Below are 58893 nucleotides of genomic sequence, written 5' to 3'. Positions count from 1 at the left end.
AAGAGTCAGCCTGATCGCAAAAGTATTTCTGAGGTTCACAGCAGGAATTTCAGGACAGAAATCTTTCCAGATGTAACATGCTGTTAGTGTCAGTAATATTTTGCTGAAAATGCTATGATTGGTATATGCTAGAACTGCAACATGTCTCTCAGGGCATGATTTATTCCTCACTCATTTCTGTAAGAGTTAGCTCTCCTCAGCTGTGACAAAAGGAGACACTGGATGTGTGCAACAAGCTCACTACCCCTATGGATAATACACTGTCCCTAATCAACCGAGTACTCTACATCAGGCATCATGCAGGTATAAAAATTTAATCCTCAGTCTTCCACAAGGTGTTTTATCATCTAAAAGCAAAAGATCCTATTCTTTGTGTAGAAGCTTGCAATTTGTTCATTGAAACCCTAATTCAGCAGAATGTACAAACACAGATTTAAATGTTTTGGTAGAATGGGCTTTAGTACATATACAGAAGCAGTATTAAATATGGAATTGATTAGTGACAATATTAATGCACACAGGAGTTTTATAAACCACTCTCCCCAGATACATATACAGCTGGAGTGATAAAGAGGATTTTGTCTGATGTTCACTCCCTTTCATGGCATTTTGCCTACTTATTTATTTTTAAATATCGGATTTTTAGATCCTGGAAAACAAAAATAAGTGTCAAGCGATGACTTCCTAGGGTATGTACCCTGCACAAAGTGCTACCAGTGACTGGCACCTGTATAGTCTAGACTTGGGTTATTCTAGATTTGGAGCAAAATGCCACACTGCAGCAGTGTAGATACCATGATGTATCAATTATTAATTCCGCTCTCTCGTGTGAAGCCCTAGCCTTTCATTTGCAGGGAGCCAAATCAGTATGATTCTTTCCCAATGAACAGTGGGAGATTTTTATGTCTTTCTGTAACATAGGAGAAAGAAGCAGAAAGAACCAAAGGACTATTGGAGAAATAAGGAAGCTGCATGTTCCATCTGAAGAATTAGGTTTCAGACTGAACAAAATAGCATTTTCTATCTACAGGACTAAGACAGTTGACCTCTAAGGATTTCTTTCCTATACTGTCCTATGAAAGAGTGGAAAAGCAAAGACATTCTAGCTGCTGTCCAAATTTATGACCTTTGGCAGTAAGTACTACTGACTCTCAAGAGACTATGGGTGAAAAAGGTATGTTAAAAAATTACCATGAAGTGTACATCAATGATTACTTTTTACTTACGAACCTTAGCAGCATGTGAATTTGATAGGGGAACTGAAAAACAGTTGATGAAGAAACAGCAAATTAAAGTTTATACAAAATAAATGCATTTTTGCTACAGCATCTCATGACGCTTTTTAAAATATTTAGTCCCATCATGAATGGAATAAAAAACCTTCTTGCAACAAAGCAGTCTGAAATCAAGAATTTCTGCAGTGAAGATTAAGTGGTTTGAAAATTTTTGCAAATTATTCAGTGACAAAAAAAGTTATGCAAAAGTTAAGATTACCTGGGGAGACCTGTGTCCATGAAGACACTTCAGCAAAATGGAATTATCAAATGGACCAACACAACCTCAATTCTGCCATTACAGACAGAGCCATTACAGACCAACTAAATTAGCCACAATGATTCGGCGAAGTTCCCTTTCTTGAGTGCTCTGCACAGTGGTGGAATCCCCTGAGCAAGCTGACAAAGCAAAAGCATGATGAGATGATTTGGGAGGAGCTATTACCAAAGGTCTTCTCATCAAACAGTCCATGAGAGTCTGAGATGCGCTCCCTGAGCAACCTATGGTAACTTTGAGGTTGGCCGTGCTTTGAACTGAGTGAACTCTGGAGGCTTCCTGCAATCTAAATTATTTTATGATTCTGTATCGATTCATGAGCACTCTAGATTACCTGCTGCAATCAAGTAACAGTTCTTTGCACTCCAAAATGGGGACCCTAGAGCTCATGATCCTACCGTTTCTCCTATCTATCTTATCCCAGCTTGTTCCTGGATGTCCACTCCGTAGGTTTTAAACATACCAGTCCTGGGTGCCGGTTACGTTTCCCGAGATCACAAGTAGCCTGCTCTCTAAATGTGAATCCCAGCAGGGATTCTTAATGTAAACTCTCTGTATACACTCACTGCAATCCCCACTAAACATACAGCGAGAAATAATCTACCACACCAAACATCTCTTTAAAATTATAAAATGGGTAAGAAATTCTAATGTAGGTAAGTGCTGAGGCGCTAGTTAGCTGACAAATGCTGACAGGCAAGGACCAAGCGCCAGAGGAATGCAAAAACATTGATACATTACGAAGCCTAAAACTTTACGAAATACGGGTCTGCTTTGTATTTTATGGAGGCTGTGCCACGGGGAACCCTTTGCTTTCACGGACCCAGATCTGAATCCCTGTCTCCACCCTGTGCCCCAGTGAGGCACAGCAAATTTCAAAATTCTTCTGTCTCCCATCACTCCTCTGCCCCCTTGCCCAAATTGAGACCATCTTTGCTCCTCTCCCGGCAACGTGATCCTGCCCTTCACAGTGTCTTTCTCCACGACAGACCCGACCCTCCTCTCCCCCTGAGAATTTTAGAAAGATTTCCTTAATCTTTCCAAAGTATAAATTTTTCTACCAAAGGTCTCCTTTTCCCAGGGAACACTTCAGAAAGAGGAACGCGTTCTTGGTTGCAGCAGTTTGTATTTATAGCATTTATAGTATTCTTGCAAAGTCCTCTCCGAAGCGCAAGCCGAAGCCAGCTCCCGCAGACCTTTGCGCATCGCCAGGCCAGGGGAGAGCCGCATCTTTTTTTACGACCGAGTACTTGCAGCTGCGTTACGCGACAGCCACAACGCCGCGCTTCACCTGGAGGCGCCCACAGCCCTCGGGCATCCGCTGCCTACTGCCCTGGGGCCGGCGGGGACGCAGTTAACGACCCTCACAGCAGGCCGGGGGGGCTGCGGTTTAGATCCGCGACCGCCGAGCGGTGTTTGCACGGCACCGAGGCTCGCTCCGTTTATCACTCTGCCCCGCTCCAGGGGACAGATCGGGGGTGCCAGAGGGGTTGGGAGGCGACACCACCGAGCAGACGACGGGACCTGCGCAGGGGACAGCCCGCGCCGCCGAACACCGTGCCCCGCCGCAGAGCGGCCAGGGGGGCCGGGGCACCGAACCACCTTCTCCGCAGGGGCGGGCCGGGCGTCTGACCCCCGCGGGGTGCGGCGCGCCCGCCCCCGCCCCGCTGCCGCCGCTGCCGTCCCTCCGTGCCCCTCCCGCCTCTCCGCGCACCGAGCTGCTCTGTACCCCGGCCCGCCGGTCCCCTCGCCCTTCCCCTTCGTCGCCCGGGGGTGCGGGGCGCAGGCGGGCCCGGCGGAGTCGCCCTTCGCCATCCGCCCGGCACCCCCCACCTCCGCCCGCCCCCGCGCACGCTGCCGCGCCTCGAGCCGTCGCCCCGCGGAGGGAGGGGACGGGACCCGCCCCGCCGGCACGTGCGGGCAGCCCGCGCGCCTGCGCCGCGGCTATAACGGTACCGCCGCACCCGGTCGCGCCGCGCAGCCCGCCGGCCGCGCAGCCCCGGGAGGCTCGGCCGCGCCGCCACCCCCACCCCGCCGCTCGCCCCTCGGGACCCGCGGCCGGCCTGCCGCGCCTGCGCGCCGGAGCGGGGGGGGGGGGGGGCCGCGGCCCCTCGGGGGGGAGGGAGGAGGGGGGTCGCTCGCCGCGGGGCGGGCGGGGCGGGGCGCGCGCGGCGCGGCGGGGCGGGCGGGCGGCGCGAGGGGCGCGTGACGCGCCCCAGCTGTCGCGCCCGCCCCGCCGGCCCCCCGCCTGCCCGCCCCCCGCTCGCGCTCCCCCTCCCCTGCGGTGGCTCTCCCGGTGCATTGTGGGAGCAGTCCGTTGTTCATTTGCCATTCGACCTGATCCGGGGCCTGTTGGGACGGAAGCGCCGCCGAGCGGGATCCATTGTGGGGAGCCTGCGGCGGTGATCTAGGCCGGAGCCGGGGGGCGAGCCGCCGGACTCCGTTTCTCTCGGCCGCCACCCCCGCCCTTCCCGCACGGCAGCCGGCGCCTCCTTCCCCCTTCCCGCGGGCAGAGCCCTCGGCCGGGCGGGGAGCGGCGGGCCAGGGGCGCGAGGAGGCGGCGGGCGGGGGGCGCGCGCGCGCCATGTTCGCGGAGATGAACCGGCGGACGCTGGCGTTCCGGGGCGGCGGCCTGGTCACCGCGGCGGCGGCGGCCGGCGGCGGGGCCGGCGGCGCGGCCGAGGCCTGGGACCGGCAGGACCCCGAGCCGCTGAACGGGCGCGGGGCGGACGAGGAAGTGGAGCTGGAGGGGCTGGAGGCCGAGGAGCTGGAGGGCGCCGCCGACGAGAAGGACCTGCTGCTGCCGCAGGACGCGGTCTCGCCCCCCGCCGCCGGCCCCATGTTCGCCGAGAGAAACCGCCGGACGCTGGCCTTTCGGGGCGGCGGGGGGCTCCTGGCCGCCCCCTCCGCCGCGAACAATGGCTGCGAAGCCCCGGCCTGGCCGCGGAAACACTTCAATGGGCGGGGGGCGGACGAGGAGATGGAGTTGGAGGGCGCGGAGGGCCTGGAGCCGGAGGGCCTGCTGGAGGGGAAGGAGCTGGTCCAGGACGGGGGATCCCTGAGTGACAGCAGCGACGACGAGGAGGACGGCGAAGGGGGCAGCCTGGGCGACGGCAGCGGCGCCGAGGGCGGCAGCTGCAGCAGCAGCAGGCGGTCTGGGGGCGACGGAGGGGACGAGGCGGAGGGCAGCAGCGTGGGCGCGGGGGAGGGGGAGAGCATCAAGCATTTCCCGCTAGCCAGGCCCAAGTCGCTGCTGCAGAAGCTGCACATCTCCTTCCAGGGCTCCTGGCTCAAGGAGTTCCCATGGCTCTACTACTGCCAGGAGACCGGCCTCATGTCCTGCGCCTGGTGCACCGCTGCCGCGGCCGCCGCCGCCCCTCCCGAGCTGATCATGGCCGGCGGGGCCCTGCCTGGGGGGCACGACGAGCTCTGCAAGGGCACCCGCAACTACAAGCGGGCCCTGCTCCTGCGGCACCACCTCTCCGCCGAGCATCGCCTAAACGAGCCCGTCAGCGCCGAGCAGGTAGGGGACGCGGCGGTCGGGCCGGGTGGCGGAGGAGGGGCGGGGGAGGGGGGACGTACCCGGCCGGGTCCCGCGGGGAGGCCGGCCTTCCCTCTCGCGTAGGTGGCTTTTTCTTTTTTTTGTTGGTTTTTTTTTTTTTGTGTTTTCTTTTTGTTTTAACCTGATACCCCCGTGTGTGAACTTCTTTAAATGGCTTCCTGTGCTGTTTATTGTTGCCCGGCGGCCCGGGCACGCCGTGCTGCTCTCGCACGCCGTCTCCGCAGCGGGAGGCGAGTCCGCTCCGCTTTCCCGTTCGGGGCGACTGTCCCGCTGGGTTTGGGCAAGCACAGCGCTGCCCTGGTGCAGCTCGGCAGCGGTTGCACCAGCTATTGTTTGTGGCTGTAACGTCACCTGTTCGGTGGTAGCGGGTGCCGTTTTCATTAGTTCATCTGTTTATCTCGCGAAGATACACCGGCAATGTGGGAAAAAGTTGCGTACGCGTACCAGTGTTGCAGCAGTGATTTAAAAACACTCGTTACAACTTCCTCCTGCGGTACCGGGGAAGGGAGGGTAGTGTCCGGCTGCGTGTGAAGCGGGTACTTGCCAGCGTGAAATTAGAATTGCTCTGCCGTTCTTAACGGCGTGGTCCCAGGGCACTAGTCGGTTAACTGTGTAGTCAAGACCTTCTCGTTTAAATCTTTTTTCCCCCCCGATTGTGTTGCTTTAGATTGAGTTACTGAGCAAGAAGTCTGCAGTGTCGCTTGGTGTGCGAGATAAACATGTGGTTTCCTGAAAGCCATGTTAATATGCCAGCTCTCCTCTAATGTTTTAGGACTAGCGAAACTCATCATGTTCCCCGCTGAACTTAAAATTACTGTGTTTCTTGGCAGCTATTGCGAATAAGGCAGGGCTAACTCTAGAACGTAGGTGGATACAAAGCTCCTAAAGAATATTCGTGTTGAATCACCAGCCTTCTGTAGCCTTTCCTCCTAAGGATATGTGCGCTGCAAAAAGTTCACGCAGGTCGTCTAGCTGGCGTTAAACTTGCCAGCGGGCACAAGCTAATGAATGTGCTTCAGGTTAGGCTGGTACTTGAACTGCTAGGTTGAACTTGAGCTGTTAGCCAAAACGAATTCCTGATGGCTCTGTTTTTCGCTATTCAGAGTTCGGTTTTTATTAAACGCTCACCTTGGTTGGATAAATGTGTCGAGTACAAATTGCTGCGCAGTAGTTAAATTGAGCTTATTGCTTGAAGGCTTTAAGGAGCTCAGGGTACCTTGGACAAGAGCTGTGTTTCTAATATGTGATTCTAATGTTTGGGGAGGATGTCAAGATGACAGATAAAATGTTAGGTGAATGTAGATTTTATTAGAGCGCGTTGAAAAATCTTGTGGTGCATGAATATCAGTTATCCAAAAATACTATTTTTGCATTTACACATGCGATGCTCACCTTCAAGATAAATAATACTACCTTTTCAGTAAATGTATTTCTAAGGCAGGTATTGTTACAGGCATTTCATGGCAGTAGGTCATCTTATCGGTTTCCTCCAATCTGGGGTTTGCTATTCACTCGGCAGTATTTTAGCCAAACTTGCTTGAAATACGTGTTTCTAATTTTGAAACTTTAATTCCCTATTTCTTTTAACTCTTTCTATTTTTGAAAATGTTTTTCTTGTTTAATGTTATTGCAGTGTATTCCTTGCCACCTTGTTGCCTAGTTTCTAACTTTTGAGTTGTGAATGATTACCCCGTAAAGGTATGTCCTGTCACTGTAGCCTCCAGTGTCACTAGGTGTTGCTAATTCATGCCACACTCAGAAGTTTCTCTCACCCCCATCAAGCTGTGTGTAAATAAAACATATTCCAAGCAGTTTTTCCTGTTAAACTGACTAGCTTTTTCTTTCTGTCTTCCTACACCCAGTCTGTCATAAGACCACTAAATACTTCTTTAAATTCTAGGCTACTGTGACATGCAAGCCAATACTCTCTCCCCCCTTCCACCACCCCGAATGTTTATTTTGAGATTAACCTTTTATTGTCCTATTGCTTTTATACCACTGATAGTTTTAAGAAAAAATATTTGTAAGTAACTAATTATAAATGAAACAGTAGGATAGATGAGATGCATCAGTGGTTCTTTTGTACTGTATTAAAGGTAAGGTTTGGTCAAAGTAAGCTTCTGTGAAGTAACTTTACAGATTGATGTTTTCAAGTGGAAAACAGTGCTGGATGCATCCCTGGGCAATTACATTTCAATTTAAAACTTCTCACAAGGGAAGGAATTGCAATTTTTCAAACATCTGTGTAGGTTTTTTTGTGGTGCATTTTTGGGTTATACTTGCTTTATTGAAAAATCTGATTAAGACCCTTTGTTTTCTTTCTGCTTTTGTGTTTAATTTCCATACACTTTTAACACTTTCAATAACACTTGAATTTCTCTTGATACATATGTTTAAATTAATCCCAAAACAATAATCCCATTTTTTCCTTAATGTACCAGATACTTGGAACAGAAGTAGGTAATTTGTACCCTGACCATATTTCCAACGTACATAATGAGGCCGCAAAGCCATTTGGATTTAATGAAACTTGGGAGAGATCTTTCAGCCTTTGTCTTAGAGACAACACACATGTTTTCTTGACTTGACAAGCTTCAACTGCAGGGCATGTTTAGCAGCTGCTAATAAACATATGGCATAGTGCCACTGTTCAAGTGCAAAAAGGAAATTGTAGGTGTTAAGACAGTAAAGCAGTGGAAATTTCTATAGGTCTGTTGGATATTACACTCATGAGGAAATGAGTGATGATTTCAGTTTATTTTTGGGATACATTTAATTTGGAATGCCAAAATACATCACAAGTGGTTGCAGCTGCTGTAATTCAAGGGTATTGAGCTGTCAGTCAGTGCTGCTTTCTAAGATGAAAATCTTGACTTTTTTTCTGTTCTTGTTTTTAAAATAATGTCTCCATAGTAAAGCTTAAGGAAAATTATAATCGGCTTGAAACTACCTTTGTGGGTTCTTCTTTTTAATGAATGGGCTATTGTGTTGCAAAAAAATCTTAAGAAATAGACACTTACTGGGAAATCACAGCAAAAGATTTTCATTCTGTGATTAATTTAGATCTGTAAGATGCAGATTTATTGGCTGCTGGGGGTTTTACCCCTTAAAGCAGCTTCTTAAAACATTTTCTCTCTGGACATAATTTGAGGCTGAGCTTTGGAAATACTGCCAGAAAAGCTTTCTCTAGTCTAACAGGCATGTTGGTTTAAAGCAGAAGCTCTGCAAAAGGAGGAAGGCCTTTGATGTGTTATTTTTTCCATGTGAACGGTATTTGTTTGCTTTGTGACCAGTGATGAATAGAAGTTCTTCAGATGTAAGAGTTGCATTATAGTGTCCTAAGTTAATTTCTTGAATTACTCTGCGCAGAGCAAAAAAAAAAAGAGGAGGAAGTCAGGCTTTCAGGGTAAGGATCATAATTTACCATATTTTTATGTAGTGTTTTTACCAGAGCTTGAACTACTTGATTGGATGTTAGGCACTTAACTGAACAGTTTAAAATCGTCGAGTTTTCTGTGAGCAGTGATACAGCATGTAAAACAGCAGCAGAGCATCATATGTGCAGTTGATAGAACCGTATTTTGAAATAATTTTCCTCTGCAGCTGCACATGCTTAAGAAGCTCCTGATAGTTCACTTCTGTTAGAGGATCCATTTTTCAGGCTGAGATTAATTTGGGGGCATAGGGAACTGATGTAGAGTAAGGTGTGGTAGTGGGGAAGGGATTACAAAAATGTGGCATAACTACTTTTCATATACATACAGTTGAGATGGAATCTATGGTTAGATTGGGGGTTTTATGTGGTGTTTTTTCTTTCTTCACCACTGCCTCCCTCCCCACCCCCCATTGCTCCCAGGAGACAGTATGCTGATGGCACAGGAGGAGAAAGAAAAGCAAGTTTCTGTAGCAGTTTTTGATCATCTGTTTTTGCTCCTTTTAGCTTTTAGGCAAGTTTAATTAGTGAGTTATATATACGAAATAATAATTTCTCTTTGGGTGTATTCAGATGACTCTTAATTCATTGAAACTGAGCACAGTATTTGTTTCCTTGAGCAGTCTCTGTTCTGTTAGACTGCTTCTTAATCTCACCTACAGCGAGAAGCTTTTCAGACTTACAATGCTGTAGATTCCACAGGTAAAACTGAAGTAGTCCTGATTTTGATTCTAGAATTCCTGTCAGTTTTTATTAAAGGATAAGGTGGTTTGGTGTTAGATCACTTAGGTGATGGGCATGTTTGGTCTGTATTCTGAAAATATATTGACTTCTAAGCAAGTGTTATTAGTGTTTGGTTCTCATCTGAAAAACAGTACCCTTATGATGTGCCGTGAGTGCAGCATAAGTAACAAAAGCTTGAAAATAAAGGGGCTTTTTTGTTTTCTGTAACTATTTTCTGCATTTACTTTTGATTGAATGGTACTGTACTTCTCCTGTACAAAGGGGAGATGTTTAAAACTCTCCAAGGGATATTATTTTTTTCTCACAGTAAATGTTAATGCTACTTGTCACGTTTGGTGTACATAGGCTTGAAGACTGTTCAGATGTTGGGGCTTTCATTTCATTTGAGATGTGGCATTCTCATACCAGCAGTTAAACAGTTCTTTTCCAGTATTACAGTTTTTAAAATGCTTATGCACCCATTTCTGTAAAGCTGTAATACTGATCTCTTCCCCCGTACACACCCGTGTAGCTTGGACAGTTGTTACATAATGTCTCTTATTTTCACTCAGCCTTCTGATCTTCTCATAATGAAGACTTCAGCCTTGTGTTTCTGTAGCACATTTGTGATATGCAGCTCCTTTCCAAACCACTGCAGAATTAAAAAAAATAATAGTAATTGTAGTGCTTAATGTGTTTTCAGAGAATGAAATGGTCAGCTATCATACCTAACATTTACTGTGTGAGGTGCAAGTCACTGATGATTGACTTTAACTTGAGTGACAACACTTTAGGGTATGATAGTTTTTGTCTTGATCTCATCCAAGGTGTGTTGAAACTACACAGTGCTTCTCCATTAGCTGTCACACGTTTGGGACATACTTCCTGTTTCAGAGGTCTGATATGGAAGAGTAATTGGGTATGTTGGAGCATATGCAGAAAAAATTAAGCCAAAGTTGGACAAAGATCTCTTGCTTGTTGTCACATAAGGGTAGAGATTTAGGAGCAACTTGAATGTGACAAACTGGAATGCCTGCAGAAGATGCTGAAACAGTAGTTTCTGTTTTGGTTCTGCTGGGTAGTATTTGCTGCTTATAGATGTAAATACTATTTTAGAGGATGTAGTTACAGCCTCAGTTGTCATCCCAGTGATCCACACTGGGATTTTAACTTGAGGTGTGAGTACTGATTTAATGCACCAATTCCTGTGTGGTAGAAAGTGACCTTTTATATATATATATGTATATATGGCTGGTTTCTGCCGTAGTCCCAAATTAAGCGTAGTACTTTTCTGCAATATATATTTTAGTGCCAGTAGAGATTATGGGCTCATGACAGCATTAACATTACCTGTTAATGCTGATTTTTACCTGTAATGTTGAGGCAGTCAAGCTTTTAATGATACCTCAATCCCCCAAATCTATGAGGAGTTTTAGGAAACAAGAGGAGAAAATAATGGTATCATTTATGAAATCTGATCTCTCTTCCTAAACCATATTGGAGCCAGCCAGTTTTGAACTGTTCTTATTTGCTTGGGAAAGAAGAGAGAGTTTTAGAGATCCAGTATGGAAAAGACTCTCTCATTGTTGCTGCTCTTGATGGCAGTACATATTAATTGATACAAGTATGGTCTCAAATACATCAGCCTGTGTTGTTTTCTGCTTTGTCCTAGCTGCTGCTTTGTTGGAACTCTGAATCATCATTGTCTGAACATCAGTTACAAGTTTTCTAAATGCTGTCATATCTAGTTCAGATCTCCTGTTACTTAGCAGCCTCACTGTCTGAACTAATCTTTAATAACAACTAATTTCTTGGTGTTGGATTGTCTGATACTACTTTTAGCAAAATTTTGAAGCCACGTTTGAGATCATGTCTTGAAAATGTCATAGAGACACAAGTACACATTGTCTGTGTAATAAGTATGTACCAGTTAAAGGTGTTGCTACTGGAAAGTTTCAGTGGAGCTTGATTGAAGAAAGTCTTGGTTAAATAATGTAACGGAAGCTGAAGTTCTGTTTAGTTGCCTGCAACATTCTGTCAATTTGTCAGGCAGTACTGCTATTTAATCCTAAACCTGCCACTAACAGAAAATAAAGACTAAATGATTAATTTGTAGAACTGTGTAAGGAATATGTCTACTATTATAACTACTACAGTAACATGTTTTCTTTAAGACATACATGGCAGGGGGGCTGGAAGTAAATGATCTCTAAGGTGCCTTTCAACCTAAAGCACTCTGTGGTTGGGAGAGCATGAGAAAATGTTGAATCAGTTATCAGAGTTCTACTTGCCCGTTTAAGTGGCGGTTTTTAGGGAAGAATGGGAGGTTGGATATGTGAGAACCATGTATTTAAATCTTTGGAAAGAGACTCCTTTAATGTATGTGGCTTAAGACAAACAAGTACTTCACACTCAAATCTTTCCTTGCTTTTGGCTGAAATTTCATTTCCTTTGCCCTCAAGGCCATTCTGCTAGTGTTGGTTCAAATTTGGAGGTGGAGGGTGCAGAATGAGATCGTGATTGTTAGTTTTCAGAAGTGTTTTTTTAATTACATATTCCTGCCTCTATGACCAAGAATGTTAATTTCATTCATATGATTTTTTTGTGTTCTCAGTTTATTTTCATATCCTTATTATAGTGTTGGACTAAGGAAAGCATTCATTAAACGCTAATTATGGTTGTGGGGTTTTTTTTAATTGCAGGAATCGGAGTTACCATCAGAACTGAATAATGAAGGATACTGTGATTTTAACAGCAGGCCAAATGAGAACTCTTACTGCTATCAGCTCCTGCAAGAGCTCAATGAGCAGAGGAAGAAAGGCATTCTTTGTGATGTTAATATTGTGGTGAGCGGGAGGGTCTTCAGAGCTCACAAGAACATCCTGGTTGCAGGCAGCCGCTTCTTTAAGACTCTCTATTGCTTTACAAACAAAGAAAGCCGTAACCAAACCACTGTTACCTATTTAGATGTTGTTGCTGTTCAAGGTTTTTCTGTCATCTTGGACTTCTTATATTCTGGTAACCTCGTGCTTACGAGCCAAAATGCCATTGAAGTCATGTCAGTGGCCAGCTACCTTCAGATGACGGAGGTTGTCCAGTCCTGCCGCAACTTCATTAAAGATGCCTTAAACATTAGTATAAAATCAGAAGCTCCAGAGACCGTTGTCGTGGATTACAACAGAAGATCTGTTAGTAGGGATGGTTTGTCTCCAAGGGATCAGAAAGTTGCCAGCTTCTGGGCAACACGGAACCTTACCAACTTGGCAAGTAGCATAAAAACTGAGAATGATGGTTACTCTATTGATGAGGGCCAAATGGAAAGCTACCAAATGAATGACTGCAGCTGGGTCCAGGACAGCTCACCTGAAATGGCTGAAAATGAATCTCAAGGTGAGGGAAAAGTTTTCGTATGGAATGACATGGGCGCACAGGGTCAATCAGTTCAAGAGCCTGGAAAAGCAAGAAGGAAAAACCAAACTACAAAGAGATTTATTTATAATATACCACCTAATACTGAAGAGAACTCAGAAGATTGCTCAGTGTTGCAACCATCAGTCCCGTATCCGGAAGAAGATTTGTCATTTATTAAAGAAGAAGCAGGTAAATATTGCTTAATGTCAATCATGTCATGTGAAAACTGAATTAATGAATAAAGTACATGACAATGTAACTTTTATAAAATACGTTGGATAGGATCTTTTAGTAAATTCAGCACACCAATCAGGTTACTAAATCAGTAATCTGATTGTCCACCTTGGGACACAGCAGTGTATCTTTGGCTAGAGAATGGAATGACAGTGCTGTGCTGTGCAGTGTGTAACATGCTGTTCGCATTTGATGCTTGAGTTGGGGATCCTTACCAGCAGGTAGAAACTAGAATTTTTGTTTACATTTAATCTGTAGCTGCTATTAGGCATAAAATCAAGGAGTGATAACTGGTGGTTAAGGACGTTAGCTGGTTGCATAGAGCAAAAAGACCTTTAACTTCCTTCCTTACACTAGCAAAAGACTTTTCTGGTAATCTCCCTTACCTGAGTGTCACCCAGAAAGAGAATTCAACTTTATGCTGCTGTTTATTGTAGGGGTATCTGGGAGGCTACGTAATGGAGTAATTGTGACTAGTATAATAGAAACACTTAAAGCAGATTTGTGAAACAGATTGGAAAGAGATGCCACGATGACATGTAGTGGAGGGAGTATCTTTTTATTGGACTGTTCTTTAAACAAATCCTGAGAGTGACTGAAATAATAGGATTTTTTTCCTTAAGGTTCTGTGGTTAATGTAAATGCTAGAATAAGATTAAACATCTGTTTGCTAAACAAATATGGTCACACAAAGAATTATAAGCAGACTGTTCACAGTGTAATTGGGGTTTGGGGCAATGTAATTAAGTTCAGGGTTTTATTTTTTGAATTACTATTATACTGTATGAATAGTTGAAGTGTATATTAAGTACTGCTGTTTACCTGTATCATGTAGATGAATTAGCAGTTTTAAAAACTTACCACGGTTTAGGAGTCAAATTAAGGGTGGATTTGAGACATAGCTGGAACAGGCTTTTTTAGATGTGTGTATTTTTTGAGCATTTTAAAATGTATGCCCCCTTCAGACATCAAGGGACTGTGGATATCCTCTGTTTGTGAGGTTCAAGGGGTAGAACTGAGGGCAATAAAAAAAAAATTGGCACTCATATTTGTGGGTATAGAGTATTTCCAGATATTTTGGTATTCCAGGGACAAAATGGAGATCGGAAAGCAACCTCAGTTCTGGGAGGGTCTAGGAACCTGTATTTATTTTGGTGGAAGGAGGGATGATGTTAGTTTCTTCCTGTACCCTTAGTTTTGTTGAAAAACAAGGCTGAAAGAAATTCTTTCAGTAGCTGCATGGACGGGCTGTTTTTACTGGGGCCCTGACATGCCTCTGCCTGCAGTGTTGTAGATGCCCATCTGTGTGGCCGGCAGCTGCCAAGGGGCAAGGAGACAATAGGTGAATAAAAGTCCTGCACAGTGCATGTCGTGGCTCTGCACTGTTCTGTACCATACCAGTACATGTGCGTGAGCACCACAATGACATGGAGCAGTATAGAGCACTGCGGTGTGGAGCTGTGGACATGTACATCTGGCACATGAGCAGGAGAAGCCCGTACAAGATACATCCACGAAGTTCGCAAATAGTGTGGCACAACTGAAGCAGCTCTTGAGAAGTAGCTGTGTGGAGCTAATGTTCATTCTGTAAATGCTTCAGGGGGTTTGCTTATCTCTGAACTCTGGGTAGGTGTACTTTAGCTTTGCAGTTCAGCTTGGGAGTGTGCACTTGTAAAGTGAATTTCCTGATCTTTTCTTACTGTCTAAGCTTCCTTGGACTGCATAGAGTTTCTTCTGGCTGAAATGAAAATAGAAGTTGTGTTTCAGAAAGGTGCCTATTGTGTGCCAACTGCTAACAGGCCTTAGGTCCACAGCACCGGGTTAGATCTAACCTTAAGTAAAACACCTTTAGATGTATATAGTGAGGATGTTGAGTCCTCAGCACCCACACAACAAATCTGCCTGTGCTGGACTACACTAATTGCTAGTACATACTCAGTTGCAGTGGTATGAAAAAGGGCAGCAGAGGGTCTGGAGGAAGAGCTGAGAACTTGTATATTAATTGCACAAACATCAAATTACTGACAGTTTAGCATGTGATTTCTGTTTCTGATTTACATGGAGTAGGTATTCAGCCTCACTTACTGTTGGAAATACCATGTGTCTACTAAATGATGACCCCAGCAACAGAAATAAACACTTGTTTGCATTCTGCAGAATGCAAATGTACTGTAGAGCTTTCTTGAAGAAATAATGGAGGATATGGGCAGTGCAGTAACAATTAAACAAGTTTGGTCCTTATTCAGTTTTTTTGGACAGAAGCACCAAGGTTTCCAGTAACTGGTGCTAAAAGCATTAAATTACAAAATACATTCATGCAACATTTTGCTGAAGAGCAATGTATTGGATGCAAGAGGCACACTGAATTCGTGCTGTGGTGTCCATCCAAAACCAATGAAAGTTTTGTGATTTTGGGGGGGGGGGGGGAAGTTTCTTTCATTGAACTGTAAAATAGTGTCAACTAATGATCTACTTGGGATGTTCAGAGCACAACATAAGTGGTCTCAAGTAAGTAATATTTTCTGTCAGTGTTAGAACTATTTTGGAAGCCCAATCTAACAATTTTATAATAAGACCTTTACTTTTATGAAGTTCTTACATGTATGCACATTGTTTGAAACAAGAAGAGATATTGGAAGTAGGGCTTAACTCTTACCCGTAGTCTGGCCTTCAGCATTCAGTTCTTCCTCCTCTACAGCTGGCTAGCTTTTTCTTTGCTCTGCAGGTAAATTCCACTCTTAAACACTCTTCTTTCAATTGCACTCTCTATGCCCAAGAAAAGGTGGAAGAGGGAGGAGTGGAGAGTTGGAAGAATGACAAGAATGAGTTGTAGAGTAACTTGCAGGTTATATGGTAACTTTTTAGTTGTGGATTAAATTTCTTGTGAAGATGAAAATCTACCAAAAAAAAAAAAGGCACTGGGAGTTAAAAATGCATAAGAAAATGTCTTCTGGAATAGATCTAAGACAATGCTATGAGAAGAAAAAGAATAGTAGATTCTTACAATGAAAGCCAAGGAGTGCACTGTCCCTTCAGTGGTGGAAAGGGAAAGAATGAGCTTCTACTGTTATGCTTTGTCATGTGCTGATGGGGATAACCAACACCAGCTGTGGTTATGAGAGGTCCAGTTACATGCAGAGTGAGTTGCTGTGTCCTTGATTATGGTTTTGGGTTGTCTGGGGTTTTGTTTTTTTTTTGTGAGGGGAAAGAAGTACCATAGATATGGTAGATGGGAAGCCTATTTAAAAACATTACTCTCACTACAAAAATTTACCCTAAAAGCCACTGCCGTGAATTCTTTAGTAAATGGACTTTCATGGGGTACTGCTAGGGAAGTATTGGGTAGTTAGAAAGCTTTTATTGTTGACTATCTGCTACCTCTCTTGTCCCAGTAGAGTGAACAGGTTAAACTGCTCCTTGCCGAATGTGAGTTCCTATAGATATCCGTAAGGATATGTCAGCTGCTTCTTCCGGCATTGCCAGTGAGTTTATATTTAACACTTTGTCTGTAAAAAGTAGCACTGTGAGCTTCAAAAAACTCCCATGAGGTTGAGATGGATTTTTAAATTGCGTATACTGTCTTACTTCATTTATCTATTTTTGCTGAAGCTTTCAAGCCTTCTTCAGTTTTAGATATATTAATTAAAATAGCTGTGTTTCTTCACATTGAGTATTACCACCTATTCCACTGTTTTCCCTTCTAGTTGATAATCTGCAAAAAAAAGTCTTCACTGTTTACAGCCATGGTGCATCCTGCAATTAACCATTTACCATGGTGAAAATAACAGTGCAGTCAGCATCTCTTAGTCAGTTTCCAGTTCATAAAAGTTTAGTGATTCTAATTTGTCATGTTCTTAATGGCTGATCATAAGGTTTTTTATGATAACACAGCATAACGCAACTTGATCGGAACTTTACAATAAGGACAAGGTATCTTTGTATTTGGAGAAATAAAGATTCGTGGACTTACCTGGACGTGTATATATTTCTTGTAGGGATAAACCCCACTTGACTGCCTGAGTTACAAAGAAGAAAAACAGTATTAAGAAAATGAAGCTTTTTTCCTCCTGTTCCATGGTATTATGACTCACAGTCAGGTTTTCCTCAGATCTCCAACTGATACCCTGCTTGAAATACTTAAATTGCTTAATGGACCTTTAACTTCATTTGCCCCATTCCCTATGTAATCTGGTATTGAAGCCCTCATAGGTTTTTAGAAGTAATCTAAAGAGAGTAAAATCTGGGGTCAACCTCTTCCCAATTCATTAAATTTACTTCTGCTGGGGATGATCCCACAGATTGTCACATTCTCATGGTATGGTCAACCACTGACCTTGCAATTTTAAGCAGTATTTTGCATATCACTGTTGTGCATATGGTGGTTTTGTGGTTTTTTACAAGTAAAACAAGGTAGATGGGTTGGAGAAGTTTGTGATGTCTGCAGACCTTTTCTTCCTGAAAAACTTTTTTGGTCCTCTGTGCAAGTGAAGCACAGGCGCAATGCATTCGCTTCTAAAAAGTTACCAGTGTGAAGCACTGATTTGACTTTTTGTTACCTCATTTATGAAATAGTGATGATGATGACAGCAAATCCATAAATAAAGAAAACCAGGGGCTGTATATCTTAATTTGGGCACCATAACTTTAGCCACAGAAGTTAGCTGTGCTATTCTTCAGCTAGCTTCCCTCCTGCGTCTCAAAGACTTAGCTCAGTAAGTCAAATCTAATTAATTTTATCACGTTCTGAGCAGTGAAAGTGGTTTTACTCCAGATGCTTCAGATCCTTTTGGATTGTAGCTGATTTTCAGAGTGGTGTGGAGCTTTTTTAAACTGTTGTGAAGACTGGAATGCAGCATCCTTTAAAAAGCTTTTCTGATAGTAATTACCCTAGAAGATGAAGCCTTGTTTTTATCCACAGCCCCCTTATCTCCTACACACTTGTCCTCATATGCCTATCCCATTCCCCTGTGATACTTACAAAGCTTAAAAGATGATGAAGGACTTATGTTAAGATAATATTCTTTATGCCTTCACTGACATGTGGTACAGAAAAACAATGTAACGCTGTTAAGTTTCTTACTTAACCTGTAGGCTTTCTGCATTGGTAGGCCTATTCAGCTCAGTTACACCACTGTAACTCCCTCTGAGAGCACTCAACACTGAGTAGCTTTGTCACAGAGGAGTTTATAGAATGTGAACTGATCAACTGCTGTTCAGGTCTCTGGGCTTAAGAGTCTTAGTGTGTTGTGTGGTTTTGGGGGGTTTTGTGGAGGTTTTTTTTTAAATTTGAGGTAAGGGGTAGGTTATCCTCAGTGTTGGTAGCTGAGTAGAATAGGTTTGAAATGGCATGTAACTTGGCTAAAAAATGATTCCTTCAGGTTCTGTTTCCTTGCCAAGTTGTTTTGCTCACTGCTCAACAATTTATTCTCTGTGTACATTCTGGAATTTTTGTGTACAGAACTTGGAGTCATTTTTTGGGGTGGAGGACAGAGGCAGGCAGCATTTCTTACTTGTGCCAGTTCTTGGCAGGTATCAGTAAATATATCCAACCAGAAATGTTCATAGTGTGGAAATTTATATAAAAGTAAAATACTCTATCATAGCAAGCTTATACTATGTGTTTACCCTAAAGCTCATTGTAGTACTTGCAGTACACCTGTTGGTAGGAGTACAGCTTTAGCAGACAATTTCAATTTAATGACTAGCCTTCATCAGTGCAGCTTTGTTAGTTACAAGCTTCATCCTGTCATACTGAGAACAATGGAGAGGGGTGTTACCAAGATCAGAGTTGCCATTTTACTGTAAAAATGTAGCCACAATTGCAGAACTTCAGTCACTTCTAGTCTTTCCAGGTCTTTGGAGGGTGTTGAGAGAATGTGATCTTTAAAGCTGGGGAAAAAAAAACAGTAACGTTTGCCTTTCATGGCCAGATCGTTTGTATGAAAAGTGTGAACTGTGTAAAAGTTCCAATCTTTTACACATTTGCTTGCTTTTGACTTGAGCTGATCCCCTTTCTCTAGGGTGTAATGTTGGGTGTTACACTCTCCTTACAAAGTAACGCCAGTCTGGCAAGCTTCATTTGTCAGGTGCTCCCAGATCCTATTTTGCAGAGCTCCCAAGGAAGTATCTGGATTGGGGTTTTTGTTGTTTTTCTTGGGCTTTTTTGTTTTGTTTTTAATTCTAAGGGTTGGGCTGTTTGGTTGTTTTTTTTGTTTGTTTTGGCATTTTTACAGATTTGCACCTCTGTCTTGTACCTTACTTTTCTCCTAAGCCCAGTGTAAAGACAAAATCCCTTGATATTCCTGGACAAAGTTAGGCTTTGGCAAAGTAAGTCTGAAATGAATGATACTGAGATAACAGTTCAACCCAAGGGTTTTGGTCAATTATGCTACTGCTTTTAAGACTGCCTGCAATCAGAGAAGCTAACATGAAGTGAAAATCTCCTTAGCATTTCCTTTCAGCTGTTTTAGCATAAAAAGTTTGGACCAAAACAGTCTTTACATGGTAATGATACCTGTGCTTATGTCTTTACATAAGAATAAATACAGATGAAGACCTGTATCAGTTTTTGGTGTATTTCTCACCTACAGTGACATCACTGGTCTTTGATCATGATGATTCTTCTATTTCCTGTCCCTCAAGATGACACTTAATCCTTCCTTTAAGAAAATATGTTTACAAGCTACAGTATGTAGCTGATAAAATGATGGCAATAGCAGTACTCTGATGCTGGTGCAGGACATAGCTAATGGCTTTACTGTGTAGAGAACCCTTGTATCACAGCTAAGATGGGAATAAACTTAACTTTTGGGGGGTTAAATTGGATGCTTTTTTACCCCCTTATTAGGGAGACACTGGCAGCTTTGAGGACAAATCAAACATTTCCTTGGATTTTGTTCTGTAGTTGCTTTTTCAAAGAGTTAGCAAGAAAATAGGAGGAGAACATAATGCCAGGACACTTAATTTGGTTACCAGGGTATCTGAAATGATTGGTCTTTTTTATTGTATTGAAGGTTCATAATCCTAAATGCCAGTCTGTAGGAGTTCCATGTGGCCTTTCAGATGTATATATTCTTGAAAGTCCTACTTATATTAACACTTCAAATACAAGACATGATGAAAAGAGCATGTGAAATGTTTATATTAGAAAGTCCTTGAGTTCTCTTGAATACTTGAGAAAGCTCTTGAGATACATCTTTAAATTGACTTGCTTGCGGTGTTCATGATATCGTCATTGAGCTTACAACATAGTCCAGAAGTTTATGGATGAAGGTATTGTCTTGACAGTGAAGTCAAGAAGGGCCATTTTCCCAAAAACAGCTTGCTGAGTCACCTACAGTTTTAACATCCTTCCTTATCAGTGATCAGGATAGCAGGGCGGAAGACACCCTCAGCAAGTTTGCAGGTGACATCAAATTGGTGGGAATGGTTGATATACCGGGGGGACAGCGTTGGGCTGTCGTTCAGATGGACCTCAACGCTATAGGAATTGACCAACAGGAACCCCCAAGATGTTGTGCAAAGGCAAATATCAAGTCCTGTCTCTGGAAGTAATGACCTTGTGCATCAGTATGTGCTGAGTGGCTGTGTAGTAACTGTGGAGAAGAACCAGGGGGTCCTTGTGGACAGCAAGCTGAATGTGATTCGGTAGTGCATCCTAGGAGCAATGAAGGCCAGCCTCATAGTGGTAGTATTAGCAAGAACATAGCCAGCAGGCTGAAGGAAGTGGTGATAATACCCCTGTACTCGGGACTGGCAAGACCACATTTGAAATCCTGTGCCTGGTTTAGGGCAGCCCAGAAAGATGCCAGTGAGCTGTATGAGCCCAGCAGAGGGGCACTAAGGTGGTTAGGGGGATGAAGAATGTGTTGTCAAGGAGGGGCTGAGGAACTGAATTTATTTAGTATGGAGAAAGCTGAGGGATTTACCTGACATCTTCTACCACCTTAAGGGGGTTACAGAGAAAATGAACCCAGATGCTTTCCAGAGGTGCACAGTGAAAGGTCAAGAGTCAGTTGTCACAAGTTGTAGGTAAGGAAATTCCAGTTGTATATGAAGAAGACTGTTGACCATGAGAGCAGTTGTGCTGGAACAGATTGCTTAGAGGGTTTATGGAATCTCCCATCCTTGCAGATATTTAAAACTTTGCAAGGTCCAAAGCAACATACAGTCCAGCTTTGAAGTTAGTCCTGCTGTGAGTAGGAAGTTGAACTAGGTGACCTTCAGAGGTCCCTTCAGATTTAAGTTTTTGTTTGAATCTGTGATAGTTCCCGAGAATAGTAACTGCCCCACAAATAAATGGTCTGGATGAGGAAAGCTTTTACTATCTTGTGTTTTGCTGACGTAGCCTTTGTGGGAAGAGATCAGCAAAATAGCTTTCTAATGTGAATGGCACCCCTTTCTCAGGGAGGAGTTTTTCAGGGAATATATGATAAGCAAGCTGGAAAAGCAAGTGGTTAATATAGTTGGTATCAATTGATGGTCATCTGGCCGGGTTAGTTGGTGACAGAACTGCCTCCATTTTCAAAGCAAGAAACCATTTTTTTGTGAATGAGAAACAGTAAAAATTAAGAGCAATTGGGAGCAGTACACAGAGTATGAGTAAGATTGCATTGGCAAAATGTCTTCAGTTTGTCTGATCCTTCTGTTGCAAGAGACAGTTGAGAACCCCTTTTCAGAAGCAAGGTTAAAGATGTGCGTAGTACTCTGGGAACAAACGGAGTACAATGTATTTTCTTTCCACCACCTTCCCGGAATGTCAGTCTTGGCAGTGGTGGGTTTGGTTTTTTTTTTTTGGTCTGTCAGGTTACTCAACATAAGCAACAAATCCAGCTCTCTAATAGCAATCCAGATTGTCTCAGTAGATTACCGTTGCGCTCTCTACAATCCTTGAAAGCTATGGCCTAATTGCTTATCCTGTCTACTTCCTGTCATTTTTTTTTAATTGACTTGGACGAGCAGTCAATATGAGAAAACCTGGTGGAAAAATAGCATTCTTTCTTTCTTGCTGTATCTAATGCAAAGCTTTGTATTTTCTCCCTCAGTGCAACTGTATCTAATGCAAAGCTTTGTATTTTCTCCCTCAGTGCACTGTACATCCATATCCCTTTCTATAGTGGCCTGTTTAATGGCTTCTATCATTCATCTTCTCATTAATCTCCTTGATCATCCCCTACTCAGTGATGTCTCCTTTTCTCAAAAAATCAGCATATTTCTGGTTACAGGAAAAAAAGCAGAATTTGTCAAACTGAGGATGTTGCCGCTCAGATATGTTCTGTCTTTCTGGTGATACTCCCTATATTCTTGCCTTCAAAACTGACAATCGGTGTGTCTGACTTCTGGTTATTCTTTTCCCAGAGAATACATACAGTGGAACATAAAATCCTTCCATAAAGTTTGTTAAAGTTTTTGTAAAAGCCTACACAACTACTTCATTGTATTTCAGACTATCTTAATCTCTTCTCAAATTAACATCTTGAGAATTTTAATGCTGATAGTTAATCAGCTTATTTGTATTGCTTTTATTTTGAGTTTGGGTTTGGGTTTTTTGTGGGTTTTTGTTTGGTTGGTTTTTTTTTTAAGATCAGGTTACACACAGGAGCTCCAGAATCTACCCATTCTTCTACCCTGTGTGGAGAAGAGCTTAACTGACACTTGAATTATTAACTTATACCTGTTTTAGGAATCAACTAAATTGTAACAAGGTATCTTCAGATCAGAGGAATGTTGTGGTCAGATGACCTGGTCTGGAAATAGAGAACATTATTGCTTCAGATTTTTTTTTTATTTTTTTTTTTTTTAAGAAAATTTCTCGCTGCTGTCGCTATTTCCCCCTTTGCATTCCACACCCAATCTACCAGTACAACCACGTACGTAATTGCTTTCAGTCTCCTATCAAAATCATCTGGGTTTAAGTTGACTGGAACAGGTTAGATGTCTATACCTGTAATTTTGCAAGCAGGTTTCAGGGGGCAGTAGCCTGGGTGGGAGGAGGGATGGGAGAAGTTGTTACAAGCCGCAGGGTTCTGTAACATCTTGTAGTTGGCTCAGCTACAGTCAGAAGCTTATCTGATGTAGGCTATATGTCCACTCGGGGAAACTAATAGAGGCTAGGTATTGCACTTCCACTTCACGGTCTATATGCGATTCATGTATTTCCTGTATGGATGAGCCGTTAGACATAAAAAATGCCTTTTTTTGTTTTGTTTTGAACATGTTCTATGTGTGCTTAATCTAGAAAGCAGGTTTTCTAGGTCAAAGAATTATTCTAGGAATAAGCATTAGGTTTAGTTATGATCTCCTTAGTCCTGTACTGTGCAGAGACTGAAGTGTCTGTAACAGCCTTTTATCTTTTGTGGTATCTGTGCTGATGTTCTTTCATGTTATAGCAGGTGTTCTCTTCAAATAGGAGGTAGAAAGATTTAGTAGCTGTTACGTACACTATACAACAGCTCTTAAGTGTGTTTGGCTCTATGCTGGGTCTTCTGTTAAGTTCTAGACCTGTGCAGGGGTTTGAGCTCCTGACTTCCCACAAACTTCAATATCAGCTGTGAGCATAAATGTGCCTAAATAAATTTGTGTTCTCTTAGATCCAGAAGAACTGTCAAATTGACAGCATTATAAATGTGCTCAGCTTGGTACAACTCTGGCTTATGGTCAGTCTTTGTATGCTTATTTTGAAGGAAGCTATACAGTATTGTCTGTGCACAGCATATATGTTACATCTGTCAGCAGTAAAGGCTTAGTGTGTTGATCTTATAGATATTCCTCCCATAAGTGGGGGAAAAAGTGACTGAAATATTTTGATCACTGATCTTTCACTAGTCAAGTAGACAGGACAGCTCTATTAGAGGGGAAAAACCTATGAAGAAAAGGTCTAATATTTTAAACTGGTTATAAAAGTTGTTTTATTTTTTCTCTGCTAAATCCTGAAGCTTGCTTTGATTTGGAGGTTTTTAGCCCTGAGGTAATCATTTTTGCTTTTGCCCAGAACTGTACAACACTGCTTCCTCACTAATCCTTTCTTGCATATTACAGGAGGAAGTTTTACTACTCACCTCAAAGGAATGTGTAGTTGGCATGTCTGTAGGGTGTCTGTGTTCTATTCCTTGAGATGCCATTGCTGGAGTCCATAGCTCCAAATTGAGTAAGGAGTTCTTGTCTCTTTTGGACATAACAGCTATTAGTCAGTAATTAAAAAAAAATTAAAGAATATTTTCCTTGCTACTTTGTTTCTTAGAGGCCAGAGATATTCATTCCCTGACCTCTGCCTCCCCTCCCCCTTCTTTCTTTTTGTACCAAAATAGCAAGGTGGATGAGCTAAAATACTGGGATTTCTCTTCCTTCATCCACTCGAGCTCTGCTTTTTAAAAGCCCTGATGGAATACCTAGTTTGGCAGTTGTGATCCAGCTTTGCTTAGCATTTGCCACTCTCTAACAAATAGGATGGAATTATAAGCTTCCTATTTGTTAATTGATTTCCTCTTTAACTGTTGTCTTATGTTGCAGATGAAACCACTGCTGCCAACTGTACACTGTCTGAGCAGTAAATGAAACTACTGTCTGTGTCTAGTGCTGTAAGGATTTGTAGCCTGTATTTTTTTCCAGTAAAACTGCAAGTGCTGAGTGTTTCAGTATGCAGCTTATCACTAGCTGCTTAAAATTCTAGTTTACACTAAGAGAATTTCCTTTCCAGGAAAAAACACTTAGAATGAGCAGAGTAGGGGCAAAGGAAAGAATCTTTAGACTATTAAAATACACAGTCTCAGACTTGAAAGTAAAAATGTGTCTTTTTGCTATGAAGCCATTCGCAAAAGTTTTTATAACAGTGACATTGGGAATCTAGTGTGAGGACCTGAGTACCACCTGGACAAATAAAAGGAAATCTGCCAGTTTCCACTGCAGTTTAACAACTGTGTGCCTGTGAGGAAAGTAATGGGTTTATGAGTTCATGTTTTCTAACAAACTCTAGTCTTGGGTATTGTGGGGAAGGTTGATTTGCATTCTTGCCAGAAGAGTCTTTGCCCCACAGATAAGGTTTTGTCAAATGCCTGGTGCAGCTTTCTGTTGTACTATTTATAGTTCTCTTCTCTGCACTGTGTTAATAGTGATTCCATAATCACTCATGCAATTCTTGTTACAAGAGTATAGAATTAAACAAGCAAAGATCTCTTTCTTTTTAAGGCACTGTTTACTTTTGAGTGATTTTTGTTCTTTTAAAGAGGGGAAAGAAGCTACAAACACCATGCAAACTGCATGAAGAGCTTTTCTAAAGACCAAATGTAAATGTGCAAGCTAGTCTTTTTAAGCTGATATATTCCAAGTAATTAGGGTCTCCTGAATTAATGTGGTTATAGAGTAATGGAGATGATTATTTGAAAAAGGATTTAGTCATAGCTGTAGAATACTTTATATAAATAAAGGTCTTTAAAGCACTTTGTATACCTCTGAGGTATTTTAAAGTAATAAAGAAAATCACACCTCCAGTAGAAAATGTTTACTTTTGTACCAGCTAGATTGCCTGTGGTAGACCAGACAAAGTCACTGCACAAAACAGTTGTAAAGAGAAGCCAGTGGAAAACTTCTTAGCTTTGTCATGATGATAGTGAAGGAATAAATATCCTTACTATAAAGGTTCCTGTAGTATGAAAAAGTCTTCGAAATTTTCTCAGGATAGGGAGAAGAAACGGTGCTGTGGAGAGTAGTTAAGAAGTCTGATTTCACTGAAATTATGGATGCAGTTATTTCTTCACTTCCATATTGAAGATTATGTGAAAAAATATTATAATTACGATTTTAAGGTTTGAAACTTTTTTGTCACAGTTTAAAAAGGATGTATATTTTGCTAAACAGCATGACTGAATTGAGCCTGGGAAGCTAAAGTAAGACTATGTTTGTAATAGGTACTTCAAGTGACTTCAAGTACGGACTGCTGCCGGGTACTTCAAGTGACTTCAAGTACGGACTGCTGCCGGGTACTTCAAGTGACTTCAAGTACGGACTGCTGCCGGGTACTTCAAGTGACTTCAAGTACGGACTGCTGCCAGAATCGTGGCCAAAAGAAGCTTGGGAAAATGGCAAGTATCTCTGGGAGAGGATGTTGTTTTTTTGCCTCTGAGAGGAGTTCTTTATCTTCTGTGTCACTGCTGGTAATATTTGATTAATTTGTTTAGAGTTTTCTAAGATTAAGTGTTTACATAATCTTCTTCCATATCATTTGCCTTTCTGGATAGTGTAGATAGGAGTACTTTCTTGGAGGGAGAAAAAAGAATTAAAATGTATAGAAAAGTAAAAACAGAACATGATTTATATCAGCTCTTGTACTATGCCTGAATATGAAGATACCTGAGGTCTTTAATGATCTGATAGCTTCTCCAAACACGCACACACCTTAGTAAGCTGACTACAGATAAATGGGCTTTGAAGTTAACACTTGGATGATGAAGGTACAGAATTAAATGTAATGTTAAAGGTAGATCTCACAGCATACTTCTTGCTATTAAATTTCTTTATTGCAATGAAGTTTTTATTTTTGAATTTGTTGTTTCTTTTTTGACTGAAGAATTACAACTGCATCAAACAACCCTTTTCAGACCTGTGCTATATCACCTACTTTTTCACAGATTCTGTGCCTTTCTTAATAGTTCAAGCAGGCAATTATCTATATATTATTTTTCTGTCTGAAAACATACCAAAAAAACCACCACATCTGAAATAATTGTTGTTAGGTCCTTAACATAGTCTTCAGTAAAAAGAGGATCTTAAGAACTGGGTAATAGTAATGCCTACTTCTTCTCTGTAACTTTTGAGCTATTAGTGGGATGTAGTTTATGGTTTACTTTAAATATTTTGGTTTATTACAGTAGAAGAAATTGGGTCATCAGAAGGTGCAATTCAGTAGCAGGCAAGGGTTTAGAGGTCTGCCTGTTCTTAAACCATTACATTCCCATATTTCTTACGGTCCTGACATCTGCCTGTCTGTCACGCCTCTGTTGATGTGTATAAGACTGCAATTTAAACTTTTTTTGTACTTGCTTTTCTTCATGTAAGCCATTATGTGACACTGTTGACATGCAGCTTGCATGAGTGCTCCAATTATACCAAGACAAACTTTTGAATATTAGCAAAATTTAACTTCGTGTTATGATGGATTTTGAAACTGAGAGAAGGCATCTTAGATGAAGGCGTTCAGGCCCATGCACGTAACACACAATTGCTTTCTTCCTGCCAGCATGAGCATTAAAAACTCATATGCATATAAGCATGAAGCTTTAGCCAGTGCTTTTTGGATGGTTCTAGATGCTTATGATCATGTTCATAACTTCTCATCTGTTGTAAGTTGAGCCAGTACCATATTCTTGGAATAATCCTTGCATTCCTGTATGGCCACCTTCATAACTGTCACAGCATCCTGTGCTTTTCAGTTTCACACAGTTACAGGTAGTAAACCCATTTTGCACATATCCTTTGAGCAAGCTCTGTTATCCTTGGCCTAAGGATATGTAAATACCTATTCTTCCATCATAAGAAAGAAATGGGATATTGCTACTTCCAGAAGTTTAGTGTTCTCCTTATTTTTTTCTGCTGTTAGACCAAATTAGACTTTGAGTAAGGAATAGCAAAGGTTTGAGCCAGTAACTTCCCTTTTTAGCTATATAAGAATTGTGCTACCTCTTACTGTCCTACTCCTTTTGTCAATATTTGTTCTTCCTTAGTTAGACTTTCTTTTTTTATTTATCTGTAGAGTCAGATATTGGCAGGCAGTTCTGCACATAATTCTCAATAGAAGGTTAGGGGGGAAGACTGTCTAAATGTCGGAGAGCTAGGGGGTTTCTCATCCCGAATAAAGTATTTTCTGGTATAGGTGACATCTAGAAAATGGAATACCACTAGCTTGTAGCTAATTTACTCTAATGCATGAAATAAAACGTCTTTTCAAAGAATTGATCTGTAATTCTGTAGTAAAAATTCCTTGGTTAGAAGTAGGTATTTTTCTAGCAAAATTGTACGTGCAGAACCTACCAGTATTTGGTTTCTGTAGGCAGGCATTGTCCTGATTTGTCTGATGAAAAGTCACGTGGATGCTTTATTGTTTTGGCACCTGTTTATTTTTGTGCACCAAGCAGAACATATTGAAACAGGTTTTTTTGTGTTTCATCATCTTTTCTCCTGATGGCTTATTATTTTGTAGGTGATTCCTCTGCTTTAATCATGAACAAGTTGAAGTGTCCACACTGTAATTATGTAGCCAAATACAGAAGAACACTAAAGAGACACTTGCTCATTCACACAGGCGTGAGATCTTTCAGTTGTGACATCTGTGGGAAGCTGTTTACTCGAAGAGAACATGTAAAGAGACATTCCTTGGTAGGTAACTGCATGTGTGTGTGTATGTATGCACATGTATGAGTGGGGTCTTTATGTTTTTTCAAATGTTTTGGTAGCTGGGAGAAACACTGTTCTCTGATTTGCCATAACGTAAATTGTTTTATCTTAATCTAAAATGGATCAAGATAAACATCTCTTTGTGATAACTGTACCTCTTATATTCTTAATGGAAAATGCAGTATCAATTAAGACAATCACTGGAATTCTGATAGAGATAATATCAAGATGATTTTGAAAATGACGTATGAAGAGATGTAAATATTCTGTAGATAACGAAAGGAAATTCTGTCTTGGTGTTACTGTAATAGAATAGCATGTAGTATTGTCCTGTAATGCTGCACCACCATTTTCTGTGAGGATACCCTGTTAATCAGCAATTGCGTGATATCCTGGGGTAGTTCCAAAATACTTACTTCACAACTAGAGAAAGCTATAGTATAGTATTTACTGTAAGGTTCAGAAAGAATGAAAAATATCTGAGATGCAGAAAGTAAATGTCCTTCTGACTTGTATTGTACCAGTACCATAATCAGCAGTTGAGCTTACCCTGCCCTGTGCATGTTGTGTAACTCAGGATTTGACTTGAGTACTGTTTATCTGAGGATCCAGAGAGAATTTTGTCATGGGTATTTTGCAGGTACTTTGTGTCTAGTCTGTAAGGAAATTAGGACTTCGTTATAATATTTACTGTATAAAGTCCAGGGTGTGTTTTAAGGGAGTAACAAAAGCAAGATCATATTGGTGGTGAAAAGTAATAACATTTCTCCAAGCTGTGATTCAAAAAAAACCAACTCATTTTGCAGATACTCAAAACAGGTTAGTACATGAAATGGGGTAAATCGCACTTCTCCATTTTGGTAGCTTTCCTTAGCCCTTTGCGAACCAGTGGACCACCTTTCTCCCTCATGAGGGTGTTCCCCAAGTCTCTGTAGCCTTCTCGCAGTTGGCCTTTTGTTCCACAGCAAGTAGAAAAAGTGGTTGTGAGTTTCCAAGTTCTAATGGGGATGCAGGAAAGAGCTTTTGGTGTAAGTCTTTCTAACTTTCCTTTCTAGCCTGTGCTATCATGAAATGAAGTTCCTGTTAGCTAGTAACATTATTATAAGTAAATAATAACCTGAGTGATACCAAGATGTAATTCTAGAAGATAGTTATGAGACCACTGTAGTAATTTTAAGTATTCCTTAAGTGGTTGTGAAGGTAGGGCAGCTGTATTAACAGATCCTGTGTAATTTTTAGAACCAGCGTCTTTTTTTTGTTCCACTGGAGTTCTTTCATCTTAGATACACATCTTTCCACCCTGCTACTGCTGCCTTTCTTCCTTCTCCCATACCACCTGGTGAAGGCTTAGATGCTCAAAGGGGTGGAGGTACCCATAATGTTACCAAGCTAGAAGGATATTTTGTGCTGTAGTGTATGGAGGTGACTGCAGGGATGGAGGTGATGAGTGGTACAAGGTAACTGTGGCTGGGCAGAGGAGGTTAGGTCGTTACCACCTTATTGGTGGGTGATACAGTGTAACATGTCCCAGCAGCTACTCCTTCCTTTGTGGCTCACCAGGGAAGGTAGCAACAGTGGGTGGTAGGCAGTCTACCAGGAAGAGTATGATAGGACTACAGGTTCCTGTCCTACAGTATCTAACAAGTTTTTGTAGCTGAAGACTTTTTCCCTCCAGATTAGGAGTTGGTCAGACAGGGTGAAAATAGCTATAGAGTGAGCTCAGCCCAGCCCTGTGCTGTAACTGAAGTGTGCTGTCCCCGATGGAGTCAGAACACTTTTTTTGCCCCCTATCCCCCTGTTCAACAAATGCCTCAAACATTCTGCTCTGTGTGACACGTTATCATAACAAGTCTAGAGGCTGAGGAAAGAACATGTAGTGTCAGATGTACAGATTACACAGTGGGACTAAAGTAACTTTATATATTGATCTTGGGTTTTTTCCTCTTACCTGCATGGTAATTTCTGTTTTGTTTTAAATGGTAACTTTTTCAATGTGACCTCAAATGAGATATTTAAGCACATAATTGTAATCTGTTTTGAGGACACCAGACAGTAGAAAGAAGTCTTCAACTTAATTTTTTTCCAAGGTGCTAACTATTATACCTGGTTGCTGAATTCAGTTACTTGAACAAGTAACGTATTCCTGAATTCAAAATTTAAATCTATGTTTAGTTAAGTTAGTCACCAGCAGCCTTCTGATTTTGCACACAAGCTCACTTACATACAAGACAAAAAATTCACCAAAGGCACCTGGAAAGGTTATGTTGGAGAGAGGTGTCATGGAAGAAGGATCTTGCTTTTTGAATTCTTGCAGATTTTATTAACTCCTGCTTGTTCTTAATGTTTCTAGGACTTAAAATTACAAAGGCAGTTTTCTAAATGAGATACAATCCTGCGTGCAACATAAATGCTTATACTGTTCTCATTGCCTTTCAGAGCCTTGCTCTATACAGTGAGTAGTCATAAAAAGAACACTCACCTGCTTACAGAACAGGCAGCTATTCAGCTACCTGCTGAACAGTAAGCAGGTAGTTTGGTTGTGGGCAATAGCTCATGTAGTCAAAATGGATGTCTATTAGTGCTTCTCTTTCTCTGAACAGTGTTGGGGATTCTTTTGGAAGAGTTCAAAAATTAATTTTTGTATTGGCAATTATTATTAATAGTTTTCTACTACTATACACAAATGCAACCTGATACATACGTTTTCAGCTGTTAATATTTCTCTTCCATATAGGTGCATAAAAAGGATAAAAAGTATAAATGTATGGTGTGTAAGAAGATTTTCATGCTAGCAGCCAGCGTTGGAATAAGACATGGATCACGACGTTACGGAGTTTGTGTAGACTGTGCAGATAAATCTCAACCTGGAGGGCAAGAGGGAGCAGACCAGGTGCAGGACACAGATTTCCCTAGGGATGAAGAATACGAGGAAAATGAAGTGGGAGAAGGTGATGAGGAGCTTGGTGATGATGTAGAAGAACAGAATGACCAGTCTCGATGGGATGAATCTGGGGAAGTTTGTATGCCTTTAGATGACTGACAGAGCATATGACTTCAGGGTGCTGCAAATGGACACTATATGGATTGACTATTTGAATTTTTGGACTGAAGGCTTGCGAAATATGGTACAGGCTGGATGGTAGTTATGTTGCTGTGAAAAATGTAGGGTCAAAGCCTTATAGCAAAAAAGGATTATTAATTTTTTAATGATATTTGCACAGGACTGTACAGCATACAACCATTTGGTTGAATTATACAGAGTCCTCACATCTACAGTCAGTTATGAAAAGAAAAATGTATTTTTTATTATTTATAGGATATAGCTACTTGGGTCCTATTCAGACATAGTAGTAACTGTACTTACGTTACACATTCATGTATCTGTTAACATGAATGAAGAAAATGGCAACTTGGTATGGAAATACAAAGACAGCTTTCCCAAATCCACTTGTACGTTGTCAGTGAACCAGTGAAGCTAATCTGAGCTAGTGGCTCTTGTTTCCACAAGCATGTCTTTACCATACAAACCTTACCTCTCCCGTACTCTGGTAGGTGAAAGCCAATCATTTAAATATGCATCACAGGTAATGCCAACACCGTATAGAAATTTGGTTTTAAAACTTTTGGCTCTATGCTGGCAAGTGTTATAGGTGATAAGCACTGGAGAAGTTAATAATGGCATTAATTTAGTGTCTGTTTCTTCACAGTCTTGAATTTTCAAGAAGGTTGCTCTTGATTCATCAGTTCCAAAATGATCTTGCAGAAGGAATGACCAATAATGAAACAGTAGACTGATCAGAGCATGGGTAACTCTTCTACCACTTAGTCTAAAGAGACAGTCATGCTGAAAGGTATCCGATGTAATAATGTTTCCTCCTTCCAAGGCCCCCTCCTCTCAAACTTTTTTAATTCCCTGGTGTATACCTCAGTCCCACGGAATAAAAATACAAGAAATGGAGAAAGTGTCATATTAAAAGACTTCTTGGTTGATAATTTTACTTGTCCGGTTTTTTGCTAGTTTGTGATGTGAATTGGACACTAGGCTATTGTGCCCATCGTTTGTCATTAAAATGAACACAAATAATTTTTTATTCTTTTGTACTTAATGGGTTGTTGCTAGTCTTTAATATAAACCGATTATATTTAACTTGTTGACTTAATTTGCTGGGATTTTTTTTTTTTAAGAAAAACAAACAGTCCAAAGCAAAATAAATGCTTTTTGAGTTGTCTACTTTTCAGGATGATATACTCCCTACACTCTTTATTTCAAATTTTCTAGGAGGCGTTGAAACTTGAATTTTTGTAGCCACGTGGATTTTTTTCCTGAGCATGTAATACTTGTACCAATGATTTCAGGCCTCTTTCATAGGGAGGGGAGGGCATTACACCTTCATCTTAAACTCCTCTGTGTTGTCTAGCCTAAGGCAAATGAATTCAGGCAATCATTGGAACAATACATCTGATGTACTATTATGTCACGACGAGTAAATATGCAGAGCATTTATCATGATACATAGCTAGGCCAGTGTGACAGTACTGTATAAAAACCAGTTGAGGGTCACCCTATTTTTCAGCTTTGTTTAATTTTAAAATGAGTATATTTTTTCCTATTTTATATCGGGTAACTAAATTATGCTAGTTGTGTGGATAACTTTGAACTATGCTTTGACGGACAGAATCTTAATGGTGCTCCATCTGATCAAAGTTGGTATATATTTAAAAGAGACAAGCTTTACTGTTGTCCTTTACATCAGTAGAACAGTAACATAATGTTAAGACGTTCTTTTTGCTGATTGAAGCTAAGTTTGAACTACAGTTATATGGGAATTAAAATGCTTTTTTTTATCATCCACTTGTTTCATTAGTAGTTTCCACATCATTGTAAACCTGACAGATGATTAGTTTTTGGGGGGAGGGTGGGGAGGGTGGGTGCCTTTTTTTTTTTTTTTTTTTGTTACACTGAAGAATACATCTTATTCTCATTGTTCTAGACTAAAATGAGTAATGTGTAATTCTGGTGGGGTCCAAAGTAGAAATTAGTTGGGCAAAGATGATATGAATGAAAAAATATTTTAAACGTTAAAGTAATGTTCTGCTTTGTGAATATGTAAGTATAGCATAAAGATTTTTCCATCCCATTTATCCCCTTTAAAATCATAGTTTACAATTGGTAGATCTGTCTATATATATAAATATATATATATCTGAAATTCACCTAAATCTGCTTTAATTAGAATACTGCTCACTTAATGCTTAGAAACTGGACCTGGCTCTACATTCTTAATGTATTTTCCTTTTTTGTTTTGTTTTGGGTTTTTTTTTTTTTCCCTCAAGGTATGAACTTATTATCTTGGAACTGAATCTTCTTTTGCTACTTAAATCATTTATGTATATCTGGTAAATTATGACCAAATTTGTTGTTAGACTGCATACAGTAAATTGAAATATACACTTGGTACACTACAGAATTGTTGTGCTTTTGTTCTGGTTATATTTGGAAAAGCAGGCTTTGATAGAAATTAGTGTTACTTATAAATATTCAGTTGTTATTCACTGGCCTTAATATTCTGTTGCATTGTGACAATCGTTGATTCCTTGGTGATACTTAACTGCTTGCTTTTAGAAGTTGCATCAAAATGCCCTTAGGAAGGTTGGAGGGAGAGGGATGACTAATGAAATGTGACACTAGTTCTTTAGCAAATGGTGTGAAATAGCTTAATGGAGATCCACTGTTCTTATATTGGAGAACCAAAAGAATTTGTTTGGGTGCTATCTTTTCTGAGCTGTTTATTCAAAAGTTATTTTAAATATATTACTTTGGGGAGCTCTAAATTGATAAAAGTAAATTTCCAAATAATTACCTTAAAAGGGACAGTTCAAGTTTATTTATTATAAAAAGCAGGAAGAGATTTCTGTTTGCACTGGACGTAGTCTTCCCTCTTAAACCCTGGAGCTATGCTGTAGTAACATGGCAGTGAATTTTGGTTTGGTGTTGAGTTTGGGGGTAGGGGTTTTTTTTCCTCTTTAAAAGAAGAAAGACTAGTGTGCTTTAACTGTCATTCTTATCAAATTAAAAGATACCCAGTCTTTTATTTTGTCTTCTGATGAAATATTTCTCAAACCAAATGTCTGAGATTTGCTTATTTGGGGCAGTGCCACGCAAGAGTAGTTTATGAAAAGAATCAGGTATGTTATAAAATCAGACTAACAGAGTTCTGATGTTGGGATTCCCCCCCTTCTGTGGTTTTTTTTTGTTTGCTTGGTTTTTTACCTTGTCTCTTCAAGCAGTGGCAGTTATCTTTTAGAAATAAGCATACAGAGCACTTTCTGGTAGGGAACTGCAATGCAGAACAAAATAAAATCAGTAAGTAAATTCACTTTCATTAAAGTAGGTGTGATGTAGGGAGGACAGACAACATAAAATGCATTTGTCTTACGCTAATGTTACTACAATGCAATAGCAAGCTCCTTCCAGTTGTAATGTCATTTGCATCTTGCAGGAGAAATGGCATTTTTTTTTTAATTGTGTAGAAAATTTCATAGTTCAGTTTGCAAACAGATCTTCTGGTAAAATCATTTCCTGAAGTGAAACCAGTTTTGAAAGCCAGAAATGATACTTGGTTGTCAGCACAGTGGTGCACCCTAAGAAGTAAGAGTTGAAATTACAGGTCCCCGTAGTATATACACTGTTACTTTTTGACATGCATATACTTCTGCAAATGCAGTTTTCACCTATTACTACATGCCCCTCTTCCCTCTGAAAACAGTGTTACCCGTAGGTGAAGAAAAGTTTGGGGCCGGGACACTGGCATGTAGTAGGCTTCTAGCTGCAGGTCACAGCAGTAATGCTGTTAGCAGAAGATGCTTTCTTTGCCTAGCTTTACGTTGGTAAGGCCTTTAATAGGATTTTCTTTATTGAGGCCAATCTGGTTTGTTTGCTTTAAGTTTTGCTTCATTTGACTTTTCCTGTTCTTGCCACTCGATAACATGAGTCTCCCACCAAATATTTATATAGTCTGCTGACTCCATACAGATGCAGAAATAACTTTGCAAGAACTGTGCCTTATTGGCTGTTACATTGTATGTTGTTGTATTTAAATGGCTTTGGAAACTAACAAGAGAAATTAAAGCAAGATAATTGACACCAGCAGCAGCCCAAAAAACTTGTGCCAAAAGAAGGTGAAAAAGGAGAAAAATGTTGAATGCAATGTGATGAGAAAAAGGCTTTTGGATTTGAGTTGTTACAATTCCTCTAGTTTGCTACTTGAATGTTTCGGACAACCCACTGCATTTCTTTCTAGCACAATTTGGTGACAAGCTTCTGATGAAGAAGCTGTACAAGAAGTCCACTTTTGAGTTTATTTTGTGTCTCCAGAATGTGGTTCATGCTCTGTAGAGGTAGTACCACTGAGTAGTTTTCTGTAGGTATTTTACGATGTAGCCTTCTGTTAATATCCCTTTTCACTATGTAATTAGTTTCCCATTTTTTTTATTTGATAAATGTTTGCTCCTTAGAACTGAGATTTGCCTTTTATATGTTTCAATAGCACATTACTGCGTTTCACTAAACAGTATGGTAAAGGTTAAATATTGACACAATGAACACAAGACATAAGTTGCTTTTCATATAGTATCCTTTAACAAACCTATAATAAAATAAGTCTTTTGTAATAAAGAAAACACAGGTTAATCCAGGCATTGCTAGCTGAACCTTTTGAGATGTTGGAAGATCCCACGTATAATTCACTATGGGTTTTTAAAATACTTTTCTGTGAAAAAAGGTAAAATACACTAGAAGGATCCTATGACCTAAACTGGAGGGGGGGAAAAAAAAAAAAATGGCTGAGTACTTTGTATGTAACATTATTGCAATTTGAAGCAATTGTTTAAAATAAGCTTTATATTAATGTTTTTCTTACCTGAATTGATTTGGATTAGTGACTTGGGAATACAGACACAAGTAATTTCTCACTAACATTGGTATGGAAACATAATTTCCAGACTTCTAATACTATGCGCACCAGTCTTTTTAAGTTACCATGCTGCAAATAAATATAAAAAATGACTGTTTCTTTCTATCTATTTTTAACTGTGCCCTGCCTCCTTCCCCTCCACAAGTATATGCAGAGAGAATTCTTTGGATGGGTAAGTATTAATGTACAGTCATTTGCTGCAAATGACTTAATTTCTGCTTCTGATATAGAATTACATTTATGGAAAGTAGAGTTTATTTTAAGGTTGTATTTTAAGCTTTTCTCATAATAAGGCAGATCACTTTTAAGATAGGTAGCTTCCAAAAACCAGCATCCCAGATAAGGTGTGTTTACCTAAAACTGGATTTTAGGCAAACTTTAGTGCAACTTTGAGATCACTTAAGGGACACTTTAGACATTCTAGTGTGTACCAGAAGGATTGGATCCCCTCAGAAGTGCAGTTGCACTGTGTGTGCCCAAAACATTTACCTTGGTGTTTTGTTCCTCTCTCTAGCCCCACCAGCCTGAGATGTTTGGAAGAAATGCTTTCTCCTGGGTTTCCCAAAAGCTGCTTGGCTGAATAATGTCGGATGTGTGTTTGGACTGATCCTTTGGCTTCTGTTGTCATCTTACTTGAGTGTTATTTTTAGTGGGTAATGCACAAGTGGTTTCATTAAGTTAAAAAATTATCAGCCTTTTCTAAGTCCTCTCAAGGATTGAAAACTTCAGAATTTTGTTTGCCCTGTTAGCAAAAACTTTAGGTTCTCTATCCTGGATAGACAAGTCTGCTTGTATGTATTGACTTGGATACTAGAGGGTTCTGAAGACTAAGGCTTCTGTCTGATTAGCTTTTCTGACTAGCTGGCTCTGCACAGCTCTATCTGATACATAGATAAAGAACATAAAAAAAATTGTCGGGGACAATAGCTCTGTTTTTGGGATAGCCTTGAAGATAACCTGCAGGCCATTGAACAAACTTCTGGATTACTTTTAAAATTATCTGAATAGCATTTCTCAGAATTGTTTCAAGACTTCAATATATTTTCAGCTTGTTAATTAAATGCTATATAGTAATGCGATGTTTTCTTGTTAAATATATGTAAACTCTTACATTATCTCTAAGTATGTTAGGAAAAGAGCTTCAGATTCCACAGGATAGTGTTAACTTTGTAGCTAGAAAGTAGCAGCAGGAGAAGAAACGTTTGTAAAAATTCAGCAAATTCAGTCTAATTAAGAATTAAAATAGGGACAGCAAGCAGTTGTAGAAGATGAGCTGTAAAGTTTGTAGGAGGGTCATGAGAAAAGCTTGTTCTGAATGAAATGGTCTCTCCTAGCTTTCCGAATGGATCTGAAGTCTAGGTGCATTCATCAAGGACAGGAAGAGATGCTTATCTTTGCAGCATGGTTGAGCTGATGTTGTAAATTCCTTAACTCTTGCAATGCTCACCTCCAAAGGATAGGCCTAATATCAGGCTTCTAAGCAGTCATCTTCTTTCTAGCCCTTTAACTTGAAAACATCTACAGATTAACTGTTAAAAGATGCCAAATTTATGCTGAGAAACAGCCTAAGTTATTTTCAGATCAAATGAGTGTGTGATTATACCACCTCAATGCCTTTATTTCCCAAATTCATACAGTGGAGTCATAGTACTAGTTCAGTTCATTCAAAGGTTTTCTTAATACTGAATACGAAAACTGCCAGCTTGATTGGAAAATGGTAACTGTGTCCCACTCCTATTAACTCTTAAAATGCCTCTAGCTTGGAAGGATTGCTTTTATCAGTCAGTATGTGCTGCATTCTCCCAAGATACTGTCTCCCTAGGTTGTTACATCTTCAAACAAGCCCAAAGTTCTTCCTCCTGAGTAAAGATTGCCAAATGTTACCAATGAAGAAGTGTCACAAAATAAATCCTACCTGGGAATGTTTTTCTTACTATATTTTTCATTGCTAATATGTAGGAAGATGCTTCTGAAGTGCTGCTGTAATTGAAAGATACTTTTACTTTAAGTAACTTATTTTCTTAAGGGAAGTTGATTTGCTGAGTGACCTGCATGTGCTTATTCAGTGTTGAGATACCATCTTTTGGTAAGTTTTTCTTTGCATCCACTTGAAAAATGAGACTGCTGAGGTCATAGGATATCATATTAGTATGTCTATGCATTTTTGTCATCTTTCTCAGAAACAGAGGTAATTGGAAAAGAGGGGAGAGTGGAAAGGTTTATCTTTAATCTCTGAGTAATTGGAATTTAGGAAGATGCTTGTTTTTAAGCCTTGCTGAGACTTGATGTGCCAAGATGTTTATAAACTGCACGGGATATATATGATGTTACTCTGGCTAGGTTTTCAAAAATTGCTATTGCCGTATTTAATTATTTTTTCAAAACTTGGAGTTGTAATCAAAATCATGTTTGCTGTCATACCTCTAACATGATTTACAACTCTAGAGGATCTACTCACTTTCTGGAAACAGCAAGATAGGAATATGTGATGTTCACAGAGAAGTTGTGTAACTCTTACTGTTGGAAGGCATTATTCTGCCCTGGATTCCTCTTCAAATGATGGTTTTTACTGTGGAAGATGTGGAAAGGGGGCATGGTGCCCACTGTGCGCTCATGGGGGGGGGGCGGGGGGGCGGGAACTTAATTGGCAAAAAGGCATATGTATTCATACTTAAAGCAGACTTTTCCCTTGGAATTTCTTGCACCTCCCTCTGAAGCATTTCAGTTTTGTAACCTGAGTAGTAGTAGAGACTGCTAGTCTGTCTGAAGTGGTACGGTAGTTTTGGTGCTTATACACCATTCAAGTTAATAAAAATGTCTCATTATAGTGCAGCACAGGTCTTAACTGCAGTTGTTACTATTAGCACTGCTTTGCTGACGGTAGCTATCGAAGTGGTGTGGTCTGATCACAGCATTTGACAAGGCTTTTTAAAAGCCCTTTTGTTGTCCGCTTGTGCCATGGCCTTCTGGCTAGTCCTGGCGAGGTTCATTTGCCCCATATATGTCTTTCCTCAGTTACATTGTTGTCTTTTTCCTTTTTGCTGAGATATTTCATAAAGCTCTCCTGAAGTGGTGAGAGAAATGCTATTAAGGAGCCCAAGTATTGGAGTACCTGTGTAAATCTGTGGTGTTTTATGAGAATTATTGGAAGTTCCTCCTCTTTGATGTAGATTTAGAAAAGAATCTAAAAGTGAATGTGGTTTTAAGTTACCACATCAAATGATTTAACTCTATAGTATATTCATTGTGACGGATGATGACTCATTTCTTTATCATCACAGGCTAAAATCTCGAACAACTGTTTTCTAAGAAACACTTTTACCTGTTTATCTTGTACCAGATACTTTTTTTTTTTTTTCCCCTTCAAGGGTGGAATGCTTCAATCCAGCTCGTAATTATCTTTTTTCTGTTTCTCTTAGCTGGCTCTGAAGTGATTGTTCCTCTAGATCTGTGGACTTCCTTCCTTACTGGAGATGTGAAAACTCTGGAAAGGAGTTACGTAGGAAGAACCCCTGTAGAGTTAGGGAAAACTGGGTTTGCTCAATGAGAGGTGATAGTTGTAAAACACACTTGATATTTCTCAATGTGATCATAATAATTAAGAATTAAATAATGGAGAAAGGAGAAAGAATAATGAAATTATTTAACCTAAGTATGTTCTACTGGGCTAGGTGGTTATTTTTTGTGATGCTGCCTTGCCTTTACTGATGTTGGTGAAGATTGGCTTTCCCCACACCTACTGACTGTAGAACAGTTACAGTAAATATTTAAAGTGAATGCATCGAGTTCAGCTGAACAACTCTTGACTGTAAATTGCCTGCAAATGCGGTGTGTCCTGAAGATTGCTAGCATGCTAAAAAAACTTACTAAATCACTTGTAAGCAAACAAATAATAGCTTTTCATTTTGGATTTTATGGCACTCTTTAAAAACATTTTAGGTGAAGTATCTTAAATCAGGGTTTATTACATAACCAGTATTTGGAACTATGTTGCACTAACTGTAAATTACTGCAAATCACTTGTAATTCTGTAACTTGATACTGGGATTTCAAAGTAGTATGTTTAATAACCACCTGATGGCTGGATGTGACATTCTCTCAGGAAGAATGGCAGGGAACAACTGAAAATATCATAGGAGAGGGAACCCTCAGTTTTGGCACAGCAGGGAAGAGGACCCCTGCTTTTAAGAATTCCTTTCATAGTAAAACTGCGTGGAATTAGATTTATGTACTTTGGAAGACGGAAGGACTGAGTCAGCTCTGTTGGAATTTGAACTTTTGTGCTAGGGCACTTGGATATTTCAAGTCTGAGCTTACACCTCATCCCCTTTAACAGTATATGTTAGTAGGCTGTAGCATTTAGTCTGCAACCTGTTGTTGCCATGTGAAGGTCAGATTTTGTTTTTAAACTGGTTTAAATTCCCAACTTAAGGTTTGTTGTTTTTTTTTTTAAGCTGCTTCCACATGAGCGTTTGAGAATCCCTTGCTTGACACCCTGTGTGTAGTCAGTATTTAATGCAATTGATAGATAAAATATATAGTACCTTTTCACATGCAGCAAGGGTTTTGTGTTTCATCTTGCAGTTGTTACTTCAGATAAGCGAGCTTGAGCTCGGGTTGCCTGCCTTTGTTCCTGTACGGAGACTAGCTCAGAACTTAGCTTTGAAATGCAGCTGCTCTCCACCTTTCTCAGCTGCTGTTCCTGTACCAACTCAAACATCAAACTCCTCATACCGTGTGTTTAGCTTATTTGGTAGGCATGTAATTTGAAGCTTGGTGGTTTTTGACAGGCTACATAATTCTTTCAAAAAAAAAAAAAAAAGGAAGCAGCACAGTGTTTTTCAGGTGCTAAAATAAAGGCTGTTCCTGAGCATTTGACCTCTTTATGTTCAGTATGGCCAAAGCAATATCTTATTGATGCGTTTAATATTAATGTAACATCAACTTTGCCTCGAAGCAATCTCTGGTTCCATGTCAGAATGTGTGCCTTCAGGCACAACTGCAATTATGAATAAAACATGGTACAGAATGCAATTGTATTAAAGTATGCAGCAGATCTTTTGAGGCAAGTGAAGTGGAAGAAATCAAGGTATCGCTAAAGCTCAAGCTACTAGGGCACAAACATTGCCAGCCAGCCTTGTGACATGGAAGGCTCTTCTGAAAGCTTGGTCATGTCCTTTTTTGCTCTCTGCTGAGAAGCAATGTTTGTCCTCGGCAGTGCATGGTTTTCTCCTTGGCATCGTTTCTGAGGGACAAAATGCAAGTCCATCAGGTGTCCTACTTTCTTTCCAGGGAGAGGGTTATTCTTTTGAGCTTGCTGTTATTTAATTTGCACTCTTTAAATACTGTGGGTAAGTGCATGACAGTTGTTGAGGCTTCAGATATTTAGTAAACTGTCATGAGAGATGGCGTATGTGGTATGTTCAGCTTTCCAAGTTTGAACTGATCTCTCTCTTGCCTTTATTTAATAGAGATCACACAGTATGTAGAGGATAGGGATGACAGGCTCAGTATTGACAGATTTTTGTCAAGCCTGTACTACTCTTGGTTCTTACCAGTTTTAGCAGTCAGTGACTGATGCAATCGATTCATTGGTTTCCTGTATCTTCTGCTGTTATCAGCTAAAAAGCAAGGGGTGGGGATTGAATTTCTGATTTAAATCCTTTTTATGATGTTTGCTGGCTAAGCTGCCAGTGCTAATAAGCTACTTTACTCTTAAGCTTTATCAGTTTGCTACTGCTGTTGTTAAACCTAAGTAAAGTACAAATCAGCCTTGTCAGATCATCACAATTTAAAAGAAATAATGAGGGAATCAACATGGGTGCTATAAAAAGGACAACTCCACTGTTACTGAGGTCTAGCTTGTTTAGAATTTACTGTACTTGGACATCCTTTTCAGAATAATAATTTCCTGAAAATACATCTGTGCCCCAATTTTTCACATACTTGTGACCAATTTTTTTGTTTTCCAGCAAACTGTAAAACTACCACCTTTTCTAGTACCCTTCGCTGCCCCCCCTTAGACTGAATGAACTTGCTTTAAAAAAAAACAACCAAAAACTCTTGTCAAGTTGCCTTCTGGCTTTTGCTGTAGTCAAGACGTAAAAAAGACCCATTTCTTTTGCTAGGTGTCAACAATCTTTACATTTTGTTGTGTAGACACTTTTAATCAGTAGAAATTTCTTTTTCTTTGAGCTGTCTTCTAGGGTTTTTTGGTTTCTTTGCGTAATACATAGTCATAATTATAAACTTGAATGATGTATTGTTCTGAAATACTGCATGAATCAGATGCTCATTAAACTTAAACTTTGACATTTGGATCCAATCTTTTCACCTTGCAAAGGGGAAGTGCAATTCATTATTACTCTGTTCAGTTAAAAAAAACCCAAACAAACACCCACCCCAAACCCACCCTAAGGTTGAGTATTTTTGCTAGTATTCTTTAATATCTTGGGCCCTATATGTTAATAACACCCAAACCCAAGGGGATGATGAAGTAAAAGCAATTTAGTTTTCCAGGTGTCTTCTGTCACTGAAGAAAAGGTGACCCTCTGAGACTGGTGCAGGGAGAAACAATGAAGGCTCTCTGTCCAGCTCCTATTAGAACTTCACACTGCACCCAATGCTCATCTTTGCATTGCTGCGTGCTGTTTCTGAGCTGGTAAGAGACCAGAAGACTTGAACTATGCTGTATCACTTACAGAGTCAAGGTGCAGGCATTTCAACCTAAGTCTGTTTGGGTAAAGAAAAGGCATTGCTTTCCAGTACCATTGGTCAAAAACTAAGTGTGCATCCAAGTCAGTGAGTGAGTTTGAATTGGAAGGTTACTTCTGAGGCAGAACTCTCCTCCCCACTTACCCAGCTTTAGTTTATGTTGCAGAGCTCTGAACGCTTCATCGAGTTCCTTTTGGAGGAAACTTGAAGACATACTTCAGGAGTGCTCCTGATAGGCTTCAACCATGAATACTTTGCTGTCCGTGGAACAAATTAGAGTTAGTTCAAAGGAAAACTTCCTTGAGATGTGTGGAGTCTGGACAACTATTTACAGATCTGCTTTTATGGGGTCACAAAAGACATGGCTGAAATGGTCCCAAATCAGTGTTACCCTGGAGCTGTGCTGCTTTTGCTTGCATCAACTCTACTAAAGACCAAAATGAGGACACAGAATTTCTTAACTTCCAAAGTAGTTACTGGAAAGTGATTTGCAAACCCAGATAATTGCTGGCAGTTTTTCCTACTGATGTTTTTAGCAGTGTGATGTTGTACAGCCTGGGAGACAGAGCAGTATTTATCTTCCTGCTGATGAAGCAGTACCTGAAAACTTGCACATGCTCACACACTTTTTGTCTTGCTTCATTATCCTGCTTAATTTTTGTTATGAGGCCAAAACAAACAAAATCTCTTAAAATTTAAGAATCTTTAAATTCCTTTTTAGAACTGTTCTTCTGGAGCAGTATAGTGGCTTTACTGGAAGTAGTGACAGTAACTGGAGGTGGGGGAGGGGAAGTGACAGTCGTGATAGCAGGATTACCTCTGTAAGTTGTGGATATGATTATTGTGACCTTTTCTAACGTGGTGGAGGGGGAAAAACTGACAACCACTGTTCTAGAGCCGTCCAGGTGCATTCCTATTCATGGGGTGTTGTGATGCTTCTGGTCTCACAGAGACTCCCATTATTCCTCTGGAAAACATTAGCAATAAAATTGTTTACTTAAGAATGCTCAGTTTGCTGAGCATCTTGCTGATGGAGGCTCAATGCCTGTCACCACAACGGAAATATTAGCCATTTTCCATTGCTGTATGTTAAATGCTTGTGCTGACTGAACATGAGACCAAATCGTGCTACTGCCTTACACCCTACTGTCATAATTTTGGTAGATCGCAGCTTTGGTTTTGCCTTCTGCAAACAGTGTCCAGGTGAGACACGCACACACAAGGAGCTGTCTGGTGTGACTTGGGTGTCCACTTCGCTTTGTTTATCACAGAGCAGTCTGTGGTGTGTGGATGGTGTACAGAAATAATTGCAAAACACATTTGTAGACATAGAGCTAAAGCTGACTAAGCTTAGTGGGGTTTTTGGCCCCTATGTTTGATTGAACCTGCCTAGAGTCCAATTTTTATTTGTTTATTTTTAAAAATCTCTTGAAAAGCCAAGTAATCATTGGATTTTGTATCTTTTTCCCTTGAAAAAAGTACCATTTCTCAAGCCAAGCCATTTTCCTTCCTATTCTGGGAGTTGCAAGGTTGGGTCCTAGAAAGCATAAAAACTACTTAAGGTACTTTGATAAATTGTCACTTAACATAAAGGAGTGCATTTATGTACTGCAAAACTTGTTCAGAAACCTTCTACTGTCCATCCTTATATCACATTAGGTGCTCACAGCAATGTTGATTGTAATCTTTCTTCAGTGTGATTAAACTTTCCATCACATTTGTAGAAATTACACTTTGACAGGCAATCATTATTGTTTAAAGTGTATTGAATGTGAAAAATAAAGATGAGTGGTAATGTGAGGAACTAAACTATACTTGATTTTTGTTGTACCCAGTTGCTTAAAATACAATAGTGTGCACTCGGAGTGAGGGTTAGCTTGGAAACTAGCCTTTTAATTATTCTAGTGTTCACACAAATCACTAATCAAACTTTGATTGTACAAGGTAGGAAACTTCATCAACCAGGTTTTATAAGCATTTTAAATGTGTGGCAACAAATTGGGCACCTTCCAGAGATCACATTGATGGTACTGTGATAATGCAAAGTGGGTAGCAACCATACCTACCTTGCAGAGGGCGGGATAACTACAGCCATGCTGGTGTCTTTTGCCAGGCCAATGGAGTGAGTTCTGCTGGGAGGAGAAGAGAGGAGGAAAGGGACATCTTTGGGATGCAGGTTTCAAAACAGACAAATCTGATTTTGTTCTTACCTGCACAGTATTATCAGTGGGTGTAATTGAAAGATTCCCCCTACACACGTCTGTCTCTTTTTAATAGCTGTTTGTGAGATGTCATAAAGTGTCAGGGAGCTGATGAGGTGTCTTCCCCCTCCCCTCTGCCCCCAGCTGATGTGGCCCGTCTGTTAGTGGCAAACAGATACTGAATTATTTGTGGAAGTGGCTTTTACCCACCAGGATCACAAGTCTTTGCCCTCCAAAAGGTGCTGGACTAAGACTGAACTTGGATTACACAGGGCAACCAGTGTTTTTGCTTCTTGGCAATGGACTTAATGTGAATCTAGGAGATTAATTTCAACCTGGTATTTGACTGGCACAATTGGTATGGGTCCTGCTTACTGATAAATTTTTAGTTCAGGAAAGAGCACTCTGGAGTTTTTTGAGGAACCCAGAACCTGTATCTGTAGACCCTGCACCCCAGCCTGCTCCAGCAAGGTATGCCTAGTTAAGCCTTGGTGGCTTAGTTCAGTTAAGCAGCTCTGAATGACAGGTGGGGGGGTTTATACCTGCATGGAAAAGCATTTTAGCTATTGTCATCTTTTTGAACCTGTAGAACTTAATCTATGATTCCCACGTAAACCAGCGAGAGGTGGTTGTCAGTGTAGTGATAGTCAGGAGCAACATGTACAGAGACGTCTTGAAAACAACCACCCCTATCTTCAGGTGTTTCGCTTCATAATGAAGTTGTAACACTTAAAACCCAACTGTTTTTTAATATTACCATAAGATTTTTGGAACAACTCAGTCAAAATTGTATTGATTAGGTATTCCTTGGCCACTCATCCCTTTGTTATATGCTACTTTTAGTTTGTCTGGTCATGTACAATCTTACACAAGTTTGCTACTCTCACCAGTTACTCTTGACAGCTGGCAAATCCAGTGCAAACCATCCAAAGCAAACATTTAATTCATCCATCCCAACTTCTTAAAATGCTGCTACTTTGATTTGAAGAAGCTTAATCAAATGTTTCCAGAAGTTTGACTAGTTTATATGCCCTGATTCTTCAAAGCACTTAAGTGTCGGTTTTATTATGTTTTCAAAAATCCAGGGTTTAATTTTTGTCAATATCTGAGGGCCTGATACTGGTCACTGAGTACTCTGAGATACTGACAGGTTCAAAAGAAATTTAGGGCATAGACTTGAATGCTGAAAGTTTAAATACTATGTCAAGTCATGCAGAGATTTGGGGATTGCTTGACAGTCACAGGAATCGGTCAAAGATTGCAGTGAAAACCTTTACTCTCCAAATGCTTTCTAAGTAGGCTGGTTTATACACCTCAGATTGAGCACCCTGTTTCCAACTCCTAAAAATCCATGAAAATTAATTTAGGAATTATGGCAAAGAGATCATATTACTTCATTTTTTGAAAAGATGAATGTTGTGGTTTTTTTCTTTGATAGTCGCTGGTTTTGTGTAGCTCTTTCTCGTGTTCTCTTTATTAAATGTCTTGAATAGAAATATCAACTACCTTCAGCTGTGTAACATTTTCATTAACAGCTTTCCTGTCATTTGCATTTGTGTAAAATAATCAGTCACCCAGATAGCTGTTGCATAGATTTTAATCTGTTCCTTAGATTAGCACAAAGAATTCTCAGATTTAATTTCTCTTAAATTGCTATATTGAGTAACACTTTGGAAAATGAGGGAGGGGAAGAAAAACTTAAGTATTTGCAGTTAAATTAGAATGTGTGAAAGGATGTTAGAGAACCTTCTTTTTAAGTCACTTTTAAGAATTAATTTTAATTGAACAATTAGTTCTTTTTCAGACATAAATACCTTCCTGAAATCCCATTCTTTTCCCTTTGAAGCATCTCCCCAGATCCCATTTGTTTCAATCATTGTCAAGAAGTGAAGTAGGCGCATTACATTTGATTTGCAGGAATCTGCATGGACCCAGTTGTATGTGTCAAAATGAGGTACAGCAAGACCCAGTTCTTTGTCCTTCACCTTTTTTTATAAATGATCTTGGTGAAATTACAAAAAAAAAGAGTTCATTTATCTTTAGCCTACTGATAGCTTCTAAATATTGCTTTTTAAAGCTACCTGTGTTGTTGAACCGTGCTGTCATGGTCCTCTCTTCGGTGTTGTCCCATACTCTCCAGTCCCTGAGCTGCTATTGCTTTCAGGGAAGTATGGCATGTAAGTGTTGCTGCTACGCTCTTACCTATGCAACTGCCTTTGATTACTGTTGGAGCGCATGACAAATGGGAAGGTCCATATGTTCAGTCTGAGCCAGTACAGCAGGGCCTGCTCTTACACTGCCCAGCGTGATTTCGAGTGCCATCTACACTTTTTGTCTTGTGATAGACTGTGTTCAAATAGTTTCACCTCTCTGTACTTAATCTTAATAGACACGTTCATATTCATTAAAAATGATCCTTCAATAAACAAAATGCCTTTGTGAGGGCCCCAGGTGAGTGCTGCCTGCAGAATGATGTTTAAATCCTTGACAGAGTTGGCAGACATTTCCACACGGTTTGATTTTGTGTCCCTAAAACCTTAGTGCAGCTGTCATTCTTCCCAAGTTTTGGCTGAACATTATTTATTTGACTGCTGCCACTAAGATGGAAATGAAGAATGAAAATTCTGTGTGTTTCTCAGAGTTGTTCTGTCAGGAGAGGCATCAAAGCTTCCTTCTGAAAAGAGGCCAAGCTTCTTAGCAAACAATAAAATGAAGTAAAATGGTCAAAGAGAAAGCATGCGGGCCACATTATTAATTAAAGCAAAGAGAACCTAATTCTGTGCTCTAGGAAGACTGAAATAATAAAATTTCATTAGGATTGAGGAATGTAGCTGGTAGTCTTGATTTACGATTATGTATATGAAACAGTCACAGTCTCTACTCTGAATACAGGCCAGATTTCTGTCAGCACTAGATTGCATCTCACCTTGATTGTCTAGGTTCACCTCATTCGTTTCACACATCTGCTTCAGAACAAGATGAACTTAACCCAGGAGGTGCTTATGATTTTTTTAATTATTATAAAAGAAACCCTTCTCGCATGAAGGGAGTTAGGGCTCAATCCAACTGCTCAATTTCAGATGTTTTAGGGTATCTCACTTGGTCTTCAGTTGCTGGTCAGAAAGCGTGTGGGTGACTTGTAGATCCTGCATGGTATTTGCCAGTCCCACATGGATGTTTTGAAGAACGGAAGTCCTGAATTGATTCCATAGGATGGAGATTGGCCAAGAAACCAATGCAGGCATCTACATCTGAGGTACCCTTCCACTGGAGTCAGTGGAGAGCTGCTCGCTACACTGACTGCATTGGAAGCTCAGCTCAGATGTAGACTAAAAAGCCATTTAGGGGACAAGGTATTGAGAGTCTCTTTTAGGGTAAACAGAATTCCTCTATAGACTCCATTGAGCCTATTTAGACAGGTAGAGATCTGAATTTAAGTGTCTTGATCTGGAGCAAAAGCCTGCCTTTTACTTGGTCAGAAAACAATTTTACTTGTTGTGGCTATTCCTTTCTGAAAGTCCATGAGGCAAAGAAGCAGAGGAGCTGAAAGACAGCCCTGGTGGAGACCCAGAGCAACATTGAAGTGTGAAGGATCTCAAGAACAAGTTTTATAAGGGGTGGCTGGGGGAACTGGGGCTGTTTAGCCTGGAGGAGAGTCAGGGAGGACCTTATTGCTTTCTTTACAGCTACCTGGAAGGAGGTTGTGGGCAGGTGGGGGTCAGTCTCTTCTCCCATATAACAAGCAACAGGACAAGAAGAAATGACCTCAACTTATGCCAGGGGAGGTTTAGATTGGATATTGCAAAAAATTTTTTTACTGAAAGGGTGGTCAAGCATTGAAACAGGCTGCCCAGGGAGGGGTGGAATCACCATCCCTGGAGATACTTAAAAAATGTGTAGATGCGGTGCTTAGGGATGTGGTTTAGTGATAGACTTGGCAGTCCTGGGTTAACAGTTGGACTTGATGATCTCGAAGGTCTTTTCCAGCCTAAATGGTCTGACTGGGTGTGTGACCTTGAGAAAGGCCTGGAAAATATTTGTTGCCAGCTAAATGCTGCTGTGTATGATGATGATCCCTCCTGTTCTCTGCTGAGGGAAACAGGGTTTAAGTATATAGGGATGCATGGAAAAGCCAGTTGATAGTTGTCTTCACCAATCCAGAGGACTCCAGGTTTTTGTTAGCTACTTGCACCAAAGAGTAAGACTTATCCTTTATTTTTCATTTCGCAAAACAATGTGGTATAGCAACTTTCACGTGTGTACGAGTAAGCTGTGGCAAAGAGTGCCACAGTAAGTCTGCCAAGGAAATCCTCAGATTGGAATCCAGTTCTTTAGATCAGAATTTCTTTAGAAGTGGCTGCTGCTTATGATTAGATAATTAACACTGTAATGTGTGGAAAATATCAGAAAATCTATTGTGGGAGAAGCTGTATTATTCACCTTTGATAGATTCACAGAGTATAATAATTAAAGGGAGTCAGGAGTTAAGCAAAAGCTCAGCAAAACAACCTGGTGCTGACATACACAGATAATGTCAACTGATGGCTGGCTGGCATTATGAATTGTTTTATAATTAGGTAATTAAAGCAAGTCTGTACAAACTTTAACTTTCAGGAAACTATAAAAATACATGTAGCTGTAAAATTATATTTAGCCATTAATTTCTTGTCAAGTCTGTCATACCTGCTCATAAAATGCTTAATAAAGAAGCTTAAACATACATGGTCTCATGCATTTATTCTAGAAACCACAGTATGTAATGGCACAGTTGTAGAATACCAAATTACAATTGTAAAAATATATATAATTTTTTTGTTCTTCATTCACTTTCAAGTTGAAGTTGCTATTACAGCTTCCATCTTTTTAAGGCAGGAGGGCACCTGAGGCCCACCAGAAGGTAGTCCCACTGACTCGGCTAAGACTGTGCAAAAATGTCAATTTTTTTTTAATGCAGGATCTCTAGACTGAGAACTAAAACTGTTGGTTACTGGAATTCAGATATCTTCCTGAGTTTCATTTCTGTTCCATTGCCAGAAAACACATCCTAGGACTTCACAGGGAAAACAGATGTTAGTCAGTATTGAGCCCTGAACTAGCACGTTGTCATGCTTTTGGGTCTTGTAAGCTCAAAGTAGATCCAAGTAGCTCTTTTACGCAAAACACAGGTATCCCATGACAGACATGGAGGAGCTGATGATGAATGAAAGCACACCAGCAGATTCACACTAAGAGAAAAAAATGGAATACAAGCCTTAAATCTAGGATATTTAGTTTAACTCTGTTGCACTTGGAAGTTAATGAAATTTGGTACCTGTAGCCTGAGGATGGATTTTGGGTCTGTGTGTCTGAATTTCCAATTTTCTGTCCAGCTGATCCAGGGTCTTTTAAAAGAATTGCTAAAAACATTTTGCATTTTTTCAGGGACAGTGATGGAGAGTTCTTTGCATGCTACTTTTAGTTTCAATTGACTGATATGTTTGCAGAAACACGCACTACAAATTATATACAACAGACAACAGGCTATTACAAACATCTTTTGTGTTGGGTAATTCCTCCTAATGTTGAATAAACTCAATGAAGGATTTTATGTAAAACTAAAATGGATTAAAACAAATAGATATATCACAGATGCAGAAATAGCTGAATGGGCTGATATGAGAAGTTCCTTGGTTTTGGGGTTTGGTTTTTTTTTTGAGGGGAACACTTGCTGGCCGGTTCATACTGCAAGAGTAAGTCCCTTTTACAAAAGTGTAGGTCACCCCAACTTCAAACTTTATTAGAAGTGCTTAGCTATCTAATGCATCTTTGATCATAATGCATTAGTCTCCCAACAGTAAAAACTGTAGAATTTTTAAAGAAGTGTTTATTCCTAATCTAACCTGAACTTACCACATATACAGCTGCTAACATAAGAAATTGTGATACAGTAGAATAAAACAAAATGGATAAGATACATAGGCAAATCGAATGCTGCCAGTATCAATTGCTTTGTGTCTTTCTTTATAAGCAATTTGCCTTCACTGGGAAAATACTTCTGACAAATGAGCTTTAAGGTGCTTTGGGGGCTGGCACAATTTTACTTCCTTTGTTTTACTCATGCTTTATTTATGATGTGCCAAGTGCTTGTAAAAGGAAAGCCAGGGCTCGCTCTCTCTGCATTTCACAATGCTTTAATTATTGGAACAACCTTACCAGTGCACTTTTGTCTCTAAATCTTAGCTATAGTACAATAAAACAAAAAACCAACAAACCTGAAATATTGGTATCTGAAACGCTGGAGTTTTCTCTTCCTAACCATCTTGTTATAAAAATATATCAACAGTGACAAAGGCCTGTGGTTGTCACTAAATCTGGACGAAAAGCTCAGTTTTCTTAGTGCATGTTAACCATGTGCATAAAAGTATACAGTTATTGGAGCTTCCTACATAAACTTTTTAAGAAAGGGACGGTCATATTAGTTCCACTGCAAAATCCATCACAGCTTCTGTTTCAATTTTGTAATTTATTATCTAAATTAGACAATACAACAGTGAGTTTACAACACTCTGCCACTTGTGTGCACTCCTATTGTCCACTGATGATCCTGTCCTCATCTCAAAGGACAACATGTATTCTGCTGATGAGCCAAAAATTTGTTTCTAAAAAGGCTTGAAGACTTAAACTTTATTTTGTCTTTTGTCAAAATGAAATGTGAACAGCTTTAGAAAGCGGTGGCACTATAGGCAAGAGAAGTCAGAAATTAGCCTGAATATTTACATCTTGGCATTTTGGTTTTTACGTAGCCAGAACTGGAACTGTTGGCCTACCAGCTTCTGTTTTCCAACTGTAGAGTAGATATGCTATAGCTGTGGGAAGGGAAAAACTTGAGGTTTATAATGTACGTTGACCCTGGTACTAGTAGCATATTCTGCAGAACAAGTACCAGACTCTTACAGCAAGGGATTAAAAAGTGCTTTTGGGGATCCAAGTCCTTACCTGTGTTGCAGTGAAATGACTTTTGTAATCTTTTGACCCTCCCCAACCTATAACCACAATGCAGTTTGACACCACAGACCCAGCCTGGGCATAAGCAAGATGAGGCCAGCAATTGGGAGCCTCCCAGCTCGAATCCTAGCTCTGACACAAACTGCCCAGCCTACGGTAAGGGGCTTTGAGATAGCAGGGGAGTTCTCTTGAGCCACACCACAGTGGTGGTGGACATCATAGCTAAGGTGAGCAGAGCGTGTGTATCCGCTAAACAAGCAGAGAGAACATCAGGCTACAACAGATCCGTGGTGGTGCCGCAGCCGCCGCCTCGTGAGCAGCATCGGCTCACCTTTCTCCATAGGTTAAACTCATGTAAAGAGCCAGGACCGGGAGCAGCTCAGACAAGAATGTATAGTTTATTCTGCTCTGCTTGTTCTGGGGAGAGGTGGACAGTAACCTTTGCAGACACAAGGGTAAAGCAACCTCACCTACTGTACTCTCTTAAGATACTACAGAACCACTTTGCTGGTGCCTTAAGTCTGCTGGAATGTATGCTTAACTTCCAAAGAAAGGAGCACTCAGCAGCATCAGCGTGCATGCCTGTGCTAACTAAAACTGCATAGTGCATGCAGACTTCAGTAACTGTGGTTCATATTATGGGTTTTTTGTTGAGCATGCACGTGTACAAGTCGTTGCTTCCAATATTCACTGCAGCCATTACCCATGCAGCAAAAATGCATTGCAGTGAGACTTGCTGAGTCAAATCACCAGGCGGAGGTTAATACGGTTTATTCACAAATATCATAGGAGTTTTAAGAAGGATAATCAGGGGATGCTAAGTTACATACAGTGATGATTCAGTCTCACTCCATGTTATTGCAGTGGCTTAGAGGCAGGCACAGGTATTGTGACTCAGCTGACAAGATGGTAACTTAAACATGCAGTCACCGTAAACATGTCACCATATGTGTCTGCATAGGCAAACCCTTTTAGCACTAGAAAGAGGTTACAAAAAAGCAGGAGGCAGATCTGCATGGAGCAACTTTTTTGTTGTTGTTCCCTTGTATCATCACAGAGATCTAGATTATCGCTTCTGTTTCTAACGAAATGAAACCCCTATTATTTTTGCATCTAGGCCTTATCGCATTTGCAGCCATTTAAGATACTTAACGTGCTGTAATGCTGTACTTTAGAACACTAATAATTTCTTCTTTCTCATTTTTCACTCATCTGCAAAATCCTCTCACTATTCAGACATGTTAAATATTTTCAGTACTGCAGTGTGCTAAAACTTTTTTTTTTTTTTTTTACCTCTAAACAATTTGACTGACCGATATTTTCCTGGAGGATGTCTAAATCTTCATCAATTCTCTAAACACACTGTCTCAAAATGCTCACAAATATGATATATGATGTTAAAACTGGCAGCAACTCCTCAACAAAATGGCTCTACCTGACCACATGGGTTTAATGTTCTCTAGTTCATGTTCTTTAGGAGAGACATAGACAAATAAGCTGAACATTTACCCTGAAAAAGTAACAGAGGAAAATGTCTTTGGTAACACTTTTATCTGTTTTAATCTGCTCAACCCAGATGTAGTTGAAGCATTTCCTGCATATGGGCCAACAGGTGCTGTAGCTCAGCCCCGTGCAGCATCAGGGCTACTGACACCCTGCAGTTTTTAGCTAATGCTGCAGAACCACACTGGGACCCAACCACACCACCTGCCTGGCTCCTCCTGCAATGAATTTACAGGACTCCCAAGCACCATCACTTCCTTCCCATGAGCCATTTTAGCACGTTTTCTGTCCTGATTGCAAAGTTAAATATGGTATGTTGTTGGTGGCTATTGATTTGTATGAAGAATTTAGTATTGTGGCGGGGATGCTCAAGAGCATTGGCCAAATCCAGTCTAGTTAGAAGTATTTTTGTAGTCAATGCCCAGTATTTTAGTACTGGGTCTTATGTTTTTGCATACAGACACAATTTACTTTCCTCAAGCACGGGAATGACAGTCCTGCTTTAAATGCCAAGAACTATACAGGCTCATATGCTTAATGCCACAGCTCTATAGCCAGCATAAGCATATTAAGTGCAGACTAGTCCATACAGTCTTTTTAAGGTCACTTTATACTCAAGGATGACAAATGATACCTGAAATTCTATGGAATTAGATCAATATGGCAAATTGAAAACAATAACTGATTCAGCAATGACAGTTACATCTCCGAACTTTCTTTTCAAATGGGTTTGTAATTGTTTAATGCTTTGGGTTCTGTGCCTGCAAAGGTTTCATCTGTACTGGGTGCCTTAAAGTATGTCTAGTGGAGCTGTAGTCCGAGAGCTGCATGGCACAGAGCTTTCTGTAATTTTTTTTTCTGCCTCGGTTGTGCTGGTGGCAGATATAATGTAGGCTTCACTCCTTTCACTCTGTTTTGAGCTCCACCTTCTTTTTTAGGCTGTCTGTGTCTGACACCAAATAAAAATTGGGCCAATATATGGGAATATCAGTATCACAAGGTGGAGTTGGGAGATACTACTCAGGACCATGGCAGAGCACTATAAGCATTGAAACTGCTATAAGCACACTAGGTCATATTTTAAAAAGAAAAGGAACGTAGTTGGGATTAGGCTGAGGAAAAATCTCTATCTCCTCCAGCAATTTTCCTGAATGTGATAGACTGCAATATATTTTCCCCATTTGCACCTCAAGAAAAGGGAGGGAATGAGTTCTACTGAGCTGTTTCATCTGAGGGAGTGGAAATTCACTGTGTACACTTGGATGAAAGTTTTTACTCTCAAATTCTTTACAGAGTAAGAGCTTTGTAGCCAGAACTGTAAGAGCAGTAACTGTAACAGTGCCTGAATAAATGAGACCAGCCAAGCTGGAGGTGATTGTACTGCCTTGTCAAACTGGTTGGGGAGGACTGGTGCAGTGTAGCAGAGGGCAGCCACCACAGAACATACATCTCGAGGGGAAAGAGGCTGTGGAGTCACACTTCAGGGATTTAATATAACTGGGAGCTGTAAGTATTTAGAATTAGAAAACTACCTTCATCTTCTGCAAGACTTGTTCTGCCTGAACAATGGGTTTTGGATGGATGCTGGTAGCCTTTTTGGACTGCTCTCATTATAAATTACTGTTCAGGAATTGTTGGCTTGTTAATAGAGCAGTATGGGCTTGTTCTTTCCAAAAATCATGTGGTAATTGGAATCACATACTAGCTGCAATTTTCTTCTGGCTAGACTATAGTATTTGGATACGACAAATAATATGGATGCTACTGTTCTCATCTTGCAACGAACAGACAACTGCATACTGCTCCTAAAGTCTCCACCTTGTTTAAATAATGCATAACGGGGAGGTGTCAGCTTCTGTGGGTTTTGTTGCAGCTCATTTTATAACAGATTTTCCCTTTTTGGGATTTGAGTTGCAGGGATAGAGCAATTGCAATAGAACAGAACTTTTCAAAAGAAAAAATAAACTAAGCCCTACAGCTTGCACAGCACTTGGAAAATGTGAGTCAGGTCCACCCTCAAGCTCAGAAACCAGAAAGCAAATAAAAGAACCTAACAATGTTGCCCAAAATAAATAACCACAGTGTGGTGGCACCTGACTAGGGGGTGTGGGGCAGGGAGAAGTTCTTAAATTTTTAATCCTCAAGCTTGGCACATCTGCCACAAACTAAATAAACAAATTGTTACTGGAGTTAGGAAAGGACAAGCTAATGTAAAACAGGCCGAGACTAAATTAGTAGTCATAGTGATCTGTCACAGGTGAGTGCTGCTCAGAGAAGTGACTTGAAATGCCAAACAAACCTACTGAAATCCTGGCAATGTGTTTATCCAACCGCTTTATTTTAATCTAAGAGTTAGTAACAGCTACTATGAAAAATGTGTCTAGCGAAATATAAACACTCCCAACTGTTGCAAAATTTACTAGTAAATTTCCTTCTGTGGCTTCTCTGCCCTCACAGTGCCTGTGTAGCCATGTGCGGCACTGAGCAGCCACAGTAAGTCAGGCCTCTCTAAACCAGAAGATAGGAAAACTTAAAGCATTGCTGCTTCTTTTTAAATTCCACTGTCTTATGGAATACATTTCTTCTTTTTCTTTGCAACCATTAGAGTTATCAATGACAAAGAAAATAAAAGACAGAATTCCTGCATAATCTTAACTCCAACAATGGAATTTAAGGTTTTATGGGGAAAAAACACCTATGATGCAAGACTAAGGGTAAAGCAATGACAACTAGTAACAAGTAAATGTGCTCATTTTCTAAATGCTTTCATACTCACAGCAACTGTTAGAGCCAACTTTGCCAAAACTTATCAGGAAATGTCATATTATTTCTTTATATTTATTCCTTGGGTTAGCACTGGCTTGTAACATTTCAACCTCAAGATCTTATGTTAGGCTAAAGATGATGATCATACGAACCGTGAGGAAATTGTTAAGCAGATGTTAGAATTACTGGCCCAAATCGACAAATAATTAACACTCATAACTTTGACCAAATGAGTAGACTTAATAGAACACACACACAAATGCACGCTCCGAAAATAACTGAAAGGGGGCTATTTCTGGAGTGCTTGAGGAACGTTGTGACAAAACGTTTGTTCTTACAGTTCAGCCAGTCTTAATCATCATCTCACATTTCTCACTTCAGATTACAACTGTCTAAAAAATGACTTCTGTCTGAAGTGCTGTTAAATTTGGAAAACAATGTGGCGGGTTGACCCTGGCTGCACACCAGGTGCCCACCAAGCCCCTCTATCGCTCCCCTTCTTGCTGGACATGGGAGAGAAAATATAGCGAAAAGCTCATTGGTCAGGATAAGGACAGGGAGATCACGCAGCAATTACCATCACGGGCAAAACTGACTTGGGAAAATGAGTTCAATTTATTGCTAATCAGAGCAGAGTAGGGTAATGAGAAATAAACCCAAATCCTAAAAACACCTTCCCCCACCGCTCCTTTCTTCCTGAGATCAACTTCACTCCTGATTTCTCTACCTCTTCTCCACCAAGCAGCACAGGGGGGCAGGGAATGGGGGCTGTGGTCAGTTCACCACGCGTTGTCTCTGTTGCTCCTTCCTCAGGGGGAGGCTCCTCACACTCTTCCCCTGCTCCAGCCTGGGGTCTCTCCCATGGGAGACAGTCCTCCATGAACTTCTCCAATGTCAGTCCTTCCCACGGGCTGCAGTTCTTCACGAACTGCCCCAGCGCGGGTCCCCCCCACCAGGTACCATCCTTCAGGCACAGCCGGCTCCAGCGTGGGTCCCCTGTGGGGTCACAGCCCGGCCAGCAAACCTGCCCCAGCCTGGGCTCCTCTACCCATGGGGCCACAGGCCCTGCCAGGACCCTGCTCCAGCACAGGCTTCCTATGGGGTCACAGCCTCTTTCAAGCACCCACCTGCTCCAGCATGTGGTCCTCCACAGGCTGCACGTGGAGATCTGCTCCACCATGGACTTCCATGGGCTGCAGGGCACAGCCTGCCTCACCGTGGCCTTCACCATGGGCCGCAGGGGAACCTCTGCTCCAGCCCTGGAGCCCCTCCTGCCTCCTTCTGCACTGACCTGGGTGTCTGCAGAGCTGTCACATATTCTTACTCCTCTCTCTGGCTGTAGTTGTGCAGGTTTTTTCCCCCTTCCTAAACACATTATCCCAGAGGCACTACCACCATCACTGACAGGCTCGGCCTTGGCCAGTGGCGGGCCCACCTTGGAGCTGGCTGTCATTGGCCCTACCAGATATAGAGGAAGCTTCTAGCAGCTTCTCATAGAAGCCACCCCTGTAGCCCCCTGCTACCAGAACCTTGCCATGCAAACCCAGTACAGCCCTTATTTTGTGAGACGTACTGTCTGCTCAGGCTCACATTGATTTGATCAGAACTCGATGAATAGTGCGATTGTAGGTTTCTTTTTTTGGTGTAAAGCTGAAACAATGGTCCAAGAGGCTTTATTGAATGTTCGCGATACAGGCTGTTTGGGTGTAATAACAAAGCAGGTTTATTTGATGGCTGAACAGTCTTAACAAAGCTAAATAGCTTAGACAGCAAATCTTTATTTAGATTTAATTGCAGCAGAACCTAATTAACAGTTGTATATTACAGACTTGAGAGTCTCTGATCTCTTAGAAAAATCACCAATACTGCCAAACTACAAACTCATAAAACCATGACACTGATTTACATTGTGAGATTTTCATACTGAAGTCATGCATGCAGTTTCTTCAGAAGGAAAATAATAGCTGTCATTAAAAACGAACAAAAACACCAAAGCGATTTAAAGGGCCAAATCTGGGAGAAAGTGTGAAAAGTTGGAAGAAAAACAGCAATGAAGAGACTTTCCTAGTTGTAAGCAGCAGACTACTTAAGTATCAGATACTGCAAAGTTTCAGAGATTTTCATGCTATCACAAGAAGGAATCGAGGAAACATATTTATATTTTAACTAAAGAGTTATAATGGCAAAACTGTGCCCCTAGCATGGGTGGGTACAGCCCTGCTCTGCACAGCTGCCAAATGACAGGATGGGCCTGTAGCACAGGTCTCCAAGTAACGTGAGGCTGTAGCTTATTTCTCACGTTTCTCTGCAGCAGTACAGACAGTCTTTGGTTTACTTGATCTGATGTGCAGACAGCAAAATAAAGAAGTTGCCATACTCCACTGAAAAGGAGGGAAGCAAGAGCTAAGGTCACCTACAATAATGATTTTATGCCTCTCCTCCCTTTGAAATCCT

At 40.7% G+C, this 58893-nt stretch overlaps 1 protein-coding gene across 1 annotated transcript; it reads left to right on the top strand.

Annotated features, from left to right (window-relative positions):
• The first annotated feature begins 3797 nt into the window (after window positions 1-3797).
• ZBTB10 (zinc finger and BTB domain containing 10) lies at window positions 3798-36119 on the top strand. The gene is made up of 5 exons (XM_056332409.1): window positions 3798-5074; window positions 11972-12869; window positions 25817-25990; window positions 28105-28280; window positions 31033-36119. Exons 1-5 carry the CDS (start codon window positions 4136-4138, stop codon window positions 31336-31338), a joined length of 2493 nt encoding a protein of 830 aa, XP_056188384.1. The 5' UTR covers window positions 3798-4135; the 3' UTR covers window positions 31339-36119.
• The last annotated feature ends 22774 nt before the right edge of the window (window positions 36120-58893 follow it).

The sequence above is a fragment of the Falco biarmicus genome, chromosome 3 (genome assembly GCF_023638135.1).
Source record: "Falco biarmicus isolate bFalBia1 chromosome 3, bFalBia1.pri, whole genome shotgun sequence".
In the NCBI taxonomy this organism is placed as follows: Eukaryota; Metazoa; Chordata; class Aves; order Falconiformes; family Falconidae; genus Falco; species Falco biarmicus.
Note: the sequence above shows the minus strand (reverse complement) of the source record. Positions and strands in the feature narration are given on the sequence as shown.

Bases quoted from the DNA above. Each gene is read 5' to 3' on its own strand.
- ZBTB10 (XM_056332409.1), top strand. From the start codon at position 4,136: ATGTTCGCGGAGATGAACCGGCGGACGCTGGCGTTCCGGGGCGGCGGC. The intron at 5,075-11,971 runs GTAGGGGACGCG...TTTTAATTGCAG, and splicing joins AGCCCGTCAGCGCCGAGCAG to GAATCGGAGTTACCATCAGA. The intron at 12,870-25,816 runs GTAAATATTGCT...TGTTTGTAATAG, and splicing joins ATTTATTAAAGAAGAAGCAG to GTACTTCAAGTGACTTCAAG.